This window comes from Mus musculus, chromosome 15 (genome assembly GCF_000001635.26).
Source record: "Mus musculus strain C57BL/6J chromosome 15, GRCm38.p6 C57BL/6J".
NCBI lineage: Eukaryota > Metazoa > Chordata > Mammalia > Rodentia > Muridae > Mus > Mus musculus.
The window spans coordinates 5,088,732-5,141,887 of NC_000081.6; the positions used below are offsets into that span (position 1 = coordinate 5,088,732).

The window sequence follows — 53,156 nt, forward strand, 5'->3', positions numbered from 1 at the left end:
AGCAGGGGGTGGATCCCAGGGAAAGAGGAGGTGGGAGGGGAGAGAGAGGGGGGATAGGGAAAATTGACTTCGGGATGTTATATCTGAGAGAAAAATAAATAAAAAGGAAAAAAAGCCAAGTTGTTAAAAAATATCTGTGCAGAATTAATATAAAATGACATACTGGAAAATTACAGTTGGATACTCACAGTGTCTAGAAATTCTACATTTGATCTTAGCCAAAAGGCCTAGAGGTGATGTGTCCAGAATTCTAATGGCATGAAATGTGAAACCTGATCTCTGAATAAGACTGAGGAGGAGGGGCTCATGGCGCAGTCATGCCCAGACAGGAAGGGGAAGCATCTCAGACAGTAGCTTGCTTCCCTGAGGGGAGAAGAGCTCTACGTTTAAAGCCTAATTTAAATAAAGCAACTATGAGCTTATTTGGTGGCAACTGAGAAAGGCAAAACATACTTAATAATTCATTAGGTGGCATCAAGAAACAATTGTTCATTTTTACAGTGTTACAGGGTTACAGTGATATTCTGGTTATACTTTGAAACCCTTCTTAGAGATGTCTACTGAAATATTTATGGATGAAATAACTGGGGAATAGGCCATGGCTGTGAGACAGAAAAGGAGATGGCACCCTATCAGGGAGTTAGACAACACAGCGTGGGCCTGGAGCATTTTTAACATCGTAAAAAGAAACAGACTCCTTTCTGGCCTGCCCACCAGTCGTGAAATGGCGTGGCAGTGCACAGTACATACAAATTAACTATGTGAGCCATTGCCACAGAGCCCACAGCCCCCTAGAGACCAGCATTGACCAATCAGGACATCACGACTGCCCTGAATTGCATAGTAGAATTATTGCTAGGAACACCAATTGTAGAGGACAGCTTTCAAACAAAATCGCCATGATCGGTTACCGCCTTAGCCCACTGCTTTCTTGCAGTACACAAAACAAAAACACATGTTGCCTTTTTCTCCTCTGGTCTTACATGGGTGAATTTGTCACTACCCACCTGTGGGGAAAGTGGCTGGTGCCACCAGACAGAAGAACTTGTAAGGCTGAGGGATCTCAAAATTGAGAACAGCAGGCGTGGGGGGCAGTTCCCTGCCAAGCTCCCCTTGTTCTGGAACGTGTAACCATGACACCCACTAAGAGGGTCATGACAGTCAGTCACATAAGGACAACACCTGAAGTCCTTCCCAATGCAAATCGAACATCCCTAACATCTCAGACTGAGCCAAGGGAAGCATTTACCTCCGGATCCCACCCTACTCCCAAAATGTTTATAAGGTCCTATCTACGTGGAATAAAGCACACAAGTTATCTCACTGAGAATCGTCTGAGAGTGGCTGTTTTATTGAACTGTAACACTCTGGGGAAGAGTTTACTCTCCTGAAACACTCATCGCTAAACCTGGGATCTACCCAGCAGGCTCCCAGCTGACTGCAGCTACATGTTGTCTTTCGCTATCAATCTTTGAACCCGCTCCGGTTCTCGGCTGCTTACTGCGGCTTGCCACCACTGCTGCTATGGGCTTTGGCACTGCTACGGGCTTCCCTTAGGAGAGCTATAACACTTTGGCCTTTCTGACCAGACCAGAGCCCCAGAGAACCTTTCGTTCCAGCCAGGCTAGAGATCCTCGGAATTTATTGACTCTCGTCCCTCCAAGAAGGACACCTGGAGACCCCTATCACAGACTGCATTCTGCCTTCCCTGAATGGCTGTAACAACCCCAGTGGCAAGGCAGACAGGTGGCCTGACACCCACCAATTCCCTGCCACAAGACTTTGGATTTACTCAAAAGAAGAAGAAGAAGAAGAAGAAGAAGAAGAAGAAGAAGAAGAAGAAGAAGAAGAAGAAGAAGAAGAAGAAGAAGAAGAAGAAGAAGAAGAAGGAAGAAGAAGAAGAAGAAAAAGAAGAAGAAGAAGAAGAAGAAGAAGAAGAAGAAGAAGAAGAAGAAGAAGAAGAAGAAGAAAAGAAAAAAAAAAGAAGAAGGAGGAGGAGGGAAGGAAGGAAGGAAGGAAGGAAGGAAGGAAGGAAGGAAGGAAGGAAGACAGAGAGGAGAGGAGAGGGGAGGGGAGGGGAGGGGAGGGGAGGGGGGGAGGGGAGGGGAGGGGGGGGAGGGGAGGGGAGGGGAGAGGAGAGGAGAGGAGAGGAGAGGAGAGGAGAGGAGAGGAGAGGAGAGGAGAGGAGAGGAGAGGAGAGGAGAGGAGAGGAGAGGAGAGGAGAGGAGAGGAGAGGAGAGGAGAGGAGAGGAGAGGAGAGGAGAGGAGAGGAGAGGAGAGAAAAATATGGGGACTGGAAAAATAGTTTCAAAGTTTACTAGCACTGGCTGCTTTTCCAGAGGATCCTACCCACATGTAGGCTCACAGGGACCACCTTGAGTACAGCATGCATATAGCACACAGACATACATGCAACCTAAATGTTGGGAGCGACCCTGTTTGAATGTTCACTGCCTTGTCAGCCATAGTGCTTACTTATAAAGTCTTGGCCTCTGTAGTAAAGTACTAGCCCAGCTGAGTACAAATAGACATAAATCCTGAAGTCAGCGGAGAACAGATAGCTATAAATCTTGTGGATACGTGCCTAATAACCCTTACTGTTCTGATCTTTCTGCTGAACTGTTTACCCAGTCAATAACCTGTTCCTGGGAATAGGTGCATTACCCAGAAACAAAGTGACTACCCTCCACCCACCCCCCTTTCTGCTCCTACGAGTATATAACCTGTGTGGGGAAAAAAATTTTTGTCAGCTTGAACAGGACCTAGTCTTGATGTCTATTCTTTGTGTTTCTTTGTCCCCCATTATCCCGAGCTTCAACCTGAATCTTCTGCGGCAAAGCTTTTATTGCTTACTTATCAGGAGGGAAGACCCGGAACCGGGAAAATGGTGCTGCTTATATAGCCCGCAGCGTGACATTTCAGCACCTGATGTGGCGTGACAGCTCCTGATTCGTTGCTCGCCCATCACCCCATTACTACACCGCGAGATGGGCAGTGACTAGGCGTGAGTTCACTCTTGCACTTGCGCATAAGGCTTGTTCACTAGTTAGGCACAGTGGAAGCCAGCGCCATCTTATAATGGCGATTGCTCACGGCACACACGGGATTGCTGGCACACACGGGATTGCTCGCGGCATGGCTCTCCACACCCCATTCTCTTCCAGGTGGCCCCTCAAGTCCCTGTTCGACTGTCCCACGGGCCAGAACAGCTAAACACCTATACACATAAACGCTCTATTAAAAAAAAAGAAAAAGAAAGAAAGAAACATTTCCCTGATGATTAAGGATGTTGAACATTTCTTTAGGTGCTTCTCAGTCATTTGGTATTCCTCAGTTGAGAATTCTTTGCTTAACTGTGTACCCCATTTTTAATAGTTTTATTTGGTTTTCTGGAGTCCAACTTCTTGAGCTCTTTACATATATTGGATATTAGCCTCCTATCAGATTTAGGATTGGTAAAGATCTTTTCCCAATCTGTTGGTTGCTGTTTTTTGTCTTATTGACAGTGTCCTTTGCTTTACAGAAGCTTCAAGGCTTTCCCCTACTTTTTCCTCTATAAGTTTCAGTTTCTCTAGTTTTATGTGGAGTTCCTTGATCCACTTAGACTTGAGCTTTGTACAGGAGATAAGAATGGATCAATTTGCATTCTTCTACATGATAACTGCCAGTTGAGCCAGCACCATTTGTTGAAAACGATGTCTTCTTTCCACTGGATGGTTTCAGCTCCTTTGTCAAAGATCAAGAGTATTTCCTTTGTGCTTTACAGAGAGAAAAAGAGTATTTCAGCATGTTCTGTCCTGTTTGAACATGGATAGAAGCAGGAAGCTTCTCCCAGATTCTGTGAAGCAGTTTTCCACAGACCGAGGACGTGAGTGGACACCCGAGACCCCAGGGGACTTAGCTTGGAATTTCCTGATGAAGGTTCAGGCTTTAGACTCGACAGCCAGAGATTTTACCCTTAGGCACAAGATGGTGGATGAAGAGAACAAAGAACTGCTGCTGGCTAGAATGGAGAAGTTAGGAATTGGAGACGCACAAACCATCCATCCCCTGGATGTCCTCTGCGCCTGCATGCTTTGCGCAGACAGCTCTTTGCAACGTGAAGTCATGTCAAATATGTACCACTGCTGCTTTGCTCTTCCCCTGCTACTGCCAGATGCAGAGAACAACAAAAGCATCTTAATGATGGGGGCCATGAAGGACCTAAAGCAGCACGCAACGCAGTCCTCAGGCGGGCCCCCCAGGGAAACAGACGCGTCTCTGAGTCTCATGAAGATGCCTGTCATCTCTTTTGTGCGACTGGGACACTGCAGCTTCTCCAAGTCCAGAATTCTGAACACACTGCTCAGCTCCTCTCGACAGAAACCACACACGTTTTTCCTCCGTCGGGACCTGTCGGTTCCTGTGCTGCCTCGGCAAATTTCTGATGGCCTGGTGGAAGTGATGTGGCACTTTCCCGACGATGCAGAGCTAACGGTGAGCCCACACGTTTTCCAGAAACCTGTTGCTGTTGCTGTGTGGGTTCATTTCTGGGTCTTCAATTCTATTCCATTGATCTACCTGTTTGTCGCTATACCAGTACCATGCAGTTTTTATCACAATTGCTCTGTAGTATAGTTTGAGGTCAGGCATGGTGATTCCACCAGAGAGAGGTCCTTTTATTGTTGAGAATAGTTTTGATATCCTAGGTTTTTTGTTATTCCAGATGAATTTTCAAATTGCCCTTTCTAACTCAGTGAAGAATTGAGTTGGAATTTTGATGGGGATTACATTGAATCTGTAGATTGCTTTCAGCAGGATAGCCATTTTGACTATATTAATCCTGCCAATCCATGAGCATGGGAGATCTTTCCATCTTCTGAGATCTTCTTCAATTTCTTTCTTCAGAGACTTAAAGTTCTTATCATACAGATCTTTCACTTCCTTAGTTAGACTCACACCAAGGTATTTTTTTTATTTGTACTATTGTGAAGAGTTTTGTTTCCCTAACTTCATTCTCAGCCTGTTTATCCTTTGTGTAGAGAAAGGCCACTGATTTCTTTGAGCTAATTTTATATCCAGCTACTTCATGGCAAATCAAAACAACCCTAAGATTCCACCTCACACCAGTCAGAATGGCTAAGATCAAAAACTCAGGTGACAGCAGATGCTGGAGAGGATGTGGAGAAAGAGGAACACTCCTCCATTGTTGTTGGGACTGCAAGCTGGTATACCACTCTGGAAATCAGTTTGATGGTTCCTCAGAAAATTGGACATAGTTCTACTGGAAGAACCAGCAATACCACTCCTGGGCATATACGCAGAAGATGCTCCAAGTTTTAATAAGGACATATGCTCTACTATGTTCATAGCAGCCTTATTTATAATAGCCAGAAGCTGGAAAGAACCCAGATGTCATTCAACAGAGGAATGGATACAGAAAATGTGGTACATTTACACAATTGAGTACTACTCAGCTATTAAAAACAATGGATTTATGAAATTCTTAGACAAATGGATTAATCTGGAGGATATCATCCTGAGTGAGGTAACCAGTCACAAAAGAACACACATGACATTCACTCAATGATAAGTGGATATTAGCCCAGAAGCTCAGAATACCCAAGATACAATTTGCAAAACACATGAAACTCAAGAAGAAGGAAAACCAAAGTGTGGATACTTCAATCCTTCTTAGAAGGGGGAACAAAATACCCATGGAAGGAGTTACAGAGACAAAGTGTAGAGCAGAGACTGAAGGAATGATCATCCAGAGACTGTCCCACCTGGGGATCCATCCCATAAACAACCACCAAACTCAGACACTATTGCACATACCAACAAGAGCTTGCTGACAGGAGCCTGATATAGCTGTCTCCTGTGAGGCTCTGCCAGTGCCTGACTAATACAGAAGTGGATGCTCACAGTCATCCATTAGACTGAGAACAAGGTCCCCAATGAAGGAGCTAGAGAAAGTACCCAAGGAGCTGAAGGGGTTTGCAGCCCCCTAGGAGGAACAATAATATGAACTAACCAGTAACCCCAGAGCTCCCTGGAACTAAACCACCAATCTAGCTGCATATGTAGCAGAGGATGGCCTAGTCGGTCATCAGTGGGAGGAGAGACCCTTGGTCCTGTGAATGTTCTATGCCCCAGTATTGGGGGATGCCTGAGCCAGGAAGAAAGAATGGGTAGGTTGGGGAGCAGGGGGAGTGGGGAGAGGATAGGGGATTTTCAGAGGGGAAACTAGAAAGGGGGATAACAAAACAAAGGGATAACATTTGAAATATAAATAAAGAAAATACCTAATAAAAAAAAAAGAAAGATAAAGCTTTACAGAGAGAGAGAGATCCATGGCCCTATTTAGACTGTCTCGTTTTAAGTCAGCTTGACAAAAGCCAGAGTCATTTGGAAAAAAATTAAACAGGACAAAAATGTCCCCATCTTGTGTCAGCTGGAGCCATCTTTGGTGTCTAATCCCTGCCCTGAAGAGTACCGTTGGAAATCACCCAACCCTGTTCTAGAAACTCAGAGTCAAAATGCCGCCAGCTAACTGTATGATCTTGGCTTCTGTTAAACTGCTTGCTTGCTTCTTCCAACAGTTGCCAATCAGGATATTGTTTTCTTTGTCCTTTATCTTTAAAAAAACTTCCTATATGCATTTGGGACTGCTCTGTGAGAAATGCTTTTCTCCACATAGGTGTCAGCAGGTTCAATACAGACTCTTAATTTGAACTTTGGTTGTGCTGAGTGGTATTTGGGTCTTTATCCCACAACAAGAGAGACTTTCAATGAGAAACTATCTTCACCAGATTATCTGTAGACTTGCCTGCACTGCATTTTTTTTTTTTTTTTTTTGACTGACGACTGATGTGGGAGGACTCAGCTCACTGTGCGCAGTGCCATCCTAGGAAACTATAAGGAAACAGGCTGAGCAAGTCATGAGGAGCAAGCCAGTAAGAGAATCCCTCCAAGGCTTCTGCATCACTGCCTTCCTTCGTTGATAAACTGATACAGAAGTGGAAGTGAAATAAACCCTTTCCTCCCAAGTTCTTTATGGCCTTGGTTTTAGAAGTCCGGAGACAGCTCAAGCTGGCCTACAACTCCAATTTTCCTGTCTTTGCTTCCCTGGTGCTGCGATCACATGTCTATGTCAAAATGCCCAGTGTAGGATTTCCATGTCTTTTTGTTTGATCGATTGATCGATTGATTGATTGTAAGGTATAAAGATCTTACTTCATAACAAAAAGCTCTGGAGACTCAAAAAAGTAAAAGTGAGGCAGTTTTATTTACAATCTTGTACAGTCTGGTGCCAAGTCAGAGGAAAGCAGGAGACAGACTGAGCACAGATAACAGTTTTATTGCCCAGAACGGAGGTCTCCCCCTCCTTACCACACTGGCCGAGTGTCCTGAGGTCTGGTGTTTTCAGGTCATCTGCCACTGACTTTTGTCTGTTTCTCAACCCACATGAAGTGTGGCTTAATTTACGTGCTTTATATCCTGCTTATTTTAGGGATTCTCAGGACCATAAACTTTATGTCCAAACGTCATCAGAGAAGCTTGACTCAGTCATTTTCTTCTCTAAACTTTTGAGTTTGGGGTGGGGGTAGCTAGACTAGCCAAGGCCATCAGGGCCCAGACGTAAGTGAGCTGGCTTAGGCTGAGAATGGACCATTTTATTTTATTTCTTACATGTGTCATTCTAAAAGACAGAATTCACAAGCAAAATTAAATACTTATATTGTCCACTATTTCTTTTTTCATCTTTTTCATCTTTACAATAATCATGAGATTAAATACTCTGAAAACAATATTATCTAACACATGTACAAATACACTAGTGTGATATTAGACTATTCTCAGATGTTTCCTTTCTAGAGTTCAGTTACTATCCATGGCTAATATGATTTCTTTGAGACTTTGACAGCCATTTTTTTTTCCTGACTGACTCCTTGGAACTATTTTACTATTTAAAATTAGCTTTATAGGGATGGGTGACATGGCTCAGCAGGGAAAACTTGTAACACATAAAGGTGAAAGGAGAGAACAGTCTCTATAAAGTTGTCTGCTGGCTTCCACATACACATGGCATGCACAGGCACACACGTGCACACATACACACACACACACAATACCCTCACACAATAATAAAATTACATTTTAAGTCAAAAAATTAAAGTCATAAGTTCAAAAATGGGACACATAGTCCAATTTATAAATCTTACTTTATTTCTAAATGAGGCAAAATTTTAAATCTACTTAAGGTGGCTTGTTTTTGTTTTCTGAGACTTGGTCTCACTATGTGCTGCTGGCTTAAACCTCGATTCCCCTTCCTCAGTCTCTTACATGTAAGGTCACAGATGTGTACCAACATGTTCGGCTAATGTAGCCTTTTATTGATACTTGGTGACACTTAAAAACTTAAAGCAGCTCTGGTTAAATATCTGAATCAAATACATTCCTTCTAACACAGCTAACTAGCAGAAGTTACCCAAATGTTCAGAACAACAGGAGTCTACAAAAATTATAACCCTCTCAATCATAAGCTCTCTCAAACATTGCTTATACCCTTTATAAATTCATCTCAATCTTTTCAATTAACTCTAAAATTAAAAACTCACTAACACATTTCTGATTTCAAACCATTAGACTAGTAGAATATCAGGACCTCTAATGAGGTAAATTTTCTTAGCTATTATATAAAGAATGAAACATACACAAATCAGTACCAAGGTTAATGTAAAAGTATGTTTTATTGAACATTCATTATTTCTGTGTGTAAGGGCTAAATGAGATAGTATTATCAGGCATGACTACTGTGGCTGTTAGCAGAAGCAAGCTGATTTAACTGTACCAATGGTGCAGACTGTCTATCTGCTCAGTGCCTGATAATAAACCCAAACCAAGGCACCTCTGAAGCTGCTTTTCTTCAACACTGAGATAAGGTGAGCTCCATATTTTCATCATTTTACAATCACACAGACTCCACTCCCTGGGTTCAAACCCCACACCATCGGATAGTGAGGGCTGGGCTCAGTGAGTTCATGTATCCTTAGATCCTGCTCTTTCCTCATCTTGCACGTATGATTTGGCAGCTTCATATGTGTATACAATGATCATATCCATCCTCAGCTCTTCTCCCTTCCTGCTCAGCCTGACCCCTACCCACTCCTTCCCGCTCCTTAGGAGGGTTAGTCGTTGGTTTGGTTTGGTTTGGTTTGGTTTGGTTTGGTTTGGTTTGGTTTGGGTAACCCACTGAGTGTAATTAATGATGTCTTCTGGAATACTGACTGAACTCTTTGGTTTGATGCTAGATCCAAACCTTCTGTGCAGACAGGGTCTCATTATGTACTCTGGCTGATCTAGAACTTGCTATGTCATTGTTATGTAGACCAGACTGGCCTACACACAGAGATCTGCCTGCTTCTCCTGAATTGGGATGACACAGCCCTCATGCTAAACCCTGTAGGTGTGTGCCACCTTGCCCAGCCAGACCCTACTGATAACTGCTTTCACAGTTCCCACACTTAGAAACTCTGCTATGCACTTAAGACTTTGCATATTTTTTTGTTTGGCTATTTTTATCACTTTCACTGAAACTTTTCTTCAGACTGTTATATGGGAAGAATAGCTTAAGCAAAGATCACACATCCTAGATCTCTAGAGTATGTTCTTTAACGTCTCCCTGCTCTTGGGTGGAAGGCCCTGGCCTGTGAAGGCTTAGTCTTCGAGGATTTAGGTTGAGTGGGTCTCGGTTGAAAAGGCTTAGGTTGGGACTGATGGGCTTTATGTGCCTTACACTGAGTAGACTGGGATGGGGAGGGCTTAGCATGGGAGGGATGCGGATGAGAGGGCTTAGCATGGGAGGACTGTGGATGAGAGGGCTTAGCTTGGGAGGCCTGTGGATGATGGGAGTTAGCTTGGGAGGACTGTGGATGAGTGGGCTTAGCTTGGGAGGACTGTGGATGAGAGGGCTTAGCTTGGGAGGACTGTGGATGAGAGGGCTTAGCATGGGAGGACTGTGGATGAGAGGGCTTAGCATGGGAGGACTGTGGATGAGAGGGCTTAGCATGGGAGGACTGCGGATGAGAGGGCTTAGCATGGGAGGACTGCGGATGAGTAGGGTTAGCATGAGAGGGATTCTGATGAGAAGGTTTAGCATGGGAGGGATGTGGATGATGAGAGTTAGCTTGAGAGTGAGTGGGTTTAGCTTGGGAGGCCTGGGAGTGAGTGGGTGTAGCTTGGGAAGGCTGCCCCTGAGTAAGGTTTGCATGAGAGGGATCCAGATGAGGGGGTTTAGCTTGGGAGGGCCGGGAGTGAGACGGTTTTTTCTGAGAAGGCACGGGTTGAAACGGCTGAGGCTGGAAGTGTTTGCTCTGGAATTTGGGTTGATGGGCGCTGGACTGGGAGGTAGATGAAAGTTTACTCCCAGATGTAGATTGAGACCCTGGTTTGAAAGCAAAATCCGCAGGCCTTCCCTGTGTTGTTTGTTGGGCTCCTTGATGAGAGACTGGCATTATCCGTTCTTGACTGGCTCCTGCTGGCTGACAGGGCTGAGGGTGAGGATATTTAATGTGGGGCAGTGTCCTTATAGACTTTCCAGCTGCTTTAGTCAGCTGCAGCCCCTGCGCACAGGCTTTCTCAGGTTGTGGCTTCCCTGCAGCTCTCCTTGCTTGTGAGCCAAGAGAACGTCCGTGACCTACTCGAGAGACCACTGTCCCAGACCTCTCAAGAGTTCTGGACATCTGCCTGCTCTTAGGATGGGTCTGTACAGGAGAAGCCTGTCTCTGTGATCTCCCAAATGGTCCATTCGGGTGATACTGCTGAGGAGTTGCTGAACATCTTGTGAATCTTTCCCTTGAATAAAATCTCCAGGGTTGGAGGTATTTAATAGCAAAGTTTTGACCTCTGCTGTGAACACTTGTATTCTGATGGGGGAATGGAAAGAACCACTCAGCCTTCTGCTGTGATCTAAAGTGGGAGCTTATAGCCCGGGGGGCTCTCAAAGGAACATGGTAAAAGTTACTTCCAGCTTCAATGGGCAAGGGCCATGGGTGTGCTGGATAAGGCATGAATACTGGAGTCTGATGGAAGATTACAGCATTCTGGCTGTCCTCACATTGAGTTCCAGGCTCTCTGAGTGGCTTCTGAGTTCGGCTTTCAGATGGGCTTTTTGTCTGACTCTGTGGTTGCTGGTTCTCACCTTCAATTGTTCTGGGGGAAACTTGAGTATCTTGAATAACTTCAAAGTCTTGGTCTACCTGAATCCCCAGCTCCCTGGCCAGACAGGCCATATCTTCAAGGGACACACATTTGAGTGGAGACGACATTACTTCCTGGAGGGCAGCTTGAAGGGCCTCCATAGCCCTCCTTCTATCCCCGGCTTCCTCTACTTCCCAAAACAGTAGCTGTGATGGCCTCAGTTTTAGGATCTTTTGGAAAATCTGAGCCTCTTCACTCTCCTTGGCCTGGGGACTGAGGATGACGTAGCACCTTTCAATGGCATCGTCTCCTAAGAACCTCAGCAGGGCCCGCTCCTTCTCCCCGAGGCAGTCTGTGAGGAAGAACACAGCGGAGGAAACTTCCACCAGAAACCCAAATTGCACCCAAAAGCTTTCTAGATCGCCACGAAGGTTGGCCACAGCAACAGGTTTCTGGAAAACGTGTGGGCTCACCGTTAGCTCTGCATCGTCGGGAAAGTGCCACATCACTTCCACCAGGCCATCAGAAATTTGCCGAGGCAGCACAGGGACCGACAGGTCCCGACGGAGGAAAAACGTGTGTGGTTTCTGTCGAGAGGAGCTGAGCAGTGTGTTCAGAATTCTGGACTTGGAGAAGCTGCAGTGTCCCAGTCGCACAAAAGAGATGACAGGCATCTTCATGAGACTCAGAGACGCGTCTGTTTCCCTGGGGGGCCCGCCTGAGGACTGCGTTGCGTGCTGCTTTAGGTCCTTCATGGCCCCCATCATTAAGATGCTTTTGTTGTTCTCTGCATCTGGCAGTAGCAGGGGAAGAGCAAAGCAGCAGTGGTACATATTTGACATGACTTCACGTTGCAAAGAGCTGTCTGCGCAAAGCATGCAGGCGCAGAGGACATCCAGGGGATGGATGGTTTGTGCGTCTCCAATTCCTAACTTCTCCATTCTAGCCAGCAGCAGTTCTTTGTTCTCTTCATCCACCATCTTGTGCCTAAGGGTAAAATCTCTGGCTGTCGAGTCTAAAGCCTGAACCTTCATCAGGAAATTCCAAGCTAAGTCCCCTGGGGTCTCGGGTGTCCACTCACGTCCTCGGTCTGTGGAAAACTGCTTCACAGAATCTGGGAGAAGCTTCCTGCTTCTATCCATGTTCAAACAAGACAGAACATGCTGAAATACTCTTTTTCTCTCTGTAAAGCACAAAGGACTCATTATTGCCTCGTTCCCTTCCCTTAAAAATACATAATTGACAATTTCATTGCATAACATAAGGTGTAAGACTCTGTCTTGGGATATAGCTTCTTTGGGACAGTGCTTACCTAAAGTATATGAAACCATGTGTTTGATCTCCAGCACTTCAGAAAAACAAACAAACAAACTAACTAACTAACTAACAGAAACAGGAGTGATAGCATGGGCCAATAATCCCAGTGCTTGGGAAATGGAAGCAGAGGTATCTTGGAGTTCAAAGGCATTCTTGGCTGCAGTCAGTGTGGGGCCAGCCTGGGCTACATAAGACCCTGGCTCAAAGGGGACAAAAAGGGGGGCTCTTGAGTCATGTTTGCCAGAGCCCACTCCTGTTCTGTGAAATCCACTCTATATTTTTACTCTCATCTAAAAAATATTTTTATGTTTAGTGTGGTGTGCGTGTGGATGTGCATGCCGTGGCATGCATGTGATAGTCAAAGAACAACATTCAAGAGTTGGTTCACTCCAAGTCATGTTGCCTACTCTACTTTCATTTTTAACAAATCTATACTTAAAGTACTCAAAAAATAAAAGGTTGCACACATAGGTGTCTCTTTGTCAGAATGGTGCTGAATGGACCAGATACAGACATCCCGAACCCTAACTGTACACTGTAAGTTCCTCTACTAATGATCTCCACTTCCATGGTTAAAACTAAAAATTGCAGCTGGGCGTGGTGGTGCACACCTTTAAACCCAGCACTTGGGAGGCAGAGGCAGGCGGATTTCTGAGTTCGAGGCCAGCCTGGTCTACAAAGTGAGTTCCAAGAAAGCCAGGGATATACAAAGAAAGCCTGTCTCGAAAAAAGAAAAAACAAACAAACAAAAAAAACCTAAAAATTGCAAAACCCAATTTCTTTCTGGTTACAAAGCCTCTAAAATTACCAAGGTGCCTTAAGCTGAAACAGAAGGTAATGTCAAAGTGGCTACTGACTAGATATGTAGATTGGGAGGTAGGATGCTTGTCTGGCACGCACACAATATCATCACTAGCACGAAATAAAACCATGAACAGTGGATTGTGCCTGCAATCCTAGAACTTCAGAGGTGAAGGCTGGAAGATCAGAAGCTGAAAGTCATCCTCAGGCCATGCTGGCTTCAAGGCCACCCTGGATGTCAGGGGACTCTGCTCTGGGTCTCAAGCCCACTGCAGAGGAAGGTGTCCATGGCTGGGACTCATCCATATGTGACTAGTAAGTGCTTAGCACTTAAAAGAACATCCCTTCGATGCTTTCCAATACACAGAGAACATTGTAGAAGAAGGGACAGATGGAGACAAGGGCCTTGAGAACACTGTCTGCTATTGAACTCATGTCATTGTGCTCATGAACTCAGAGCCATCTGCACAGAAATGTGCCTGTTGGCGCTGTCAGTGGTGGTTGTGGGAAGCTACTGGCAGTCGGTGGCAGCTAGGAGGCAAGTCTTCGGTATAGCACCAGTGAGGTGCCCATGTTCCAATGTTTAATGCACACTAGTGCCCTAAAGGTGACCCTGGACAACTCAATGGGTCACAAAACCAGAGGACCTGATAGTGGCCAGGAGGCTTGTTGGGTATAGGAGGGGCTTGTGGATATGTAATAATAGAAGGTGAGGAATGTGGCCAGAATACATAATTATATACACATAAATGAAATTGTCAATGAACAGATTAATTAAAAACAGGAAAAAAAAATGGGCTGAAGAGATGGCTCAGCAGTTAAGAGCATTGACTGCTCTTCCAGAGATCCTGAGTTCAATTCCCAGCAACCACATGGTGGCTCACAACCATCTACAATAGGGTCTGATGCTTTCTTCTGGTGTGTCTGAAGAGAGCAATGGTGTACTCATATACATAGCATTAGAACTCATATACATAAAATAAATAAATACATCTTTAAAAAAATAACAGAAATAAATGAGTAAGGTAACCCCTACTGCACAATGGGAAGCGACTATAGAAATCACTAAGCCAATAATCCGTGTTTACTTCTGCTCATATGGACAGCTTCCATATGCAAGATTAGGGATCTGCTGTTCAAGAAACTGCAGATCAAAAACGTTTGGGAGGGCTGGTGAGATGGCTCAGTGGGTAGGAGCACCCGACTGCTCTTCCGAAGGTCCGGAGTTCAAATCCCAGCAACCACATGGTGGCTCACAACCATCCGTAATGAGATCTGACTCCCTCTTCTGGAGTGTCTGAGGACAGCTACAGTGTACTTACATTTAATAAATAAATAAATCTTTAAAAAAAAAAAAAAAAAAACGTTTGGGAAAATATGTTTATTCTGAACACACTGACTGACTTTTTTCAAGGAAATAGTTCTATCTCCCTGAAAAATAACTATTTACATAGAGCCTGTATTCTTTTTTTTTTTTTTTTTTTTTTTTTTTTTTTAGTGTGGGTATTCTAGGAGATTGAAGGAAGGAAGGGAGGATGGAGAGAAGATGGTTAACGGGTACTGGAGTGCAATAGTTAAGAATAACTTCTAGGGGCTGGAGAGATGGCTCAGCGGTTAAGAGCACTGACTCCTCTTCCCAAGGTCCTGAGTTCAATTCCCAGCAACCACATGATAGCTCACAACTATCTGTAATAGGATACGATGCCCTCTTCTGGTGTGGCTGAAGGTAGCTACAGTGTACTCACATATATTAAATAAATAAATTAAAAACAAAAACAAAACCTCTATCTTATTTAAAAATACATACATAAATAAATGAATAACTTCTAGGCCAGGGAGACAGCCTTGTACGTACAGGCATTTTCTGCCCAGCCTGATGACCTGAGCTGGATCCCTGGGACACACATGAAGAAAGGAGAAAAACAACTCCTGAGAATTGTCCTCTAACTTCCAGATCCCCCACCTACACACACACAAATAAATGAATGAATGATGTAATTTAAAAGCTGGGTATGCATATAAAAAGGAAGAATAACTTCTAATATTTTGTATCACAGTGAGACATCTTTGGTTGAGAATAATTAATTTTTCTAGATCAGCTAGCATAGAGAGCTATTTTATTTTGTGTTTGCTTTGAGACGGGACTTCATTAGCCCAGGCTGACATCAAACTCCCAGTCTTCCTTTCTGGGCCTCCGGAGTGCTGGCATCACCTGCGTGTACCCCTCACCCAGCAAAAGGCTTCTGAATGGTCCCCAACAAATCATTTCGGGGGCAAGAGACATGGCGATTACCCTCACCTGACTATTACACACTGTTCACATTTGTTGAAATATTACACTTATGCTCCATAAATACATGTAATTACTATAGAGCAGTTAAACCTAAAACATAATAAATATATTTTTAAAAATGTATAGAGGTTACATATAAGTATCAAGTCTCTTTCTCTCTCTTTCTTTCAATTTTTTTGAGACAGGCTTTCAGTCTTAGCCCTGGCTGGCCTGGAACTCAGTCTGTGTCTCAGATTAGGCTCAAATTTCCAGTGGTCCCCTTGCCCCAGCCTCTGAGTGCTAGGATCTCAGGCATGAGCCACCAGGCCTGGTTCACTATGCCATTTTAAATAAGGGATTGGAATATCCACAGATTGTGGTAGTCAGAGGAGGTCCTCAAATATGCTTCCCTCAGACACTGAGTCTTTTAACGGTACTGTCTCCCATTGGCCTAGACCTGAGAACTCCTTCGTTCAATACCCTCCCCTGGAGAAAGCCACCATCAGAGAAATGCCAGGTTTCTGATTAGTTGATTTGCCCTATCATGTGTCATGGCACCTTCTTAGTCCATAGATAAGTTGATACACACTGTCTCTATACCTTCAGCGCTTTTCTCCTCCTCCTCCTCCAATGAGAAATTGATCTCTGAACAGCTACTGGCTTCACTGGAGAACCCCATGGTCTCTTCATTCTCCCATTCCTCTTCATTATCATATACAAAGCACTGTGGGTCCTTGCCGGCCTCTTCCTCCAAGACAGTCTCGACATCTTCAGGGAACCCAAGGTACTCTTGATGTTCCCCTTCCTCTAAGTACAGCGAATCATCTGGCTCCTCGTATCTCTGTCCATTGCTTAAGAAGGTGATACTTGCTGGGACTTCATACTCAACTCTTTTGACTGAATGGGGAGCCGTGACCTGCGGTGTCCCATGCCCTTCCTGGTTCTCCCGGGAGGATACTGCAAGTTCCCTGTGGCCACTTTCCTTGTAGGTGAAGAACTTCAAAGCTCTCAGATCTAGACATTCTTTCTCTTCTGAGAGCTCTGCTATCTCCGGGATTATTGTCCCAAGAGAAAGGGGATCTTCAGAATTCCTGTTCACCCCCACAGTCTCTTCAGCTTCCTGCCGTGGAACTTCTGAAAAGAAAGCATTTCATTATTGCTTCTGCTTTTTCAATGTAACAATTTTAAATTACCTGACGTCTCTGATCTTCAAAGCATCACCCTTTACTTTTATTGCCTTTTCTTCCTTTCTTTCAGACAAAAACTGTTGTCTGTGTTGACTGGGCTGGCCCAAACTCTTGAGCTCAAATATATTCATACCTCAGTCCTCCTCACTAGCTAAGGCTACAGGAACACACTCAATCTCTCTTCTTTGTTTCACTGGATGATAGATCGAATGCCTACTGCATTTGATCAGTAGTAACAAATCACTTCACGTGGTAAATAAGCAAAAAGAAGTATATTTGTTATGAACAGTATTTAATTATACACTTGACGAGGCCCGCAGTCAGATTTCTTTGGGCCATTGCTAAGCAAATCTGATCCCAGTAATTCTTAAAGAGTAAGACAATTACTGAATTCTAGATATAGTAAAATCCATTTTTTTCGAGGATTACGAGGTTTGTTGTAAAAGGTTACTTTTAACTGTCAGCACAACTTAGAGAAGAGAGTCTCAGGTGAGGAGTTTTCTGCATTGAGTTGGCCATTGGGCATGGCATTGCTATAAGTTAACTGTTGTGGGAAGACCCACGCTAGCCACTGTGGGTGGTCATAATCCCTAGGCAGGGGATCTGAGCTGTCTGAGGTACAGAAGCCACGCTAAGCACAAGCAAGCAAGTATGTATGCATTTTGTCTCTGCTCTTGACTGTAGAAATGATGTAAGGAGCGGTCTCAAGCCTCTGCCACTGACTGCTCCAACAGTGATGAATGTAACCTATAATTATAAACTAAAAATAAACCCACAAACACTTTGTGTTTGTCGGAATACAGAGACTAGAAAGGAAACTAGAACAAGACCTGTCCGACACTAAGGATCTTGAGCACACACTGTTTTAACCTAAGCCCCTACCTTTCTATCATCCCTTAAAATCATCTTGAGCCATCTTTTAGATTACTTTAAAAAAAAAAAAAAAGAGCTACAACTCCCTCTAGTGATCATTTCCTGAATTGCCAAACAATACAGTAGAATAGGTCCCTGCCCCATGTCATGAGTTATCTTTTGTAACATGTCATTTTTTAAAGATTTATTTATGTATTTTATGTGAGTACACTGTTACCGTCCTCAGACACACCAGAATAGAGCATCAGATCCCATTACAGATGGTTGTGAGCCACCATGTGATTGCTGGGAATTCAACTCAGGACCTCTAGAAGAACAGTCAGTCTCTTATCCACTGAGCCATCTTTCCAGCCCAACATGTCATGTTTTTTAAGATGTTATAAATTTTTACTAGTTCTTACTAATCAATTGAACCACAATGAATTGTATTCATTGTGGCATTCTTTCTGTCTCTGTCTGCCTGTCTGTCTCTCTCTCTCTTACAAACACACTCTTCCCACTCTCCACCAGCTAGTCCGTCTATTCCCAAAAGAGATGCTCTCTCCTACTTTCTTTCTTTTCTTTTCTTTTTTTTTCTTTTTTTCTTTTTTTTTTTTTTTTTTTTTTTTTTGGTTTTTTTTTCGAGACAGGGTTTCTCTGTGTAGTCCTGGCTGTCCTGGAACTCACTCTGTAGATCAGACTGGCCTGGAACTCAGAAATCCACCTGTCTCTGCCTTCTGAGTGCTGGGGTTAAAGGCGTGCACCACCACTGCCCGGCTCGCTCTCCTACTTTCTTGTCATACATATTTAGTATGCATATATAGAAATGTAGGTTCTACATATGACATTTGAAAAGGAGACCAAGCAAAAGATATTATTATGTTACAAAGGACAGAATGCAGGTAAAAGGGCATACGTCATGAAAGAAGATATAAAGCTATTTTTTATTTTTAAAAAAATTCATACAATTTTTTTCTGAGAGGGATTAGGATAGAAAAAAGTATAGTCAATATTTATTATAGAAGAAAAACCTACTTTTCCTCCACTCCCAGTTTGAACTCCATCATCATTCCTTCCTCCTCTTTTTATGGGGATAAGTAAATAAAAATGTAACTAAAAGTCAAAAAGTCGAAGACTAAAACCCTGAGAGAAGATCCATGGTTCATGGTCATTCTAACTGTTTAGCTGGATAAAGTTTGGGACTGGACAAATTTTTAGAATAAACAGATTTTTTAAGAAAGAAAAATAACCATATTTTATAAAGCATCAATTTCAAGACCTTTATCACTTATCAAATGGAGAAGCTACACTTCTAGAAACTACTGTTCCTATCACAGACAAGGAGCTACTGATCTTCCAACTGGTTCATTTAAAATGGTTTTCCCTGTACCTTCAGCGTGGCTATCCAAAGGTCTCTGGGGATGTAAACATCTCCAAATTTACTCACACAAACAGGAAAACCCTAGATGGTGCCATTATCAACAATGGGCTCTTTTCAAATCCCCGCCAAAGCAACAGGCACCAGACGGTAGCTGAAAACGCTGGAACAGTGTGATCAGCCATTGCCAAGCTCCTGGATCAGAGAGATCCACTGCTCCCTGCCTTGGAAACGACACACATTCTGTTTCACATTTCAGTAAAACTCGTCTCAGGAAGTCAGATCCAAACAACCAGAAACAATTCTCTTTCTCTTCTAGAAAACCTGCTTCCTCCCCCTTTGCTTCAAACTTTAAAAGCTCCACTTACCGTGCTTGAAGCCCACTGTGGACGCTGACTCTGGAAAGGCATTAGACAAACACCGGAGGAAACGCCGACAGCTGTCCTCTCCTTTTTTCTGTATCAAAATTAACAGCTTCCGACTTTTCTTCAGGGGATCTGTGATTTCCTCCAGAGTCTCATACTCCTTCTCAGAAATCAGGCTCCGAGAGGTTAACGTGTCCAAGATAGAGTCCGGATCTTGTTGGAGGACACTGAGCAACTTCGTACGTTTTTTTTCTATGAGTTCTGAGGAAGCACCCTCTGTAGCCATTGCTTCCTACAAACCAGGAAATGGATCAAGTCATTCTGGCAGGTAAAGAAATCTATGTTAACAAAGAAAGGCAGAAATCCTACTTAGCAAAGATAAAACGCGTCAAAAATACCTGTTGTTGGAGAGGGCAAAGAGGACAACAGAGAGTACAAACACAGGAAGTCAGCCCGGAGCACTCTCGGTCTGTGGTTCTGTGGTTTCCTGTTGCTGATCTTTTATCTGTGTTTTCTCTGTCTCTCTGTCTCTCTGTCTCTGTCTCTGTCTCTGTCTCTCTGTCTCTGTCTCTCTCTGTGTCTGTCTGTCTCTCTCTCTCTCTCTCTCTCTCTCTCTCTCTCTCTCTCTCTCTCTCTGTGTGTGTGTGTGTGTGTGTGTGTGTGTACACTTGCTGAGGTTGGAATCCAAGGTCTCATGTGGTTCTGCTACTGATCTGTACCCGGAACCTTACTCTCTGCTCTTTTTGATGGCTAGACTAAATTTCACTAATACTGGGCAGTGGGGAACATGCCACAAAGGGTGGCCCACACCTCTGATGCCAGCATTCAGAAGGCAGAGGCAGGAAAATAATAATCGTTGCAGTTTAGTGGCTGGCTAGTCTACACAGTGTGTTCTAGGCCACCCAGGACCACATAGTTAGACCCTCTCTCAATAAAACAAAACGAGATGAAGTGAACCCGGGACCTCCTCCAGGATGTTTCGTTTGAACATTGAATTGGGCTAGGTATCCCTGCTCTGGGCCCTAAACTGTGATGTTATAAATGCAAATCGACTGATTTGTGGAGAGTAATCTTCAAAATGCAGGTAAAAAATAGATCAAAATTGTAAATGTATAACCCTTCCCTCTAGCAATCCCACCTCTAGAAATGTAGGAGCTGGAGAAATGGCTTAGCAGTAAGAACACTTTTTGCTCTTACAGAAGACCTGGGTTCATTTGCCAGCACTCTCAAGGTGGTGCTTCATAACCATCCATAAATCCAGTTCCAGCCAGGCGGTGGTGGCACACGCCTTTAATCCCAGCACTCAGGAGGCAGAGGCAAGCAGATTTCTGAGTTCAAGGCCAGCCTGGTCTACAGAGTGAGTACCAGGACAGCCAGGGCTACACAGAGAAACCCTGCCTCAAAACACACTATATATATATACACACACACACATATATACACATATACATATATATATACACATATACATATATATATATATGTGTGTATATATATAAAATAAATATAGTTCCAAGAGCTCCAACTTCCTTTCTGACCTCCATGGGTACCAGGCACACACATGGTACACATCTATACACACAAGCAAAAAAAAAAAAAAACACATATAAGAATCTTTACAGAAAATATTATTAAATGCATGCCAAAAATATACATAGGAAATATCTATTCCAACTGGATAATAGCAGAAAAGCAAAAATATCCTAAATTTCCATAAATCAGAGGTCTGTGAAATAAATGATAGCAGGAAAATACCAAGGAACTATTAAACTGGTAAAAAGATTTTACTAATTTGTGACACATCATGCGGGTGATCGGAAGTGAACCCTAGTTCCCTGGGAGAGTAGCCAGTGTTCCTAGCCATCTCTCCAGCTTCCTGCTAGGCTGTTTTAAAGGATAAAGTAGAACCTAATAGTGATGATAAGCACATTATATTATTTTGGAGAATAGCAAGTTACCGATCCCATTTAAAAAAAAAAAAAAACTGGGCAAGATAATACACACCTTTAAGCCCAGCTCTGGGAGGCAAAGGCAGGTGGTTCAAGGCCAGCCTGGTCTACATAGAGAACTCCAGACCATCCAGGGCTATATAGTATGATATATATATATATATATATATAGCGTCATCTCAAAATTAGACAAACAAACAAACAACAAAAGCAAAGCAGTATGTAAGCTACGTGTGGTGGTGTACGCCTTTAACCTCTGGGGAGGCAGAAGCAGATCTCTGTGAATTGGAGTCTGCTCTCCATAGCAAGTTTCAGACCAGCTAGAGCAGCACAGTGAGACCCTGTCTCAGAAAAGCAAAGCAAGCAAAACCAGTATGTGTACAGCATATGCCTGTTGCACATACAGCAGACATTTTTGTAAGAAGATAATTAAGAGAGACAGCCCAGGTTTTAATACTGGCTACTCCTGAGCATTGGATTATGAATGGATTTATAGTTTGTACACTAATACATTCTACATTTGAGAAGGCTCAACAGTTAAGAGCACTTGCTGTTCCGCGGAGGACCTTGGTTTGATTCCCAGCACCTTCGTAATGGCTCACACAGAGCAGGAAGTCCACTGCCAGGAAATCCAATGCCCTCTGCTGAGCTCTCTGGGCACCATGTGGTATACATACATACATGGCGGCAAAACACTCATGCACATTAAATAATTTTTTAACTCAGATTAATTTTTTTGAGACAGGATCTTTCTCACATAGCCCTGCTGTCTAGGAACTCATTATGTAGACCAGATTAGCCTGGAACTTACAAAGACTCATTTGCCTCTGTCTTCCAAGTTTCTGAAATTAAAGGTGTGTGCCACAACACACAGCAAAAATTTTAAGTGTTTTTATTAGCAGACATTTTCTCATTTTTATTAAAATTATATGGTTGGTCTTCAAGAACCTGAAAACAACCTAAATATCAGTATGGAAATAGATAACCTGTGGAATTTCATGAATACTATTTTTTTTAAGATTTATTTTTATTAGAGCCAGGAAGTGGCGCCTGCCTTTAATCCCAGAACTTGGGATGCAGAGGCAGAGAAATCTCTGAGTTGGAGGCCAGCATGGGATATGGAGTGAGTTCCAGGCCAGCTGTGAATTCCAGAAAATCTGTCTCAAGAAACAAAAATAGAATTAAACAAACAAACAAACAAAAAGGATCTATTTTTATTTACCTGTCATATGTGTGCAGGTACATCCAAGGCCAGAAGGCATTAGATCAATGGAGTTTCAGGAAGTTATAAGTTGCCTAATGTGGGTGTTGGGAATCAAACTTGAATCCTCTGGAAGAGCGGCACGTGAACTTAATTGCTGAGCTATCTCTCCACCCTTTTTATTTAATATATTATATAGCATTCATCAGGGAAAAAATTCAATACCCTACAATATCGAAAAATCATTAAAGAGTATCTAGGAAAAACTAAAGGTCCCAAAGGGTCACACTCAGCATAAAATCCTTTTAAAAAATTAAAATTGAATATATATACATATATATATGTATGTGTGTGTGTATATACATATATATATATCACACATTCACACACACACCTAGGAATACTCATGAAGTCATTAAGATATTATTGGCTGGGCAAAGTAGGCAATGTACAGAGGAGTCTAGGACAGAAGGATTACTTGAGTCTAACAATTGCAGGCCAGCTGGCCCACTTCAGAAAACCCACCACTAGCCAGGCTTGGTGGCCCACACCTTTAATCCCAGCACTTGGGAGGCAAAGGAAGGCTGATTACTGTGTATTGAAGGGTTACCCTAGTCTACATAGCAACTTCCTAACGAATGAGGGCTAGAGAGATCCCGTGTCAAACCCTCACAGGGGAAAAAAACAACACACAAACATACCCAAAGAAATAATGAATATAAAGTTCAGAATTTTATTTATTCAAGTGGGAGAAAGATGGGACATGTACAAAATGAGAAGGGTAGTGGAGCCTATGTTGTCCTCTTGGGCCAGGTTACTGTTATTAGAAAGAAAGACTATGTAAATAAAGGCAGGCCATGTACGGAGCAATGCTAAGTATGCATTTGCAATTAAAGACATTACTTCTCTGACTATGGCACCTGAGATGGAATAAGAAATTTGAAAATCCTTCCCTAAGATTTATTTTTAGGTGCAAAGTCTTTTTTTTTTTTTTTCCTCAAAGAGCTTTTTCATTTTCTAAAGTTTTATTTGGTTGGCGATTTATAATTTCATGTTCTATGTACTGCAGATCCATGATGATGTGTGGTATATGAATGCGCAGTGTAGGCAGACTGAATCAAGGTAATTAGCATCCCCACGCCTTGCTTCTTTACGTATTTCTCTTGTCTCGCAGCAAGGCCAGGTCCTCTAACTGCTCCCCGGTTTCTGATGCTCACAAGCTTAGGAAAGAGGTTTGGCTGCTTTCTGTCTTAGGCTGTTTCATTGCTGTGAAGAGACCCCATGGCCACAGCGACTCTTACATAAGAAAGCATTTAATTGGGACTTGCGGCTTCTGAAGATTAGTCTATTGTCAGCATGGAGGGGAGCATGGCGGCATGCAGGCTGCTAAAGTAACTGAGAGTTCTAGAGCCAGATCTGTAAGTAGCAAGAGAGACACTAGGGTCTACCTTGGGTTTTTGAAGCCCCAAAGCTCCCAAACCCCCAGTGACATACTTCTTCCATCAAAGGCCACACCTCCCAACCCCTCTTAAGAGGTGTCCCTCCCTGAAGACCAAGCATTCAGATATGATGATGAGGCCCTCTTACTGAGACAACACTGACTCTTGCTATCAAACACAGAGAAGTCGAGCTGGGGCCCAACCAGAAGCTCCACCCCTACTGACTTAGCATCCGTGGCACTGGATGCGCTTTGCACAGGGCAGAGGTGAGAGCAGTCATCACCACCACTCAGCCACACAGCCTGTGAACTACCACAGTAACTTGCTGCAGAGATATACTGGTACAATGGTGGCATAAATATGGGAGGAACCAACTTTCTGATGGGATTTAAGGCCCACTCTGTGAGATGGTACCATATCTGACACTGCTTGGGTGGCCAAGAACCTGAGACTAGACAGGTCACCGGCTTAGGGGGAAAATCCATTGCTTTTATTCTGCTAAAAGGTCACAGGAATATAATGGTCCCTAATGACATATTACTATACCCATAGTTGAGTGCTTGGCTTAACCCTCATCAGAGAAACTTCTTGCTGTAGTTGGGAACTAACACACCCACAGCTGGACAGTATGAAGAGAATGAGAGATTTTTGAGCACACCATCCTAAGTGGGATGTCTTCATCATAACCCTCCCTCCTATCAAGGCTCAGGGACCTCATTGGAAGGGGAGATGAAAAGATTGCAAGTACTAAAAGTGACAGATGACTCCGAGGAAACAGTGTCTTTCAGATACAGTAGGACAGGTGCATGTGTGAACTCACAGAGGCTGGGGCAGCACCTACAAGCCTTGCACAGGTTCAAGCCAGAAGGAATCCTGGCACTGGGAGAGGGAAGTGGACATTGCTGGCAAAGGGAATAATCAGTTTTCTCCAGTAGACTCTCACTGGGTATATCAACACCACTTCAGGGCAGTCTTCGGGCCCAAGGGGACTTTTGATCTTTTCTTTGTTTTTGTTTTTCAAGACAGGGTTTCTCTGTATAGCCCTGGCTGTCCTAGAACTCACTTTGTAGACCAGGCTGGCCTTGAACTCAGAAATCCGACTGCCTCTGCTGGGATTAAAGGCGTGCGCCACCACGCTTTTATTTGTTTGTTTTGATTTTCATTTTTGTGGTTTTGTGGCAGGAGTTGGGGGTTGATAAGGGTTTTGTTTCTTTTTATGTTTGTTTTAAAAGAGAGAAAAAGAACATAAACTTGGATGGGTAGGGAGTTGGGGAGAATACAAGAGAAATCTGGAGGAGAAAAACAGGAAAGGAGGAGGGGGAGGGAGATAAGGGGAGGAGGGGGAGGGAGGGGAGAGGAGGGAGGGAAGAGAGAGAAGGGGAAGGGGGAGAAAAGAGGAAGGGAGGGAGGGGGAGGGAAGGGGAGGAGAAGGGAGAGAAGGGAGGGAAGAATAGGATATACAATTAACCTGGTCTCTATAGCTGCCAAAAAAGAAAAATTATAGAGAGTGTACTGGGCTAAAGAGTCTTCACCTGGGGCTGGAGAGATGGCTCAGTGGTTAAGAGCAGTGGCTGTTTCCAGAGGTCCTGAGTTCAATTCCCAGCAAGCACATGGTGGCTCACAACCATCTATAATGGGACTTGATGCCCTCTTCTGCTGTGTCTGAAGACAGCTACAGTGTACTCATAATACATAATAAATCTTAAAAAAAAAAAATCCTTTATCTGACATTGGGTGTGGTGGCACTCTCCTTTATCCCATGGCTCCAGAAGCCGAGGCAGAAGGACCTCTGTGAGCTCTCCACTAGCCCAGTCTTCATAGCTAGTTCCAGGCCAGCCAAGGAACAAAACAAAAATGGCCCACTCAGTTTCAGAAGCTGCCAAACTCGGTGCCGTACCTTAACACTACCTGCCAGCACCTGGGAGGCTGAGGCAGGAGGATCACTTGGCCTCAAGAGTTTGAGATCAGCCTGGGCAACACAAACCCTGTCTTAAAAATGTAAAGAACAGAAAAGAAAAAATAATGTCCCGCCGCTGTGGACACGCTCCCGCCGCCGCTGCGGACCTACCTAAACCTAGCAGTTGGGTAGAAGCCTGGAAACTTGAAGGGCTTCCTACAAGGCTCTGGAGCATAAATTTCAGGACAAAAACCGATGTGCGGATTTCCTGCACACCACAAAGAACAAACTCACTTTAGAGAGAAAAAATGATTTCACTGTCTGATAACTTCAGCTGTAGGCACGTCTTTGGATAAGGTCAGTGACATCCTGCCTCTGAGGGTGGGCTCCTTGGTGGTTTAACGCCCAGCCTACCCTTTCTTCACTAATGTCATTTTTCATAGTCAATGCTGTAGACACAACTCCATGACCCCATCCCAAAAGAGCTGTTTAGTACTCCAAGCGAGAGCATCCAGTGACGTGATAAATCCTGAGGTGGCAGAGAGCACTAAGGTTTCAGGTTAGTTAACCTTGAGATGGAGAAATTATCTAGGTGGGGTGAATGTAGTAACAAGCGGTCTTAAAAGTAGAAGAACACAGAAAACTGTACTACAACGTAAGGTAGGTTATTACTGGCCTGCAAGGTGAAAGACAGCAATTAAACAGCGACTGAGCAGAGCTACACCTCAGCACTACATTTCAATTTTAGTCAAACCAAGCCTCACTTGTGCTTCCCAGCAGAACTGTGAATGAGGCCGGCAGTGGTGGCGCTCGCCTTTAATCCCAGCACTTGGGAGGCAGAGGCCATACAATTTTAAGTGTGCGATACAATTTTGTTATCTGTAGGTACAGTAATGCAAGAGGACCCTAGAATTTATTTCCCATAACTGAAAGTTTACACCCGTTGACTAAATCTGTGTTGCTTCATGCTACTAAATTTATAGCAATTTGCCACCCAGTCTCCTAAGACTTATTTATAGTCCAGTTCAACCATTTGAATGCTTGTTTGCTTTCTCTCCCGTGTGCCCTATCTCCTCCCTCCTCTGATTTCAGTTTACTACTTCTGAGTGGAAAGGATTATACATTTTTCTTTCTACTCCCCTCCCCTAGAAGAAATTGGTACGATTTGCTAACAAAAAACAAAACAAAACAAAAAGCTTCCTTGGTGTTTGCTTTGTTCTGCTGTCCACTATCTTAAGATTTTTGAATGTGATAGACTAGCGATTCTCACATTTGTTTTAGAAAGTATGTAGATGGTATGACTGAGACTTTTCCCCAATTCATCAATGTTCGTACTATATTCTCCATGTTTCCTACTGGGATTGCGGACAGACAGTTGCATTAGCGCTAATCAAGGATGTCTAGGGTTACTTATTTCAAAATGATCTAGGAAAGTGTTTTATACAGTACAGACTTGCAAACTGTACTCAAGTCTAAAAGGGTCAGATTTCCTGGTGGCGGCGCGCTGGCTGGAAGCTGTTATTTAACAAGTTCCGCGTGTGATTCCTTGAGTGCGATCAAACAACTGGCCTCTGAATGACCACCGCGTGAAATCGAGTCGGCCCGAGTCAGAAGCTAACTAAGCTCCTACCCTCGCCGAGACACTTCGTGACTCCATCCTCTCACCAACTCTCCATACAGGCAAGCGAGCGGCCACATCAAAACGAACCTGGGAAGGCTGGCTTTCCCGGATCGGGATCCCAGTCCCAGCACTGCACAACCGCCAGGGGCGCCGCCACGCACTGGGTGTCTGACTCCCCTCGAGCCCCGGGACCGGAAACCAGACGGACTGCCAACACCGCAGCAGCCCCGACACCGCCAGAAACCCTCTCCAACCAGGAGGCGGGCCGCTGGGGAGGGCGGAGCCACAGCGCCAGGCACGCCCCCTACCGGTGTTGCAGCCCAATCGGCTCCCTGGCTCTCTCGCCCGGGAGACTACACCTCCGCACCCGAGGCCTGATAGGGCTGCACCAAGACCCGCCGGAAGTAGTTTCCTGGGCGGAAGCTTATCCACAGGAAGTGGCGGGGGTGCTTTCTCTTCCGGTCTCTTTGGCCTCGCCGGTAGAAGCAAGATGGTGAGTGTGGTTTCTGGGCTCTGTAAATCTCTCTCCATCCTTCTTCCTCGGGCTGTCCTGCCTGTTGCCCGGCGCGTCGGTGACAAGGTTGCGAGTGAGGGGAGCTGATGGGCGAGGAGACGGCGTGCTGTGGTCCGCAGGAACTGGAAGGATGGCTGCTGTGTGCAGAGCCCGGCCCACGGTCCTAGCGCCGCTGTGGGTCTCTCTGGGCTTTGGAGGAGACGTACGCACTGCAGCCCCGGGTGGGTGATCAGGACAGGCTTGGGGACATCTGTCCCCAGCCGCCGAGAAACCGGCTGCTTGGTGGGCAGTACCGCGACTGAGAGACGGGCAGAATGTTGTCCTTAACGCCTAAAGCCAAGGAGGCTTAGGTCCGCGCAGAGTAAGGCATTATAATGGTCGTGTGGATAGCCGGTAGTGCTTCCTACCTACCCTACCTGTGTGCTAAGATTTAAATCTTTACACCGTTTTGTCCCGTGTGGATCTTGTTTACGTCTCATCCATACTCATTGCTAAGAAAATGCCAGAGTACATTGAGAAGTCAGATTTCAGAGTTGCTTATATGTGGGGTTTTTTTTCCTGCTTTTTCTTTTAATGTGCAGACGAAGGGAACGTCATCCTTTGGTAAGCGTCGCAACAAGACGCACACGCTGTGCCGCCGCTGTGGCTCCAAGGCCTACCACCTTCAGAAGTCGACTTGTGGCAAGTGTGGCTACCCTGCCAAGCGCAAGAGGAAGTGTAAGTACTGTAATCCGCAGGCGGGCTTTTACCTTGACCTGAGGTAGCGATGTAATAGAAAACACATTTGGCACGCAACAACTTTGGAGGTTGGTTTGTTGGCTGAGTGGTTAAAACATAGTAATGACACTACTGAGAAAATGGGCTGACACTGGGTGCTTGGGAAAACCATTTGGAATCCTATTTTTTTTATTAGATAACTGGAGTGCCAAGGCTAAGAGACGAAACACTACCGGGACTGGTCGGATGAGGCACCTAAAGATTGTCTACCGCAGATTCAGGTACAGTTTTGGCTAAATGTCATTGGTCCTCCAGGGTAGGATGAAACTTTGCACTCTTACTGAAGGGTAGGAATGATACTGGGGTTTGGTGTGGGCCTGAGACGCCCACATTTGTCAAGACTATGAGTGGGATCTGGGGGGCAGCTTACTTGGATCTGCCTCCAGACTTTGCTCAAGTCTGCTAAGCTGTTCTGGGTGCCAGTCATAACATAGATGGGTATCTTTTTACTGGAGGCTAGGCCTTGATGTTCCTTAAAAGTACAGAATCCCCAGCCCCCCTCTTAGACTTTCCTGTGGGGTCTGTGCTTTGACAGGTGCTTTTGTGTTTGTCTCTGTTTTAAACTCAGTCCAGTTTTGTGAACTTGATGTGTAGTGGCTTGCTAGTGTTTGATAGGCTAGTGGCATGTTTTGAGCCTGATTAACCTTTATGTGCTTAGAATCACTCATCTTCCTATGTAGTATTGAGTAGAAATGAGTGCTACTTAACATTTAGACTTCTGAGTTGAGCAGCTTCAAGATCCTGTTAAGCTTGGTCAGTGTTTCCTGTTACTAAAGGAAAGGTGCCAGGACCTGTCCTTTATAGCTTAAGGAATAGCTTCATAAATACTTTAGTTCTTGTGGAAATAGGGAAAATGAGCCCAAAATTGTTGAGACAGTTAACTTTAATGTAATGTGGGTGTCTTGATTAGGGTAAACTAATAGCTTATCAATGATGTCCTAAAAAATAAATGTCTGAACATATGACTGCTATAATGATTTCAGCATTTAACTGAGATAAGCTCATTACGGTCTGCTTGATCAATTTGGAGGCAATGTTTGATATTGCTGCTTTAACTTTTTTTCTTATCTTTAACATGGCACAGACATGGATTCCGTGAGGGAACAACGCCGAAACCCAAGAGGGCAGCTGTCGCAGCATCCAGTTCTTCTTAAGGATTTCAATCAGTCATAAAATAAATGTTCTGCTTTCAAAAATTCTGTGGTGATCTAAGGTACTTTAACATCGGTTCAGAGTTCGGTTATATGATTGCTCTGGGATCCTACGCTTCTTCCTTCATAGTTCCTGTGGGTCCGAAGCTGGGAGGGGCTGGGTGGACTCTCGGGAAAGATACTCTGAGCCTGTCTCGGTCCCCATCGTGTTTGCTTGGCCCTGGGCATGGAAGTGGGTGAGTGATGAGCTGAACGAGCAGGCTTGCTAGAGATGAGGACAGTTACTGGTGTGGTTATATCACTACCATGCCTACAGTGTCTTAAGACGCTTACAGTCTGTAAGGGACTTAAATGATTTGAGCTCTTACTTATCCTGTAGTTTCTGATTTTTAACATTTACTTGAATAAAGCCAAGCAAGATAAGCCTTTATTCCCAGCACTTGGTGACAGGTGGATCTATGAGTTGGGGATCAGAGCTACACATTAAAACTCTTAATTCATCTTACTAGAACTCATAGTCCGTGTAGACTTAAGATTGGTGTGTGGTTTCCTTACTATGGCTGAATGTGTAATTTCTATCAAGGCTTAAATCAGACACTGAGGCAAGTGGGAATTAAGCTCTGGGTGTCCCGACTTGACAAACTCTAGAGATGGGAAAGATTAATACAACTCTGCAAGATAAGTGGGGCTTGAAAAAAAGCTTGTGTTAGGATTTGCAAGGTGACCTCAAGCTTGGTGGTGGCTGGAGCAGCTCGGGCCTTTAATTCCAGCACATGGGGTGCAGAGGCAAACTCAAAATCTTAAGTTTGAGGCCAGCCTGGTTTACAGAGTTAGTTGCAGACCTACAGAAAAATCCTGTCTTCAAAATCCTTTCTTAAGCTAATGCCTGTGGGAGAATTTGGGTGTTTGTGATGTCAGTTCTAGTATGTAATGGAGTTGAGAAAAATTACAGCCACAAAGCTAGGCAATAGACTGCTAAATTGAGGGTAGGGTGCAGATCTATTATTCGATACTCAGTGTGTCTAGAATTGTGACACCAACAAACATTGGGTATCCTCCATAGCACATGGAGTACGTGGAGTCCACTAGTCTCAGGTTGAACATGCCTGGCAATAAATTTTGAGCAGAGGAGTGGGTAGAGCTAACTTGAACCCTTGGCCCTGCTACTGGCTCAAGTGCTGGGGTTTAAGATGAATTTATATATTTTATTTGTATGACTACACTGTAGATGTCTTCATACACCAGAAGAGGGCATCAGATCCCATTACAGATGGTTGTGAGCCATCTCTCCAGTCCATGACTTTTGCTTTTTCTAAGACAAGGTCTCACTGGAAGCTCTCCTGGAACTCAAAGGATTGATTGGCTTACCTTTCTGGGACTGGGATTATAGGCATGAACACATGGCTGTGCTTGGATGCTTGAGTTGAGAGAAGGCTCAGAAGTTAAGGACGCTTGTTTCAGGGGACCCAGATTTAATTCCTAGTGTGCACATGGTATTTCACAGCCATGGCTAGTTCTAGGGAGTCCAACACCCTCTTCCCTGGGCCAGGCACACACGTGGTACACATAGGCACTCAAGCAAAGCGCTCATGGGCATGAACTTTATAGAAGCAGAAATCACGCTTTATTACTATTTTGGATAATACTCAAAAGTTCGTGTTTTTCAGTTTGTAAATGAGGGCTGTGACAGGGATTTGGGGTGATAGAAGAACTAGGAAGTGAAGCCATGTCTCTAAAAACAGCTATTTTAAGTCTGGAGTAGTATGTCAAACTGTAGTGCATGCTAAGTAACCAAGGCAAGTTGCCAGCTTTGCTGGAATTGTCACCTCTGAAATGTCTCATGCCCCAGGGGGCTCTCTTTTTCCATTCCTGTGTATATGTGTGTGGACACAAAGGTCATGACAAGTTGTGAGTTCCAAGGAAGTACAAAGGCTTGGTGACACATTTTCTATCTTTTTTTTTTTTTTTACTATTTAAATGTTTTATTTCATGTCGGCCGGGGCTCCGTCCCAGGCTGCTTCACAGGTTCTCGATGGGCTGGTGGGGCCAGTACGGGTACTTCTTGTCCAGCTTGGTTTCTGGGAAGATCTCATTCAAGTCATCAATGGTCATCTGGTCAAAGGGAATTATGTTCCTCATTTTCTCCAGCTGCTTCTCATACTCCTGGATCCTGAGCTGGGATCCAGACACAAATTCAGCACAGCTCTTCACATCCTCCTTCTCCTCCTGGTCCACCAGGGCTGTGTATTTATCCTCAGGCACAGGAATCTTCAGGGCATTATACTTCTTTTCAAAATCATCCACCAAGCCAGGCTTGGCCACATTGGCCCTGTAGTAAGCCCAGTCAATCGCAGGTGGTTTCTCAGACAGACTAGCCAACCTGGCGTGGAAGGTCTCATTCCAGGACTTCAGGGCATTTCCAATTGCCTTCTGATTTTGGGGCATGACCTCCACAAAAGATACCCAATCAATGGTTTTTAGAGCAAGTTTACGCCCAGCCATCTTGGGATACTTCACCGACCCCCGGCGGAGTGCTCTCTCCAGCAAGCAAGAAACGGGACCACATTTTCTATCTTGTACTCTAATTCTCCCTTTTGCTTCCTCTGTCTTGATCAAAAGTTGATCTGGACCAGCTATGATGAGGAAAAAGCCCACTGACCACCAGCACTCAGTGCAGGGTCCAGGAGAAAGGTCTGCATTTCTGAAGTCAGCAGTTACCTGAGAACTGGCCTGGTAGCGGAACAGTTCTTAGTGGAAAGCAGCTTATAATTGGACTTCTGGGATAGGGAAGGCATATGGAGAGCAGCAGCCCTCGGAGGACAGACAATCCCTAAGGGAGGAGAGAAAACGAGAAGCTGCATAAGAACTATTCTATTAGAGACAGCTCTTCAGAGAACAGCACGGCACAGTGGTTTATAATCACAGGAGTCCTGAGATGGCATGTTGCAAATATACCACGAAACAGATGAACGACACCACATATGGTAACTTTCGAGTTGTGCTGGCACTTTATAAATGAGCAAAGTGGGCCATGGTGGTACATGCTTACAGTGCAAGGACTTGTGAGTTAGGCAGGAGAGTCCATCTGAACTACTCAGTCGTGGTCTCCGCAGACTTACCCTTTCTCGGTCACCTTGCATAAGAATGAAAAGCAACCTTAATTTCTCAATACAGCCTTCATGGAGATGCAGTGTCAAGGTCTGGTGCTTTAAAAGAAGAGACAGCTCTCTCCTGGCATAGCCTACCAGGACTTTGATCTTAGACTGGAAATGTGAGAAGCAGATTGCCATTAGAGTACAACAGGGCTCTGAGTAAAACTTAGTTGGCTTGACTAAACTGTCCTGAAAGTATTGTAGACCAGCATTGTCTACTAGCAGTACAATGGGAGGGCCAAAGAGATGGTGCAGCAAAGTAGAAAAGAGGAGACACCCTGCTCAGCAGAGTCCTTAACTAGCAACCCAAGTCAGTGAAAAGCCAAGGTCAGTGGCACACGTCTGTCACCCTGCGTTTGTTGCTAGGGAGACTGAAAGCTAAGGTAGAATTGCCAGGAGGCTTTAGGCCTAGCAGGGCTTAAGTATATAGTGTGGAAGAAAGGGAGAAGGCAACCGGGTGTGGTGGTGCACGCCTTTAATCCCAGCACTTGGGAGGCAGAGGCAGGCGGATTTCTGAGTTCCAGGCCAGCATGGTCTACAGAAAGGCAAATATTAAGAATGAAATGTAATGAGATGCAAATCAAGTATGTAGTTTAAATTTTGTAGACAACATTTAAAATGTAAAACTAATACTTTATTAATGTAGCCAACGTGTCACCACACAGTTGGCATAAAAATTGACACATCTTAGATTGATTTGTTTCCCCCTGTTAGATGAGCAAACCATAATGTACTTGACACCATCTCCCTTTCGACTAGTTAGACTTCAGTGCTCGTGTGGCTGCTTGCTACCCAAACAAGGAATGTGAACCTCAGCGTTAAGTTTAGAGCTTTGAGTCTGGCCATTAGATAACACTTTCTTCAACAGAAATAATGCTGTAGCAGACGTGCTGGCACACATGAATCCCAGCACATAGGAAGGACTGGAAAGACCTGTTTGGAAAAGCAAGCAACACTACTAAGCACATAAGGATATAAAATTAAAATACAAAAATTACTAGCTTCTGTATGAAATCATGTCAGCTCGGGGATCTTTGTGCGTTTTATTTTGTAGAGGGATAACTTTTGCCATACCTCATATGTACCTTTATTTCAAAGTGTCACTGTGAGAATACGGCATACTGACTGGCTTACTGTAACAATTTGTATATATTAGCAATCATGTAGTATCATTCTGGAAAATGAGTATTGTGTGGATGATAGCAAGGAGAGAGAACGTTGAAAGATTTTCTTTTTTGTTTGTTTGTTTTGTTTTGTTTCTTTTCAAGATGGTTTCTCTGGAACTCTAGACCAGGCTGGCCTCGAACTCAGAAATCCACCTGCCTCTGCCTCCCAAGTGCTGGGATTAAAGGCGTGCACCACCACTGACTGGTGAAAGATGTCATTTTTGATTGTTTTAGTTTGTCAAGATAGGGTCTCTGCATAGCCTTGGCTACCCTGGAACTCACTGTATAGAAAGGTATCATTTAACTTGATGAGGTCAGTCTAGGCTATTTGCTATTATCCATGAGTATCCAGTCTGTTGACATTGTCACATGACAACATCAATAAAAGTATTGTTCCCCTTTCATAACTATACCGGGACACATGTGGTCCGGGGGTCAGAGGCTGAACATAGCTGCACAACAGACCATGGTCCTGTGGACTTACAAGGTTGTTTGGATCAGAACAGTAAGAGCAGCTTGGCGCTCCAGAGTTTATGTTAAGGAAGTCCCTCAAGTAAATGTACATTCAATGAATACGATTCTATCATAGATATATATATATATTGAATGTTATGTACATATTGGACCCTGATGTTAGGTTGGGGATATGTTAGTGAACCAAGAGATAAAGTGAGAGAAGTGGTTATGGGTAAGCCCAAGTCATGTGTAAAACAAAATTACAGTCAACAAAACTGGTTAAAACTGGGCTGGTGAGATGGCTCAATGGGTAAGAGCACTGCTCTTCCAAAGGTCCAGAGTTCAATTCCCAGCAACCACATGGTGGCTCACAACCATCCGTAACGAGATCTAACTCCCTCTTCTGGTGTGTCTGAAGACAGCTACAGTGTACTTACATATAATAATAAATAAATCTAAAAAAAAAAACTGGTTAAAACTAAAATGTATAAATTAAAAGAAATAATTGCTAGATATTATAGCATATACCATTAATCCTACAAATGGGAGAGAAGGTAGGAGAACCAGGAAGAATATTAAGGCCAACCTTAGCTACCTAGTAAGTTTGAGGCCAGCCTGAGATACATAAAACCCTTATAAAAACAAAATCCCAGAAAACAACAACAAATAACACTATTATCTGTATATCTTCTATAGATATGAAATATATGTACATGATATATATTACATAATATATGGTATTAGTAATATGCATATTGTGGTTATGTGTGTTATATACAAAATGCAATATATATCAAATATAATATGTAACATTGTTTTTCTGAGACACATGTACATATATATGTATATATGTTGGGTTTTTTTGAGACAGAATCTATGAAGCCCTGACTGTTCTAGAATTCACTCTGTAGACCAGCGTGGCCTCAGATTCACAGATTCACCTGCTTCTGCCTCCTGACTGCTGACATTAAAGGTGTGTGCCACTGTCCTGGCTTGGTTACTTCTCTGTTCTTCTGTTGCTGTGAAGAGACATCATGATCATGGCAACTTAGAAAAGAGTTGTTGGAAGCTGACAGTTTCAGAGCATGAGTCCTTCCTTGTCCATCATAAGTGGGAGCATGGAAGCAGGCAGGCAGGTATGGTGCTGAGCAGCAGCTGAGAGCTTACATCCTGAGCCACAAGCAGGAGGCAAAGAGAGAGCTACCTAGGATGGCCTAGGCCTTTGAAAACTCAAAGTTGGCCGGCCCCCAGTGACATACTTCGTCTAATAAGACCACAACTCTTAGTCCTTCCCAAACAGTTGTACCAACCGAGGACCAAGTATGCAAATATATGAGCCTATGGGGGTCTTTCAAACTGCCACATGACACTGGGGAAATGTAAGTTAAACCACCATGAACTAGTACTCTGGAGAATGGGGTCATCCTCACTGTAAGTGCTAACGAGGGACAACTGGAACACTCATTCATTCAGTGCAGGTGGAAACATAAACGGCTGTAGGCACCCTGAAAAAGACTGCTTTTTATACAGCTAAACAGACCCGGCAGTTCCTAAACTATCTACTCAAAAAATAGTAATAGTAAAACAGCCTGTATGTGGAAGTGGACTGCAGGACGATTTTGCTTCTGCTCTGTTGTATGACAAAACTTTTCTGAGGGAGGCACAACACACGTGTCTACTCACCCAAGCTAGGAAAACCACAACAGACGAAAGTACAGCCATCAGCAAGATTCAGCTTGGTGAACCCATGGATTTTATTGGTGTTAGTTACAGGGATAGTGGTGAGAGTTAGTTACTTACAGGAGTAGAAATGACTCAAAAGCAGCTATATCACCAAGGCCCACTCCAGCATGCGTGACAGCTCACAAAAGCAAGGGATTTGGAGAACACTGTCCAGCTTGCAGGGAGGTTAAGAGGTTGGAAGATGTCCTTTCCAGGTGACTCTAGTCCAAACCTCTTCTAGACAGCCCACGTGGTCTCTGTGTACTCAGACAGGAACCTAGTGAATCTAGTTAGATTCAGGGACTTCCTGGAGCTTTTGAGTTGTTTACTTCTGTGCTTAAAAGAGCTTTCCTGAAGGGTGGAATATTTCATTCTGGGAGGAAACTGTCACAGGACATCCCACCACTTCCTCTGGCTCTTGCGTTCTATTTGTGCCCTCTTCCACAATGATCCCTGAGCCTTGGAGGGGAAACTAAATATGTCCACCTTTGACTAAGAATTAGGCTACTGCCGGGGGGGGGGGGGGTTGGGGGGGTGCATGCCTTTAATCCCAGCATTCTGGAGGCAGAGGCAGGCAGATATCTGGTCTACAAAGTGAGTTCCGGGACAGCCAGGGCTATACAAAGAAACCCTGTCTCAAAAAAAAAAAAAAAAAAAAAAAAAAGAATTGTTGAGGTTGATAGCAGCAGTGATCTATGAGTGCAAACACATGTGCTTAAGAAGCAGTCTGATCGAAAGGATGGACCATCTAGAGACTGCCATATCGAGGGATCCATCCCATAATCAGCCTCCAAATGCTGACACCATTGCATACACTAGCAAGATTTTGCTGAAAGGACCCAGATATAGCTGTCTCTTGTGAGACTATGCTGGGGCCTAGCAAACACAGAAGTGGATGCTCACAGTCAGCTATTGGATGAATCACAGGGCTCCCAATGGAGGAGCTAGAGAAATTACCCAAGGAGCTAAAGGGAACTGCAATCCTATAGGTGGAACAACATTATGAACTTTATATGCCCCAGTACAGGGGAACGCCAGGGCCAAAAAGTTGCAGTGGGTGGGTAGGGGAGCTGGGGGGGGGGGGAGGGTATGAGGGATTTTTGGGATAGCATTGGAAATGTAAATGAGGAAAATACCTAATAAAAATATTTTTAAAAGAGCCGGGCGTGGTGGCGCACGCCTTTAATCCCAGCACTCTTGAGGCAGGGGCAGGCGGATTTCTGAGTTCGAGGCCAGCCTGGTCTACAAAGTGAGTTCCAGGACAGCCAGGGCTACACAGAGACACCCTGTCTCGAAAAAAAAAAAAAAAGAAAATTAAAAAAAAAAAAAAAAAGAAGCGGTCTGATAAGCACAGCACATCCCTCTAGGAAAACAATACAAGTTCCTTCCCCAGTGGGTCCTCTGACATCCCCAGCCACAGGTTTCTATCCTGGCTTACAATGCCAGATGTATCAGGTCTGCTGTGACGACAGGCTCTCTCATTGCTTGTTTAAAAGTCTCTCCTAGTTTCAGCAGTTGAAGCACTAACTATTTCCCAATCGCTGTGGTTTCTTGTACTGGACTATTGTAAATGTCCAGTCTTAGTCATTGTTCTAATGCTGTGAAAAACACGATGACCACAGCAACTCTTACAAAGGAAAGCATTTAATGGAGGACTTAATTACAATCTCAGAGTCTCTTAGTCCATTATCCTCAAAAGAGGGAGTATGGTGGCAAGCAGGTGTGGTGCTGGAGAAGTAGCTAAGATCTACAACCTCATTTATAGGCTAAAAGAGACACTGGGCCTTGTGGGACTTTTTAAACCCCACCCCCACTTGTAAAAATATCTTTTATTCGACTGAAGTAATTTTCATCTCCGAGGTTTACTGCCTCCATCTGCTAACCTAGGACTAGTCCTGGAAGCTTCTGGCCTCCTTACAATCTTGTCTAGGGCTAGAATGTTTTCAGCCTTTGAGACTTACTGCTGAATAAGCTCCCCTTTCTTTTCTTTTTTTTTTTTTTTTTGTGAACTCTGGCTGGCTGCTCAACTCAGCTGTTCTGGCTGAATCTCCTCTTCAAGATGACTGATTCAATCTGGCTTCTCTCAGTTTCTCCTGAATTGCTCGGCTTGGCCGCATGGTAACTGTGGCAATATGTTCTAATCATCTGGCTCCTCTTTCTCTGGTTTGTTCTGTCTTCACCTGTGTCTAGCTTATCTTCTCTGTACATCTGTCCCAGTAAAACTGCCTTTCTTTCTCTCTCTTTCTGCATTGCTCTATTAAGTAGCTTCCCTTTCCTCTCCTGATGAAAGTTGGGCAGATCCCATTCTGTCAAATCTTTCTCTGATTCATCACTTTGTCTGCCATTCATCTAGATGGCACTTTCAAACATGGGTGCTTCCTTCTACTTTACCTTCATTGTTAGGGGAGTTGTAAAGGTGTGTACTAAGGGCATGTCTGTATTCCAGCCAGAGGAATTAAAGTGTACTAAGAACAGAGCCACGCCACAACTAGAAATAGTTCCCAGTAAACAACACAATCTCAGGGTTCACAATGTGATGAAATATCCTACAACACACCATGACACACTTCCTCCAACAAGCCCACACTACTCCAAGGCCACACCTAAACCTTCTCAAATCGTGCTACTCTCTGATGACTAAATATTTAAAAAGATGGGCCTATTGAGGACATTCTTATTCAAACTGAAAGAACCTTTATTGGCCCAAGACACCCCAAAGCCAAATTGTCAGCAAAAAGGAGATTTATTTGCCTCACAAGGACAAAGAGCAAGGGTTAAGTGACAAAGACTAGAGATAGAGGATGAGGGAGAAGGAGGAAGAGACATCAAAGACAGGGATGGGGTATTTGTCCCGCAGAGGATCAAGGGACTGCTTCTGCATAGAGAGGAGTCAGATGTGGCCCATAGGCAAATGACAATTTATAAAGATAAAAAGGGGCACCCCTGAGTTAGAATGTGGTGATTAATTTTGATTGGGCATGTTAAATAAAGTGCCACAAGGGGGATTTTTTTTTTAAGATTTATTTATTTTATATATTGTGAGTACACTGTAGCTGTCTTCAGACACAGCAGAAGAGGGCGTCAGATCTCATGGATGGCTGTGAGCCACCATGTGGTTGCTGCAAATTGAACTCAGGACCTCTGGAAGAGCAGGCAAGTGCTCTTAACCGCTGAGCCATCTCTCCAGCCCACAAGTGGGCTTTTGATTGCTGGGCTTCAACACTTTGATAGCTAGACCTTGATAATCAGCCTCTGAAAGAGGAAGTGGCCAAACAAGGGGCTAGACTTTGGAGTCTAGTTTCAGGAATGTATTCTAATGGTTTCTAGTGAGGAAGAGGGGATGCAGGAGGGCAAGGCCTGCCAGAGCCATGCTTGTCCTGCTTGGGCTGGCTGGAGTCCCTTCACAAACCACCACCAGCCCCCTTCTGTACAGTGGATCACAGACTTTTTCTTCTTTTTCTACAAAAGATTGGACTTGAGAGGCCTACTGCTTTTCTATCCCTCCCCCTCCCCCTTTCCCTGCCCCTCCCTCTCCCTCTCTCCCATCCTCTCATGTATCTAATTTACTTTCCAACTCCGAGGCTAACATGGAACATGCCAGGCACATCTGCCTTTCTTAATGTAATTGCTCCTTTACACAAACAAGTTCCTGCTTGGCCAGCGTCTCAGCTTCAGATTCATATCTAATGCTGCACAACCGTGGCCAGGCTGTTCCTTTGCTAATCTCAAACACTAAATGTTTTCTGCAAACCTTTCACTATGTTCAGGGTAACTCCATATTTACCTGGTAGACCTCACTTATCAAGCAGGCATGCTAGCTTACACCACATAGACAAAGACTATCCCACAATTCCTCCCACAGACACTCCTCGGTTTTTTTGTTTTGTTTTGTTTTTTTAAAGATTTATTTATTATACCTAAGTACACTGTAGCTGTCTTCAGATGCACCAGAAAAGGGCGTCAGATTTCATTACGGATGGTTGTGAGCCACCATGTGGTTGCTGGGATTTGAACTCAGGACCTTCGGAAGAGCAGTCGGTGCTCTTATCCACTGAGTCATCTCTCTAGCCCCCAACACTCCTCGTTTTGATGTCTCAGTCTTAGTTGCATGTCAGTACTCATAGCAAGAACCATGCAACAGCTGCCATAGCACAGAGGCACGTTAGCACACAGGAAAAGATGATTGTGTCAGAATGCCCTCCATATGGAGGCTCCCCGCTAGGACCTCTCAGCCTCAGTTGCATGCCTTGCCTCTGATAGCCAGGCCTGTGCACTCTCTTCTCCCCCACTCCTATTTGGTTCTGTCCTGTGCCTGTCCCGTATAGCAAAACTTGTCCTGGGGAGATGTTACACCCATGACTGCTCTCCCCAGATACCCCATACAGACCGAAGTTCAACTTGGCGAACCAATGAGTTTTATTGGGGTTACTCACAGGAGTATGGGTGAGGGGTACCTCACAGGAGCAGAAATGACTCAGACACAGTTGCATCACCAAGGGCCACTGCAGCATGGGAGACAGCTCACAAAAGCTAGGAGTTTGGAGCATACTGCACAGGACATAAAGAAGCTCAACGGGTTGGAGAGTTGTTGCTTCCAAGCGACTCTGCTCTAACACTTTTCCAAGCAACTCAATTACTTTCCGCTTCTCCCGGGCAGCTGATATGGTCTCAGAGACTTCTCAGTAGCTTGGCTTGTTTAAGAGAACTCTTTGTGGCTTGGTTGAGGGATTCTCAGCATTTATTGCTTACTCGGGCATGGAGGGGCCTAGTAAATCTGGCTAGTTTCAGGGACTTCCTGAAGCTATTTTTTTTCTGTTTTCCTTTTCCATTAATTAATTAATTTATTCATTTTAATCTGTATCATCACCCACCCTCTTAGTCCCCCCTCATACAGACCTTCCCCTAGTCGCCCCCTTCCCTTCTCCTCTGAGAATCCTGAATTGCTTACCTTTCTGTTTAAGGAGCATAGCTATAGGATAGAATGTTTCAATTTCAGAGGAAACTGTTACACAACATGCTCTAAGGTTATCCTAAAAGAAAAGGCCTCCTGAAAGAGACAAGTCTGGAACAACATAATTTGTTGTTGTTGTTTTATTTATTTATTTTATATGAGTACAGGGTAGCTGTCTTCAGACACACCAGAAGAGGGCATCAGATCCCATTACAGATGGTTGTGAACCACCATGTGGTTGCTGAGAATTGAACTCAGGATGTCTGGAAGAGCAGTCAATGCTCTTAACCACTGAGCCATCTTTCCAGCCCAGAGATTTTGTTGTGGTTGTTTTTGTTGTTTTGCTTTGTTTTGTTTTCGAGACAGGGTTTCTCTGTATAGCCCTGGCTGTCCTGGAACTCACTCTGTAGACCAGGCTGGCCTCGAACTCAGAAATCCACCTGCCTCTGCCTCCCAAGTGCTGGGATTAAAGGCGTGCGCCACCACCGCCCGGCTTAGAAATCTTTTTAAAAAGAGAATTTCTATGAGTGATGAAAGTATTCTAGATTCATCGTGGTTCTGGTTAGACAACCATATAGACTTTTCTAAACTCATTGAATTCTACAACTAATACAGGTGAATTTTACTGCACGTCAGTCAATTTTACTTCAATAAACTTGTCAAGAAAAAAAAAAAAAAAAAGCAAGCAGAGAGTAACCAGTCTGGTGGAGCACACGGATAATCTTAGAAACTGCTAAATTTGCTTCCTCCCAAATATCTACAAACCTGAGATTGCTTCCCTAGAGGGAAGTCTTATGGATATTAACCTAACTCCTCCACTGGTACTGTACATAATAAACTCACTGAGCAACCTCTAAGAACATCCTAAATATTGTTCTTTACCCAGATAAGTTTTGTCCAGATAAGTGATGCCACGTCAAGGGAAGTTTCCTTTGCAACAGATGGAGACCATTATAAAAACTCACAACCAATCAGACTGCAGAATTGTGGAGCCCAGTATCCACTGATGTATCTACAACATAACTCCTGAACCTAAGGCTTGCTCAGGGATCATTGCAGAAGAGGGGTAGGTGTGAGGAGCGGATGTGGCAGCAGTCCCAAGAAGGTGCCCGGGACTGCAGCTAAGTCTTATAACTTGCACCTGACTTCCTCATACACCTGAAAATAAGCCACAACCATCGTGAGAGCTGTGTAGGTACACCAGGATACTGGCGAATCCATTTTGGTGGAGACATGCCCCTGCTGCCCTGATTAGCTGAAGCTGCGTGCCTGGTGAGGTGACGTGGCCTGCTGTGAGTGGATGAGGACTGAGAGTATATAAGAGTGAGAGGCCTGGGTTAGAGAGAGAGATAAAGTTGAGGGAGATAAAGTTGAGAGAGAAAAAGTTGAAGCGAGAGAGATAAAGACGGAAGTTTGCTGAATAAACTGCTGTTAGAAGGAAGGACTGGTGGTCGTGTCGTTCTTGCTGGTCGAGAGCGGACGTGACAGGTAGGAAGACTGCAAGAACCAGAGGAGTGGGGAGTTTGCTGTGAGATTGTGTCTCCTAGTAATTCAGAAGTTATACAGGTAAAGTCTCAGTAACATGACTGCTTAAGCATGAGCTGGACCCAGACAAAAACAATAGACACTCTAATTTAGAGGAGGAAAAGCCCAGAAGGCCCCAGCCTTACACAAAGGCAGTTAAGGAATGCTCAGAGTGGGAAAATAGTCTTCACTAGGAAAGAGCACACCAATTGATTATCCAATATCAAATAGCCCTGCAAACATACATACAAGTAACATTATACAGACTGAGCAGACATGTGTAATACACACACACTCGCTCACTCACACACATATACATGCATTGTCTTTGGGGTTCCATTGCTATGAGGAGACACCATGACCAAGGCAACTCTTATAAAGGACGACATTTAACTGGGACTGGCTTACAGGTCCCGGAAGCATAGTTATAAAGGGTAAAAGCAGAGAGCCCCTGCTGCTTTCTCTTTTTCCTAAGCGAGTGCACGAGTGCACCTAACAGTACCGCCGCCAGCATCTCTTGCTGAGAACAGACTTCAGGTGCTTTGGCTTTCCAACGTGGCATCAGTACCAACACTCCAGGATGTCTAGGCCTTCAGGGACATATGAGAATTGCCTCATAGACTATGAAGCTTCCCAGTTCTCTTACACTCTGGAAGGTAGATAGCCACGATCTGACTGCCTAGCCCCATCCTATCAACCATCCTAGTATTATATATATATATATATATATATATATATATATATATATATAACCTTTCACAATATATAACCTTTCACAATATGTGCATGCACATTCTATGGGTTCTGTTCCTCTCAAGAATGCTGCGTAATACACCTGCGTTTCACAGAGAGGAGAAATGCATCACTGCCATTGCAGAGGCTGGAAAAGCCAAGATCCAGGAAGCACGATGACAATAAGAGCTTACCACCTCAGAAACGGCCTCTGCCTGGCCTCACGTTACAAAAGGAAAAGTAGCTGTTTGGGGCCTTGTAGCCTCACAGGGGTGTCATTGGGAGTTAGGTTTCCACATGTGAATACTGAATGAAAAGAAAGTTCCTGATTGGGCTGGAGAGATGGCTCAGTGGTTAAGAGCACCAACTGCTCTTCCGAAGGTCCTGAGTTCAAATCCCAGCAACCACATGGTGGCTCACAACCATCCATAATGAGATCTGATGCCATCTTCTGGTGTATCTGAAGACAGCTACAGTGTACTTAGATACAATAATAAATAAATCGAAGAAGAAGAAGAAGAAGAAGAAGAGGAGGAGGAGGAGGAGGAGGAGGAGGAGGAGGAGGAGGAAGAGGAAGAGGAAGAGGAGGAGAAGAAAAGTTCCTGATAGTCGGGCGGTGGTGGCGAACGCCTTTAATCCCAGCACTCGGGAGGCAGAGGCAGTCGGATTTCTGAGTTTGAGGCCAGCCTGGTCTACAGTGAGAGTTCCAGGAAAGCCAGGGCTACACAGAGAAACTCTGACTCGAGAAAGAGAAAAAAAAAAAAAGAAAAAGAAAAAAAAAAAGAAAGTTCCTGATGAAAATATAAAAGCAACCAAGTCTTTATGTATTTAGGGTTTGTTTTGTTTTGTACCGTGTGAGTTACTGATGAAATAAAAACTATATGAACTGGCTGCTTTTGTGTGTGTCAACTTGACACAAGCTAGAGTCATCAGAGAGGAAGAAGCCTCAATTGAGGAAATGCCTCCATGAGACCCAGCTGGAGAGCAGTTTGTTAATTAGTGATCAATGGGGAGAGCTCAGTCCATTGTATGCCATCCCTGCACTGGTAGTCCTGGGTTCTCTAAGGGAGCAGGCTGAGCGAACCATAGGAAGCAAGCCAGTAAGCAGCACCCTCCGTGGCCTCTGCATCAGCTCCTGCCTCCAGGTTTCTGCCCTGCTTGAGTTCCTGTTCTGACTGCCTCCAGTGTTGGACTATGATCTGGGAAGTGTAAACCAAATAAACCTTCCCCAGCTTGCTTTGTGATCAGGGTGCTTTTGCTGCAGGAAAAAAAAAAAAAAAAAAAAACCTAACTATGACTATATGTGTGTATGTTTCAAACATCTTTCATACATTTTAATACCTGGCACTCCTCTACGGGAAGGCTATGGAACCTTCAGGAGATGGAATATTGCTGGAGAAAATCCATTCCTGGTGGAGGATTTAAAGATGCATAGTCTCACCTCTCTCCTCCTCCTCCTCCTCCTCCTCCTCCTCCTCCTCCTCCTCCTCCTCCTCCTCCTTCTCCTCCTTCTTGTGTAGATGAATTGTGGTCAGCCTGCTTACTGCTTCTGCCACCATTCTTCTCCATTGCAGTGCCATCCCCATCAGGATGGTACTATAATCCAAATCAAAGCCTTTCTTCTGGTGGTGGTGGTGGTGTAAAAACATTTTGAGTCTTGAGCTGGAAACGCCATTGAATGCTCAGAGAGTAATGGGCTGTTTGTGCGGGAGCTTGGAAGATGAGAATGCTGAGGACAATACAGACAATGTACACCAGGCTTCTGAAGTTTTAGAGGAAAATGAGAACTCTTTCTGGACTTGCTAGTGGCTCCCAAATAATTGAGACTGGGCTATTATATTTATTTAGCAAGCTTTAAGGGCACAATGGCTGAGCAGTATTACCCCATTTTAACCTCTAAGCTAATCTTGCTACCTCCTAGTGATACTTGCATTTTAGGACTGATCCTGGTGACTCCTGGACTCCTTCCCCATGGGGAATCCCCATCTAGTTTACTCTCCTCCCTCCCTCCCTCCCCTGGCTGGGAGGAACTCCAGCCCTATTCTCTCCACTGCCCAGTCACTGGCTCATCAGCTTTATTGACCAATCAGAGAATAATTGGGGAGCAATATTTACACTACATAGAGACAGGGAGATCCTCAGGCTAAGGATTGCAACCAGATACGGGGGCAGAGAAATCATTATTTGAATAAAACAAGGATAATCTTTCCACGGGGTACAATAACTTGCCTCCGTAGACTATTTGCTCAAAGGGTGCTAACGCAGCAGCTACGGTTAACAAAAGACCAGTGTCGGATGGATGGACTTTGCTTGGACAATGGATGCTGCACAGCTGGGGCTGAAAACTCACCTCGTGTTAGTAAGGGATCTGCATCATTGAGGTAAAATCTTCTGTGAAGTATTTCCTCAGTGTCAGCAGACAGAAACTGTAGTCCAAGTGAGTCAAGGCTATGGGTCAAAATGGTGGCCAGACATGGAAATACATACGAATCGTTCCTGAGGTGCTGGTGGAAGGACGGAGTTGCTGAGGTGAGGCGAGGCAGATATCAACCCTCTAATCACAATGTATCACTTGCCATATATATATTCTTTTTGTTGGTTTGGTTTTAGACAGAGGTTCTCTTTGTATCCCTGGCTGTCCTAGAACTCACTCTGTAGATCAGGCCGGCCTTGAACTCAGAAATCCGCCTGCCTCTGCCTCCTGAGTGCTGGGATTAAAGGCGTGTGCCACCACACCCGGCCCCATATATTTCATTTGCACAGGCCCTGCTTCATCAGGCCAGCCCTCATGGTCACATTACCTCATGGTGACTGACTTCCTCCTCCTTCTCCCTCTTCCTCTCCCTCTCTCTCTCTCCCTCGTGGTCCCTAACCGAGACCCTACGCCTGGGAACTTTTGCACCACTTACCACTTATCTGCTCAGCTACAGGCTGTCAGCAACTTTTACTAGCCAATCAGGGATAACTCAGGGGAGGGGGCAACATTTACACAACAAAGGCAGGTGTAGTGAGAATTGCTCAGCTTGACGTAACAAGATCTTGGGATACAGAATTTAGCATTTGAATATGTAGCAACAGACCAAACCCTACAGATAAGGATTATGGTCTTTGAGTGAGAAATGTCCTTCCTAGGTTCCTAGGTCTGAAAACTTGCTTCCCAACAGTACCACTGTTTGAGAAGGCTAGGGAGCCATTAGGAGCTGGAGCCTAGCTAGGGGGAGTAAGTATATGATTTGAGGCAGATCTTGAGGTTTCTCTTTAGCCTGGCCCCACTTTTCTATTTGCTTCTTATGTGCAGATGATGAAACAGATCCTGCTGTTCCCATTGCCATGATTTCCTTGCTTATTGCTGTCTTCTCTGCCATAGAATGCTCGATTCCCTGGAACCGTAAGCCAAAAAGACCCTTGTCTTCCCTAAGTTACTTCTTCTTGGGGTATTTTATTACAACAACAGAAAAGTAACCGATGCAACCATGTAGTATAAGCTGAAGATTTGGGTCTCTCTAAACTTACATGTGGAAGTCATAATTACCAGTGCTCCAGTGACCTGGACACTTGAAGGGAATGGCTGGTTCCCGAGAATGAAGCCCTTAAGAATGGAACCCCTGCCCCTATGGAAGTTTCAGAGAGCTCTTGCCATTTCCACCATGTGAAACAACAGCAGTAAGTCATCAACTAGGAATCAGGAAATGGGCTCTTGCCACACAGTGATTGTGCTGGTGTTTTGATCATTGACTTCACATTCTCTAGACCATGAACAATGAACTTTTGATGCTTGTAAGTTGTTGCGCGCGCTCAACAGGCCAGGAAGAACGACGCTGCTACAGGATCCTTCTGCACACATTTATTCAGTCCTGTTTCTTCTTGTTTATATCTCCCCCTTGTTTTTATATCTCCCCTGTTTTTATATCTCCCTTGTTTTTATATCTCCCTTGTTTTTATATCTCCCTTGTTTTTATATCTCCCTTGTTTTTATATCTCCCTTGTTTTTATATCTCCCCACTAATAGTAATCCTCTCTCGAATAATAATCCTCCCTCTAGCCTGGGCCTCTCACTCTTTTATACTCTCATCCACGCACAGCAGGCCACGCCGCCTCTCCAGGCACGCAGCCTCAGCTAATCAGGGCAGCAGGGGCAAATCTCCACCAAATTGGATTCACCTGTATCCTGGTACACCTGCGCAGCACTCAAGATGTTTGTGTCTTATATGAGGAAGTCAGGTGCAAGTCATATGACTTAGCTACAGTCCCTGGCGCCTTTGGGACTGCCGCCACACCCGCTCCCCACAGTAAGTCACCTAGTTTATAATGTTTTGGTAACAGCAAGCTGGCTTCATGTCTGATGACAATGGTTCCCTACATAGACTATTTTGAGATATGAATAGATTTATTAGTTAATATACCCATTATATGCCTATTTCGCTGATCTTTTAGCTGAGAGGGTCTACTGGTAATGAGCATGCTCAGTACCAAATACCAATCTACAAAAGAAGTGACTTAGACTCTCCAAGAAATAAATGACTCTAAGCCAATAGCAAGAACTACACCAGATGAGTCTGAAGCATCCTGGAACAGCAGAAAGTGAAAAAGGGTGAAACTATTAAACTACATTGGTGAAGATCAAAAAGATACAGAAGTCTCCAATGAAAGCTGAAAAAATTTGAGCAACAACAACAAAAAAATAATGTTGGAGCTGGGCAGTGGTGGTGCACGCCTTTAATCTCAGCACTTGGGAGGCAGAAGCAGGTGGATTTCTGAGTTCGAGGCTAGCCTGGTCTACAGAGTGAGTTCCAGGACAGCCAGGGCTACACAGAGAAACCCTGTCTCGAAAAAAAAACAAAAAAGAAAAGAAAAGAAAAAAAATGTTGGATTTAAAATAGCCATCAGCTCACATTGCTGTCAATAAATAAGTAGACTGGCATGGTGATGTACGAGTGTCATACTGGGACTAGGAAGCAGAGGCAGGAGGATCATGCCACATCAAGGCCAGCTTGGTTGTCTTAGTTACTTCTCTATTGCTGTGACAGAACACCATGACTATAGCAACTTATACAAGACAGCATTTAATTTAGGGCCCATGGCTCCAGCAGGTTAGGGTTCATGACCATTGTGTTGGGGAGCACGGAAGCAGGCAAGCATGGTGCTACAGCAGTAACTGAGAGCTTACAATTGATCCATACCCCACAAGGTCTGTATGAAGAGGCACTGACCAGGAATTATGTGGGCTTTTGAAATCTTGAAGCCCACTCTCAGTGACATACCTACTCCAACAAGGCCACATCTCCTAATCCAAGCTAAGCCAGAAAGATTACAAATTTCCAGTTTTTTGATACTTTGTGTATGTGTGTGTGTGTGTGCTATGTATGTGCCATGTGTGTGCGGGTTCTCTCAGAGTCCAAAAGAGGACATCAGATGCTTGAAACAGATCTGAGCAACCTGATGAAGGAGCTGGGTCCTGGATTCCCATCGCCTGGAAGAGCAGCAAATGCTCTAAATCACTGAGCATGCCACCCTGCTATGGGTGTTGGGAATTGATCCTATGAAAGACCAGTATGTTTTTTTATCCAATTATTCGCTGAACCATGTCTCCAGCCCTATGTTTCCAGTTCTTATGTATGGACTTTAATGAATGATTTCCTTCCAGATATTGGAAAGAGGAAACCTAGTAATTTTGTAAGAAGGAATGTGACAAGGCCAGGTAACCAAGGTCAAGGTCAACAGGGATAAATGCTGCTGGTAGGGAGTGACTTTAACATGTGTGATGAAGCAAAACCTGCTCTTCCCTCCAGGAGTGTAGCTATGAGAAAAGCATGGGATGCATCTTAGTGGGCTGTTCTAAAGCATACCAGAGTAGCACAACACTGGGAAGGATGCCAAAACCAGGAAATGTCTGAGGCAGCATCACAGAGAGTGGAGACTAGGGGGGCACAGCCAGCTCCGTGGTTTGGGCTGCTGCAATCACCCATGTATATGATCGGGACACTTTTTGGTCCTAACAACGGGATTTTGGAATAACCTAAAGATGGTGCATGCTTACCAAAGGAACCAACCCTATTATTAGAAAATTGGCACTATCCACTCTACTTCCAGCCTCTGCGGAGGACAAAGAGATGGCAGTTGAATCCTATGTAATAAAGACTCCACAGAAAATTTAAAAACAAAACACATGGTTTGGATTGCTGAACATTCATGGTTTCCCTGTTGGCAGTGTGCCAGGCGCAGGCTTGGGTACCTCTTCCTGAATCCTTTGCCTGATCTGTCTTTTGCATCCGAATGGGTCTTTTGTGATATCATTTATAACTAGCTGGTAAGTACACTGTTCTCTAAGGTTCTGTGAACTGCTTTAGAAAACTAACAAGTAGAGAAAGGTCATGATCCTAATGTTTAGAACCCGAGTCGTAGCCTAAGGCGCATGGTTGGCAACTGATAAGGGAGGTGGTCAGATAAGACCAAGCTTTTAACTTGTGGGATCTGACACCATTTTAAAAAAGAAATTGTGAAAAATTGAATTAAATAGTTGGAGTATGCTGGAGAATCTGGTAAAAAAAATGTTTGTTTCAGGGAGCAAAACAAGGTTTTTTTTTTGTTTGTTTTTTTTTTTTTGGTTTTTTTTTTTTTTTTTTTTTTTTTTTTTACGAAATTCATCTTTTATAAGCAAATACCACTAGGTCAGGTTGCTTATAAACAACAGAAATTTATCTTTCACTGCCCAGGAGGGTAGAGGTCTGAGATCCAAGTTCTGGGAAGGAATCGCTGTTAAAAAGTAGACTGTTAGGCTGCGTGGCCATCCTACATGATGGAATGAGAGTCCTCTGTGATCGTTATGGTCATGGATCTTGTTACTGTGGTATTTACCTAATTGCCCCTCAAAGTATAATCACAGTAAAGGTAGAATTTCAACAGATAAAATTTGGGCATACACACGTTTAGTCAGTAGCATCTAAATACAGGGAAACATCCTGGGGCTTATCTGACAACAAAGAAAGGTTCCTGTGTTGGAAGTACAGCTTATTAGGCCTTGAAGGCAAAGTAGCAGGGACACCAAGTGGCTGGTTACATTGTGTCCACAATTAGCAGAGTGGGATAGATGCTGGTGGTCAGCTGGCTCTCTATTCTGACAGAAAGTAAGTACTTTTAACAGGGAACCATCTCCCAGACACATCCTGCTTTTTGTCAAATTTGGGTTATCAGGCTTGGGTCCCTAATGCCCTTATCCACCGAGCCATCTCCATGGTCCCTTTTCCTATCTTACTATCCTGTCCCAGCTACCACAATTACTAACAGACTCTGAGGTGATAAGAGAAGCACCATACTATAGACTCCTAATATTTATTAAGTTATTAGCAATACGTTTATTAACTATAGAGTGCTTAAGAAAAGACCAGGAAGAGACAGGATGTTTTAGAAGCACCAATGAGTTAGAGAGTAAGAGAGGAGTACACTGTCGGCCTCTGTGGTCCTCCACTATGCTCACCAGGGTTGGGTCATCCCTGTGTGTTTTCATCAGGGCCCGTCTCATTTGAGTTAATAAACGCCATAGTACTAAAGTAGGCTTACAATTTATAGCACCTTCTATTAAGCTAGAGTGGATTCTTCGAGCCACTTCTATGTAATTCCTGCCTGCTTATACTCCAATATGCTTTGTGGAAATGGGCTGGAGTCCCTATGATAGGTCAGTAGCTCAGTGTTAGCCACAGACTAACTTATCTTTGCCTCCAAGCTGGAAGCCTGTTGAGCTGTGCAGCACACTCCATCACGGTTGAAGGCAGGGGAAGACAAAGGACTCTCTCAGTAGATATCATACTGTCCACCTTCTTCAACTGTAGGGACCACGATTTTTCATATCATTGAAAAATGTCAGTTTTCGTAGTGACTGGATTTACAAAGCATTTAAAGAAAGCGAAGGTTTGGAGATGGATCCGTGAGAGAGTGAATGAGAAAAAGGTAGATGAAGGTGTTAGTAACGTTTCTTAAACAGAAAGGAAAGAGAAAAAGCAAGGAGTTATAGAAGGCTATTCTTTACTATTTCACACACTTAGTTGGATGCAAGCTTTAACTCAAAATAAAAATAAAACAACAACAACAACACACACACCCCTAACAACAACAAAGTGCCTCCAAACAAAACCTTCCAAACCCCAAACCCTGAGCATGTACAACTGCTTAAGCCTGAGCTGTGGTCAATAGATAAGACAATCTCTAAGTTCCTGCCAACAGTTTGACTTACTATTTCAGACTTTCTGCACACTTAGAAAATGTAGAAGTAGGGGCTGGAGAGATGGCTCAGGGGTTAAGAGGACTGGCTGCTTTTCCAGAGAGCCTATGTTCACTCTCCAACAACTACATGGCAGCTCACAACTGTCTGTAACTCCAGTTCCAGAGGACCTGGTACCCTCTCATTGACATACATACAGGCAAAACACTAATGCACACAAAATAAAAATGCACATAAAATAAATCTTAAAACCCCAAACTAAGGGGCTGGTGAGATGGCTCAGAGGTTAAGAGCGCCAACTGCTCTTCCAAAGGTCCTGAGTTCAAATCCCAGCAACCACATGGTGGCCCACAACCATCCGTAACGAAATCTGATGCCCTCTTCTGGAGTGTCTGAAGACAGCTACACATAATAAATAAATAAATATTAAAAAAAAAAACCAAACTAAGAATGTACATAAAATTAGAGTAAAATAAAAAAAGTGAAAAGAAAAAAGACTGTGTTTCAGCAATAAAAGCAATAGTCCCAAAGTGAAAATAATACCAGGATACATTTATTAATTTATTTTAAATTAAGTATCTTTTACTTAAACACGTTTAACAACAAAACGTTATTGAATTACAAATTTTAAAATGTATGATTTATTATATTCACTTTCTAACTGAGACTATGGAAAGGCAAATCAATGTGTTAAATTGATTTAAAATATGTTTCGAGCTGGGCGTGGTGGCGCACGCCTTTGATCCCAGCACTCGGGAGGCAGCGGCAGGTAGATTTCTGAGTTTGAGGCCAGCCTGGTCCACAAAGTGAGTTCCAGAACAGCCAGGGCTATACAGAGAAACCCTGTCTCAAACAAACAAACAAACAAACAAAAAAAAAAAAAAAAAGAAGAAGAAGAAAAGAAAAACTAAAATATGTTTCGAAGGAGAGTGAATGATGTGTGATAAACATTTGTTTTCATACTTTCTCAGAGTATTTTATTTTGGTCCTAGGATTTTTGAGACTTTGCACTCTGTGTGTTAAGTATAATTGTATCTGACAATAACATTTCGCAATCAACCAAACCAAACCAAACCAAACCAAACCAAACCAAAAACCAAAACCTAAACTCAAACTCCCCAGTTCTGTGTATGATCTTTAGATTTTGAAGATTGCTTTTCCTCTGGGACAGTTTCAGTCCTGCTAGCCTGAGCTCTCCATGTAGTCCCAAACCTCATAGGGATACATCTGCCTCTGTCCAGGAGTGCAAGCAAGATTTAAACAAGTGTATCTCCGTGCTTGATGCTGTAGTAGGATCTCAAGGCTTCACAGTTTCAGGAAAAACTGGCGAGTGGTT

At 44.0% G+C, this 53,156-nt stretch overlaps 2 protein-coding genes, 1 long non-coding RNA gene, 1 other non-coding gene and 2 pseudogenes across 6 annotated transcripts; 3 read left to right on the forward strand and 3 right to left on the reverse strand.

Annotated features, from left to right (window-relative positions):
• On the forward strand, window positions 3,765–4,514 carry Gm16077 (predicted gene 16077; annotated as a pseudogene).
• Card6 (caspase recruitment domain family, member 6) lies at window positions 8,189–27,831 on the reverse strand. 3 transcript variants are annotated; one of them, XM_006519987.4, is made up of 4 exons: window positions 27,548–27,831; window positions 19,357–19,645; window positions 16,172–16,705; window positions 8,189–12,364 (listed from the first exon to the last, which is right to left on the reverse strand). In XM_006519987.4, exons 2-4 carry the CDS (start codon window positions 19,637–19,639, stop codon window positions 9,654–9,656), a joined length of 3,528 nt encoding a protein of 1,175 aa, XP_006520050.1. In that variant the 5' UTR covers window positions 19,640–19,645; window positions 27,548–27,831; the 3' UTR covers window positions 8,189–9,653. The 3 variants fall into 3 exon arrangements, with proteins under 3 accessions (XP_006520050.1, XP_030104393.1, NP_001156610.1); XM_030248533.1 differs by lacking the exon at window positions 27,548–27,831 and adding an exon at window positions 19,752–19,937 and having other exon boundaries at window positions 19,357–19,674; NM_001163138.1 differs by lacking the exon at window positions 27,548–27,831 and adding an exon at window positions 19,752–19,802 and having other exon boundaries at window positions 8,708–12,364.
• Window positions 27,832–27,881: 50 nt separating this feature from the next.
• On the forward strand, window positions 27,882–30,409 carry Rpl37 (ribosomal protein L37). The gene is made up of 4 exons (NM_026069.3): window positions 27,882–27,953; window positions 28,556–28,691; window positions 28,888–28,972; window positions 29,836–30,409. The coding sequence occupies exons 1-4, from the start codon at window positions 27,951–27,953 to the stop codon at window positions 29,903–29,905; spliced, it is 294 nt and encodes a 97-aa protein (NP_080345.1). The 5' UTR covers window positions 27,882–27,950; the 3' UTR covers window positions 29,906–30,409.
• Snord72 (small nucleolar RNA, C/D box 72) lies at window positions 29,690–29,749 on the forward strand. The gene has a single exon (NR_028091.1). It is a non-coding gene; the product is annotated as a small nucleolar RNA, C/D box 72 (small nucleolar RNA).
• Gm10250 (predicted pseudogene 10250) lies at window positions 31,871–32,441 on the reverse strand (annotated as a pseudogene).
• On the reverse strand, window positions 45,300–46,549 carry Gm41256. The gene is made up of 3 exons (XR_875002.2): window positions 46,515–46,549; window positions 45,956–46,109; window positions 45,300–45,334 (listed from the first exon to the last, which is right to left on the reverse strand). It is a non-coding gene; the product is annotated as a predicted gene, 41256 (long non-coding RNA).
• Window positions 46,550–53,156: the final 6,607 nt, after the last annotated feature.

Coding starts and splice junctions, on each gene's coding strand:
- Rpl37 (NM_026069.3), top strand. Junction 28,692..28,887: donor TGCCAAGCGCAAGAGGAAGT/GTAAGTACTGTA, acceptor TTTTTTTATTAG/ATAACTGGAGTGCCAAGGCT. Junction 28,973..29,835: donor ATTGTCTACCGCAGATTCAG/GTACAGTTTTGG, acceptor AACATGGCACAG/ACATGGATTCCGTGAGGGAA.
- Card6 (XM_006519987.4), bottom strand. CDS start 19,639: ATGGCTACAGAGGGTGCTTCCTCAGAACTCATAGAAAAAAAACGTACG. Junction 16,706..19,356: donor CACAGTGGGCTTCAAGCACG/GTAAGTGGAGCT, acceptor CTTTCTTTTCAG/AAGTTCCACGGCAGGAAGCT. Junction 12,365..16,171: donor GGAGGAGAAAAGCGCTGAAG/GTATAGAGACAG, acceptor TGTGCTTTACAG/AGAGAAAAAGAGTATTTCAG.